This window comes from Desmodus rotundus, chromosome 10 (genome assembly GCF_022682495.2).
Source record: "Desmodus rotundus isolate HL8 chromosome 10, HLdesRot8A.1, whole genome shotgun sequence".
In the NCBI taxonomy this organism is placed as follows: domain Eukaryota; kingdom Metazoa; phylum Chordata; class Mammalia; order Chiroptera; family Phyllostomidae; genus Desmodus; species Desmodus rotundus.
Genome location: NC_071396.1, coordinates 26,435,398 through 26,506,642, shown reverse-complemented (window position 1 = coordinate 26,506,642; position 71,245 = coordinate 26,435,398). Strand labels below are relative to the sequence as shown.

At 47.0% G+C, this 71,245-nt stretch overlaps 3 protein-coding genes across 3 annotated transcripts; 1 reads left to right on the top strand and 2 right to left on the bottom strand.

Annotated features, from left to right (window-relative positions):
* Nucleotides 1-5,293: 5,293 nt before the first annotated feature.
* Nucleotides 5,294-11,123, top strand: MKRN3 (makorin ring finger protein 3). Its single transcript, XM_053913177.2, has 2 exons — nucleotides 5,294-6,505; nucleotides 7,108-11,123. The coding sequence occupies exons 1-2, from the start codon at nucleotides 5,334-5,336 to the stop codon at nucleotides 7,127-7,129; spliced, it is 1,194 nt and encodes a 397-aa protein (XP_053769152.1). The 5' UTR covers nucleotides 5,294-5,333; the 3' UTR covers nucleotides 7,130-11,123.
* A 22,728-nt stretch (nucleotides 11,124-33,851) lies between these two features.
* Nucleotides 33,852-37,974, bottom strand: MAGEL2 (MAGE family member L2). The gene is made up of 2 exons (XM_053913176.1): nucleotides 36,489-37,974; nucleotides 33,852-36,416 (listed from the first exon to the last, which is right to left on the bottom strand). The coding sequence occupies exons 1-2, from the start codon at nucleotides 37,902-37,904 to the stop codon at nucleotides 34,305-34,307; spliced, it is 3,528 nt and encodes a 1,175-aa protein (XP_053769151.1). The 5' UTR covers nucleotides 37,905-37,974; the 3' UTR covers nucleotides 33,852-34,304.
* Nucleotides 37,975-60,581: 22,607 nt separating this feature from the next.
* Nucleotides 60,582-62,238, bottom strand: NDN (necdin, MAGE family member). Its single transcript, XM_024561963.4, has one exon. The coding sequence runs from the start codon at nucleotides 62,123-62,125 to the stop codon at nucleotides 61,148-61,150; it is 978 nt and encodes a 325-aa protein (XP_024417731.2). The 5' UTR covers nucleotides 62,126-62,238; the 3' UTR covers nucleotides 60,582-61,147.
* Nucleotides 62,239-71,245: the final 9,007 nt, after the last annotated feature.

The following is a 71,245-nucleotide window of genomic DNA, read 5'->3' as shown; positions in this document are numbered from 1 at the left end:
ACACTTCTATTTTAATATCCACGCTGAAATATCAAATTAGAAAGGCATGTTTTGAGTAACTTTCTTGTATTATATGTGGGTTCCTTGACACAGCCCGCCTCTCCCAGGATGAGCTAATAGCCTGTTCTACGCAGAATCCCACGGGATGAGGGGGCAAAAAACACTGCAGAGATTTGCCACCACTGAACAACTTTTTTTTTTTTAAGTAACATTTTATTTCATCTCGTTTTAAAGCTTCAACCTAATTTTCCCAGCTTTTACTGCAGCACAAATGCAGTAAAAAATACTGCACATAACTAATGTATTGAACTTGGTGAGCTTGGACAGAGGAATTAGAGTTGGAGACACCTGCCTCTGTAAGTTTCAAAATAAAAGTCAGTTGGTCTAGTGAGAGGGGAGGGAATTTCAGGGGAAAAGGGTGAAGGGTTTGCAGGAACAATTGTAAAGGGGACATGGACAGTAACAGGGGGGTGGAAACAGGGGAAGGAGGTGCTGAGGGCTGAGGGCATTGGGCTGGGGTGGAGGGAAAAGGCAGAAAACTATACTTGAACGACAATAAAAAATTTTTAATTATAAAAAAAAATTAAATTAAAGCATTTAGTATAACATAGTAGGTAAAAGTACGAGGGGCTGCAATTTTGGGGCCTCCTTGCTGAATGTGGCTCAATTGTTCAGTTTCTCTGAGCCTCAGTTTCCCCATTATAAAATGGGGGTAATAGTCCTGGCTGGTGTGGCTCAGTGGATTGAGTGTGGGCTGTGAACCAAAGGGTCGGCAGTTCAATTCCCAGTCAGGGCACATGCCTGGGTTGCAGGCCAGGTCCTCAGTACAGGGCGCACGAGAGGCAACCACACATTGATGTTTCTCTCCCTCTCTTCTCTCTCTCTAAAAATGAATAAATAAAATCTTTTAAATAAAAAAAATGGGGGTAATAATAGGACCTAACTCAATGGAATTTTATAAGGCTTGTAAGCTAATCTCTGTATCTACTCAATAAATATTGGTTATTATTAATTTTTAAAAAGTCAGTTGGTCCACGAGCATGAGAAAGTACTGGCTCACTACCTCTCATGTGCCCCAAACTTCCAAAGGCCTGCAGACATGGTACCACTACACGCAGACAGCCAAAAATGGAGGATGTGGACAAGTGACTTTGGTCACCGGATTCTTGGGATGATCCTAAACTACCAAAGTCATCCATGGGGATCTTGAAGACTGTCCCCTGTCACAGGAACTGGTGCAATCATCATTTACAAGAATTCTCTCACTTAATACTCCAACTGTGATTATCATTACAACTGCACTATTACTGTTACCATTATTATTGCTATCGGTTTCCAGATGAAGTAAAAGACTGGGATTCATTTGCCTGAGATGAATTCTTGGGTTCAGAATTTCAAACCCTGATGCTTGATGTTAGAGGCCCACCTTCAGTCCCCCCTCCCACCAATGCCACTCCACAGACCCACCTAAGCGTTGGGCCCGAGGCAGGTGTGTGTGCTGGAGGGAACTGCTAAGAGGTACTGTGTGTTCTTTGAAAAAAGAGCTATCAGTTGTGTGGGGCTCAGCCCAGCAGGCCTCCACCCTTTGGGATAAAAGATTGTTCTTTTCTGTCCATCCCTGCAGTGCACTTCTGAGCTAGGCTCCTGCCTCTCAGGCTTTTGTTAGGTTGTTGGGACTGTGTCACCATTGCATTGCTGCAAAGCACCTCCCACATGGTCACTCTGCTCCCTGGGGACCAGGGGGCTGAGCTCTGCCGGCTCAGGGGGAATGCTGCTTCCCTTCCTTCGACTCGGACCCCCAAATGCCAACCAGAAATCCGGTGCAGCCCTGCAGACTGCTGTGGGTGCACAAATTTGTCACAGTAAAGTCCCAGGCCCTGAGGCACACAGTGCTTTGTGGGGGGAGAACAAACTGAGAGAAATGGCCAGCTCCGTACGCCCAGAGACTGCGTGAAAACATCAGCTGCTTGGGGGAGGGGGGAAGAACAGGACAGGAAAATGGGTTATGACAGAGAAAGTTCTTTGAGAGTATCATTTGATTGGGATGGGAAATACTTGCTTATTTCTTGCAAGATGCACGCCTGATATTTCCAGTTATTCAGTCTCATATGCTATCTATAATCAGAAAATGGGATTTTCTTTTTTTTAAGATTATTTCTTTATTTATTTTTAGACAGAGGGGAGGGGAGAGAGAGAGAGAAGGAGAGAAACATCAATGTATGGTTGCCCCTTGCGTGCCCCCAACTGGGGACCCAGCCTGCAACCCAGGCATGTGCCCTGACTGGGAATCGAACCGGCGACCCTTTGGTTCACAGCCAGGGCAGAAGATAGCATTTAAGTTTCTGATAGTGCACATGCAATTTTGTCACTATAAAACTCGATGGTACGGTTCACTGTGAGATGGTAGGACATGAACTTGACTGGGAAGCACACAGGTGGGGACTGAAAAGCAAGCGGCAGAGCCTTGGGCAGGGCAGGGAATCTCTGTTTCCTCCTGTTTGAGGAAATAAGATGGTCAAACACTACCTGTAACTTCACTGTCCAGTACAGTAGCTACTAGTCATGGCTGGCTATTTAAATTAACTCTGAAGTTTGAAAAAATACAAATTCAGCCCTGGATGGTGTGGCTCAGTGGATGGAGCACCAGCCTGTGAACCAAAGGGTCGCCACTTTGATTCCCAGTCAGGGCACATACCTGGGTTGCAGGCTGGGTCCCCAGTAGGGGGCGCGCAAGGGGCAACCACACTGATGTTTCCCTCCCTCCTCCTCTTCCCCTCTGTCTAAAAATAAAGTAAATAAAATTTTTTTAAAACTACAAATTCAGTTCCTAAGTCACTCTAGCTACATTTCAATTGCTCAAAATCCACATGGAGTTAGTGTCCATTGCCCTAAAAAAAATCCATACACAATTACCATAGAACTTCAACTGGATGGTGCTGGTGTATTAAAAAAAAATGGATCAAATATAATTTAAATAGCACTGGGAACATATGACTATTAAACAAGTAATAGGTTTATCTTCAGGATTCTTATGTTTGTGAATCTGTGAAAAGCCTGGAACGGAAGCCTGGTGTCTGTGCTCCAAATCTTTTTTTCTGTGAAACTCCTAGGGGTGGTCAGGGCAAGATCCATGAACCAATGCATTTAGGAGAGGGAGGAGAGAGGCAGACCTTGCAAGAACTGCCATCTCCAATACAAAATTCCGTAACGATAAAAAGGAGGAAAATTCCCTCATTCATGAGCAAAAATGACTTCAAGTGTCACCACTTAATTAGCTTACTTCCTCAGATGGTTAACTTTTAATGTTGGTGTAAATGCTATGAATTTTAAATGCCTTCATGTCATTGATTATGCCTTTGTAATACAACGTGTGGAAATACAACTGACCTTGTATATTGAACTCCGATGTCCTTGTTAAATAGGCTTATTAAACCTAATATTTTTATCAATACATTATTCTCATTTTTTGGCCCTCTTCCATTAATAATTCCTTTCCAATGTTAACATCTTTGCGTGCCTTTTTGTACTGGCAAGGACTCGCAATAATAAATATAGGACTTTTTGTCTTTCTATTTTTTTTCAGGCAGAAAGCTTTAAAAGCTTTCATTTAAAGAATTGTTTTTAACTACAGATGTATCAAACAGATCAATACATATATTTCTTATTTCTGCTCCTGTCATTTTTATTAATAAATGTGTTTCTAGACATATGACCATTTCATATAAAATTTAAGATTTAATAGTCTAGCCTTGTTCATGATTTTTAATGTGTCATTAATGTAGTGATACCACTTTTTAAATTTCTGATCCTGGTTATTGGTGCCTTATTCATTTTTGCCTGATAAATTTCACCAGAAACTTCAATAATCATTTCAAAAGGTTCTGTTTGATCCACTCCCCTTATTTCACGTTTGTTTTTCCTCTCCTTAATTTCCTAACTTTATTATTTGCTTCAATCTGATTTATGTGCTATATCCAGACTTTCATTTTAAAATATAAATTTAGGATATAAAATTCCTTCTAAAAAATTTGTTTTAGCAAACATTCAATACTATATAAAATGACGATATATATCATACCAGATTTATTCTTAGAAAAATAATAAGTTAAATCTTTAAAAATCCATCAGGGCACATAATCACATGAAGAGAACAAAGAGGAAACACATGATAGTACCTCAAAAATATTCAGAAAACTACATGACAAAATTCAGGATATATTCATTAGTACCCTTAGCAAAGCAGGAATGCAAAATATTTTTATTAAACTTATTAAATGTGCCTACAAAATGACAAAGAGCTCGCGGGTGGAAATTACAAAACACCACTTGTGAGCTGATGGTAGAGAGTATGTTGTCAAAGGCCATCCTACCACAATGCAGCAGAAACCCCGGTGAAGGAAAGCAAGGGAGACAAAGAGGAACGACGACTTAAACCAGCAAGAGAAAATAAAAGCCCGGGTCACACAGGGAACAGTGCCTTATTAAGCCAGCATCAGGAATGAAAGAAGCCTGCAGCTTTTGCACAATGGAGAAAGGGGACCGGCAGAAATCCCAATAAACTCACACACCAGAAAGGCACAAAAAAAATGGACTCAGATTACAAGTTCTCCCTGCTCATGCCTCCTTGACCAAAAGCATTCTCAACGTAAGCCCGTACGAATTTCCAGAAAATAAAAACCAGAACAAACCTTGTCAATAAAACAAAATGATTAAAGCTTCCATCCGTGACGATTGTGGGGCCAAAAAAAAAAGTAGCCCCACAGAGACAGAATATGAACAGCAAATTAATTCATAGAATTCACGTGTGAGATGTTTCGGAAACGACAAGGTGAACTTTTCGACATGGGAGGGGGGAAACAATGGGTATGGTTCAATGATTTTCAAAACAAACACATCCGAACGCGCGATCAAATGCAATGCGTCTCCGTGAATAGCAGACGAGATTAAATGAAAACCTCAAAATGTCGTGATAACATCCTCCGGACGAGCGCACATGCAGCGCGGCTACGGCGGCAGAGGCCAGGGGACAGGCGACAGGTAGGGAACCCGCCTGCCTGAAACAAAAGAGGCACGAGGTCTGCGTTCTCGCGATAAAAATTTTTCGGTTCGCACGGACCGGATAGGAAACTGCCGGTGCACCCACAGGAAGTGTCCGTCTCGCCCGCCATTAGAAACAGGTAGGAACGTATAGAAACAGGAAGTAGGAGCAACACGGAACCAAAAAAATGATGCACATCTCCCGGTAAGGAGCACCGTGCCGGCTCCTGGCCTCGAGCCCGAAAAGAAGAGATACTGGGGCGGTTCTGGCACCGTTTTGGGGCGCAAAGGGTGCAATGGAAGAGCCTGCAGCTCCCAAAGAACCCCGCGAGGCAGCCGGTGCCTCAACAGGTGCCCCGGCAGCAGCTGAGGGTGCTCCGGGGCCCAGCCACCGGACGCGCCCTGTTTCCCGGCATCCTACGGCTGCAGGCCCGGCCCCCTTCCGCACGTCACGTCTCAGGCCTGCCTATGCTTCCGGGGGCGGGGTCGTGCCCAGCTTTCTGCCCGGCCCGCGCCGCAGCGGCAGCTGGACAAAGCAAGTCGTCTGCAGGTATTATCTGCATGGTCTGTGCAAGGAGGGGGAGAACTGTCGCTACTCCCACGACCTCTCGGGCCGGCAGGAGGCCAGGGAGGGCCGCGGGTCGCCGCCTGGGGCCTCCGCAGAGCCAGGCCCCAGCGCGGCTGCGCACGACGAGCCCCTGCTTCAGGAAGTGGCGTGTGCCCCTCCTGCTGCGTTCTCATACTCCTTGCCTGTGATTGGCTCGGCTGCTGAAGGGGGCTTCTTTGAAGCCGAGACAGTAGGCGCAGGCCTGGAAGCTGCGCAGGGAGCGGGTGCGGAAGGTTGGGCGGGCGCGGCAGCAAGCTGGGCGGATGCCGTTGAGTTTGTTCCCGGGCAACCCTACCGGGGCCGGGGAACCGTTTTTGCCCCCGAGGCTCCTCCGCAGAGCTCGGTGACTGAGTGGGAGTACATTGCTGTGGGCACGGGGATGCAGCTTTGCCGCGATGCTGCCATGGGGCAGTGCTTTCGAGGGGAGAGCTGTGCGTATCTCCACGGAGAGATATGCGACTTGTGTGGGCGGCAGGTCTTGCACCCGATGGATGCTGACCAGCGGGCAGACCACATAAGAGCCTGCATTGAAATGCACGAAAGAGATATGGAGCTCTCGTTTGCCGTGCAGCGCAGCAAGGACAAAGTGTGTGGCATCTGCATGGAGGTTATCTATGAGAAAGCCAACCCCAGTGACTGTCGCTTTGGCATCCTCTCCAACTGCAACCACTCCTTCTGTCTTAAGTGCATCCGCAGGTGGAGGACTGCCAGAGAGTTTAGGGGCGGGCTTATCAAATCCTGCCCGCAGTGCAGGGTCAACTCCAACATTGTCGTTCCCAGTGAGTTCTGGGTGGAGGAGCAGCAAGCGAAGGAGGAACTTATTCGGCAGTACAAGGCGACACTGAGAACCAAGACCTGCAGGTATCATATTCCAGGCAGGGGTTGCTGTCCCTTTGGAGCGACCTGTCTTTACAAGCATGCAGACCCTGAGGGCAAGGGAGAGGAGGAGGAGGAGCCTGAGAGGCAGGGGAATGGGGCAGCCGGCGGTCACCCCAGGAGACCTTCGGAGCCTGAGCAGGTGGGAGAGGGCAGCATGCTCTTTCAAAGCAGTAACAAAGAGCTTGTCACGCTTTGGCTGGCCAGTCCGTTGTTGTTTAAGTGTTTTTTTTCCCCTGGGAGAGAATGAGCTTTTCTCAGACACCCAGTGGGACTTGCTCCGTGGGGCGCTGGGAAAATACACCCGCTTGAGTCTGTGGCATTTCGCTGTGGCATGTGGTGTAGTGTGCTGAGGCTCTGCCATCGGCCGTTGCCTGTTCTCTGTTTATAGACACATCTACCATGTACAGCAGCTGTCGGAGCCATTTCTATAGATCATCCATCCGTTTTCTTGCCCATCGCCATTTCTCCCCCCCTAGGAGTGTGGTGTGTCACAAAAGTCACAAAACGTTTTTAAACTTGTTGTTTGGTGAAATGCATCATTGCTGTCAGTTTATGGTTTATTTTGTCATCTCTGTTTTCAACAGGATTGACTCAGTTCTAGTCTAGTGTTTACAGGATTTCCACACTCATTTTGAAGCCCCTCAAGAGTAAATGGGACAGGGTGAAGGGAGAAGTCTTAACTGAACGAGGAAGTTTTTGCTGCTACAGCTTTAAGAAATGGACCCTCGGGGGGCCTTGTGCGTGCAGCTGCTCGTCTCTGCTGTTTACATGTCTGTTCCTTCCCTGATTCCTTTCAAGTGCACTTTTTAACTTGTGGTGACCTCGTGCGTTTGTGTTTTACTTGACCAGAACCAGGTGTATATGTTTACATGTTTTCATCCTGCTTAACTTGATGTGAAACTATATGTGGAAGTATATATTTAAGAATTATATATAAGTGTACATGCGTATCAGTGAGTATAAAAGTTATTTATCTGAAAACATATATACAGGACATATATATCTCGTAATGTGGTGTACTGTGTGTGTAATGAAATAAATACAGAACTGGATGCTAAAGCTCAGAGGCTGACAGCATGCACTCTTGTGTGAGCGTGAGGTGGATGGATAAGTCCCCTGTTCCTTTCCCGGGCTACGGTGATTTGCATTTCATGAAAAAGGGTGTTCAAGTGGGTCTGGCCAGATATGGCACAGATCTGAAAGGACTTACTAAGTAGGATGTTGGCGATTTCCGTGACGGCATTAACAGCTCGCCCTGCTGTTACAAATGCAGAAGGCTGTGTGTAGGGCCAAGCACAATTCTGGACACAGCGTGGCACACAGTATTCTCAGTTATTGCTGGACCATCCACGAAGTGGGCTTTTGACAAAAGTGTTCAGCATGGAAGTGAAAAGATCATAAAAGAACAATAAAAAATTTGAAACCAGTCAGAATCCAAGAATGGAGAGGCAAAAACCTGAAATCTAGAAAGAACCCAAAACTAAATACAGTAGTGATGGCAGAAAGTTTATAACACAAGCACGCCATGACTAGGTTAAAGGAAAGTGGTTGAAAATAAAAGTCAAATATTTTTCAGTCTTGATTACAGTTAAAATGAGAGTAGATGCTATTTAAAATACACACCTGAAATACCAGAATACAGAAACACTAAAAATGATAGGACAAAAAATTAATCAAGCACATGCTTTGACTTCTAGGCAAAATGAGTATACAGGATAAATGCATTGTCAGAGATAAATAGGATGGCACATAAACATTAAGTTAGAATTTACCAGGAAGATAAAGCTATTCCAATTTCGTATTCTTTTAATAACATAGCAACAGATATACAAATAATTGATAAGTATAGAAAATACAAAACTGGGAGAAAATGCAGACAACTGTAATTGAATAACAATAAAATTTAAAAAAAAAATACAAAACCTGAGTGACAGATTTCAATGTGTCTTTTCAATAACTGAACAAGGAAAGAATGTGAGCTAAACAGCCTGATTTTAACAATTAAATGGGCTTGTATAAAATGCTGTGTGAACTCATTGAAGAGTGCTCTTCTCTGGGCTAAGCTGAAAATATGCTGCAGGCCTGCTGGCTTCCGACAAAGAACGTATTTGCAGAGTTTCTACCATGTACTGAGCACTGTGCAAAGCACGGATTTAATTTTCAGACCCAGCTTACTGTAATTTCCTGCCACCCCGATGAGGTAAATAAGGTAGAGAGGTGAAATTACTTGCCAATATCGCTGTGGCCTGTAGATGCAAATCGGTGGGACAGTGAATGGAACGCGGTGTATGGTCAGGTCACAGACACGGTGGTCCCGCATATACATGCTCAGCAGAGGGGTGGGCACAAAAAGTTCCTACACAGTGTGGGAGCTTCGGGGCGTTATCTGTGGGCCTTCAGGCTCAGTGTTTCTGGGTCCCCTTCTCAGAACACGCCTTGGCCTCTCCCTATTTTTACATTGCCTCTCCCCTGTTACCGGATCCCTGATTCTACGGGAAGGCACCTCACCCTGCTTTCACTGGGGTCCTTGCCGTAGACCTTCCCTCTTGGTTCCTCTCCTCCAAAGAGTTCGTCCATGAGGCGGCCCTGGATGCCTCCAGACATGTGCCCACCTCCAAGGTCATCCCAAACACGCAGGGTCAAGAGGGCATAGATGGCCAAACCCCCCAAGAACAGGACGGGGCGATGCCACTCAGATGTGCTGACCCCGAAGTCTCAGTGAGCTCCGAGTAGTCGGTAAGCTTTCAAAGGGGTTTGTAAACTGCACTCAGGAAGCTCTGAACACGGCCTAGTGCACGCTACCTAACGCTGTGCAGCGGCACGTTTTAACTCCGATAGGACCTTGCTCCACATGGCGCTGATAAGGTTCAGGCGGCTGAGGGTTAGTAAAGGAGATAGAATGTTCGGGCAACAGGAAAAGGGTGATTAGAATCCTGCCTGTGCCTCTACTTGATGCATCCCGCAGCAAGTTAGTTTAGTTTTCTACATTCAGTTTCTCTAGGTGAGAAATGGGTACAGCAGCACATACTTTGCAGGGCTGCTGTGAGGGTCAAATGTTATCGGGCGAGGAGCTGGGTCACGTGGTATTTTTTAAATGGCAGTGATAAAAGCGGGATTGATGGGGGGGGGGCTGAACAGAGCTTCCACAAGAATTAATATTCACTCGGTTTTTCTCTTTGGGAATCTTTGGAATTTGAATGAAGGCAGTATAATTATTTTTTTATGATTTTCATAAAAAGGGGGCTCATTACCTTTATGGTCATAATTTCAAAGAGACCAAGTAATTTTTTTTTCAGCAGAAGTTATTCAGGTAAAACTAAAAATGCTCTTCTAATCCTGGAGATATAATAAACAACAGAAATGTGTTATTTGGGGTGGATGCCTGCCTGAGTAAAATAAGAAATAAGCTGAAATTTAAAAATAGGACATTCCCCGTCCCTCATCAGCTCATTCAGAAAGAGATCACATAACCGGGATGTGAACGAGAACGAACCGGGAAATGTGTCCCCAGGGCCAGCCGGTGCATACAGCTGGCCGCCCGGTGCAGGCAGCCGGCAGCCCCGTTGGAGCCGGGAACAAAGGAGCCGTGGGCACACAAAGGTCTGCTCTGTGAGCGATTCTCGGGGCTTGCGGCCCCTCCCCGACAGGCGCTCGCGGACTAGTCCCACTAGTCCCGGGGGCTGTTCGGACCGTTTGATTGCAGCCCCAAGAAAAAGCGAGTCTGCCCCGCCTGTGTTTCCCGGGGCTGAAGCTGGCGGATGTACAGACTCGTATGGAGGCTGATACTCCACCCGGCGCCTCTTTCCGCTCTGAGCCGTGTGCCTCACCGGTCACTGAACCCATTCGCCGAACTTCGGCGGCATGAACGGAAACGTTTCCAGTTCGTAATCGATGCCCATATGCTGCTGTATTTTGCACGTTTTGTAAACAGCTTGCGGGGACGGTCTGTTTCCGTGGCAGATGCCGAATTGCAGCCTCGGCGTGGAATAGAGTCGGCGCGGGTGACAAAAGGGGTGTTTGCAGAATGGCCCACCGCGAGTGCAGAAAAAGTAAATGAGTGCAGGTCAGAATTTTCGCCGTGAAAATCCATAGCATATCCCATTCTCGAGTATTGAATGGGCACTAATAAAAAACAGTTGTATTGGATCACAATGAGACTGCCAAATAAATTGAGAAATTAGTTGTACAGGTAACATTCTCTGGTGTCTATGCAAGAAATTAAGCCACTCCCGCATGAAAATTCCTGTAAGTGTCTCTCAAAAATAATTTGAGGGACACGTGAGTCCAAATCATCTACCAGGACAGAATGAGTAATTTAAAATTATATATACCATGCTCTGTACGATAGTGCTGAATGTGTGCTCAGGGTAAAGCTAGTTTTAAACACTAATATGATCCTGTTGATCATATTAGTGTTTATAATAGTGATCATAGCAAATTACGTAATAAAATAGGTACCCCAAAATGTAAACTTTCAAGAAACAACATACACAAGTAATCAGAAATAATTAAGAAAGATTAAAGCAAAAATCAGTGGATTAGAAAATGGGAATATAAAAGCTGCTGCTTTGAAAAAATCAATAAGCAGATAAATTATGAAGTTGAGCAAAAATTAAAGGAGGAAGCTCACAGTCCGTAGGGAAGAAATACGGCCCACTTTTGAGTGCGGGCGGCCCTCTCCAGCGTTCACGCAGGACGCGGTGGTGTCCAGTGGTCGGCTCCCTCTTCCCGGACAGCCGCCCGGAAGCGGATGCGAAGCTCCAGTACAGTCAGCGATGTGAGCTGCCCGTTGCCAGCCGGCCCACAGCTGCGAGCTCCAGTTCCTCCCGTGTCGCTCTCACGCTCAGAAACTTTTCTCCTGCGATCTTCCCCCATTTTCCTCCTCTCCCCGACCTGCCCCCAGAAGCCACCGACCTGTTGTCTGTTTCTGTGACTTTTGGTTTTGTAGATTCTATATATGAATGAGATCATGTAGTTACCTGCTTCTCTGTAACTTATTTCACTTGGTGTAATGCCTCCAGGGTCATTCATGGCTTTATACATGGCAGGGGAGCCCTGCCTTTTTATGGCTTAATACCACCTCATTGTGTGACATACAGTATACCAAAGTGTAACCAGTACATGCGAGATCAAATTTATGCAAAATGTTGCAAAGACAGCAAAATAAATATTTGAGAGAAATCAGAATAAAAATATCTCTGCACTTGTATCCTTTTTAGTAAGTCAAAGGAAAGTAATCAGACCAGGCACAAATGAGTTGATCCCGTCTCTTTACTGACAGTTAAAATTATTTTGATAATGCATTGCATACCAAAACAAAAAATGAGGCAAAAATTTCAGCGCAAAGACGATACAATATTGCATGTTGAAAATCTAAAATTACCTGGCAAACTTCAAAAAATGAAAATCAGTAAGGTTCTAAGCAAATTATATGTAAAACAGCAATCATGTGGGGAAGGTGATGAAGACCTGCTTGTTATGGAAACTCATTTAAAGTGCATAGGAATCAACTTAAAAATCTGAAAAAAAAACCCACACCACGTATTCTTACTTTATCGCAGTGTAACCGGTACACCATATCTGTGACAAGTGTGTGAAATTGTGGCTCAGCTCTTGCCGCAGTGCATAGTGGTTGCCCCAGTGAGCCCGGTCGCCTGGTCTCACCTTGCAGAGTTAGTATCATATGAGCTGTTGTCCCCATGCTGTGCGTGACATCTGGGACACACTTGCCTTGGTATTGGGACTTTGTGGCTTTTGATCCCCCTCGCTCATGTATGCATCTCCCCACCCTCTTTCCCCCTGGAAGCCAATCTCTCCTCTGTGTCTGTGAGTCTGAGCTCCTTTCGTTGGTTTACTTTGGGGTTTTGGGGTTTTGGTTTTTTTTTTACACTCTCTTCTTGACAGTGTGTAGTTTTTTTTTAATTTAATTTAATTTATTTTTTTTATTCAGTTACAATTGTCTGCATTTTCTCCCCATCCCTCCACCCCACCCCAGCCAGTTCCACCTCCCTCCCCCACCTCTACCCTCCCCCTTGATTTTGTCCTTGTGTCCTTTATAGTAGCTCCTATAGACTTTGTTTGTTTTTTGAAGATTCCACAAGTAAGCGGAATTATATAATATCTGTCTCTCTCTGCCTGGCTTCCTTCACTTAGCAAAGCACACTCAGGGTTCGTCCCTATTGTCGCAAGGACAAGATGCGATGCTTTCTGATGACTGAGTAGTATTCCACTGTATATATGTGTCCATTCATCTTTCGGAGGGTGTTTAGGTTGTTTTCATCTTGGCTGTTGTAAATAATGCTGTGGTGAATGTAGAGGTGCTACACAGATGACCCCAACATGGGGGTTAGACACCCCAAGCAGTCGAAAATACATGTATAACTTTTGATTCCCCAAAACTTCAGTCATCCTCGGTATCTGCAGGGGATTGGTTCCAGGACCCCCTGAAGATAACCAAAAATCCATGGATGCCCGAGTCCCTTATATAAATCCGTGGATCTCCAGCAGCAGGGGGAAGATGCAGTTTTCATTCTGTAGTTGCTTAGATCCATGAATGCGAAACCTGAGGCTACGAGGGGCCAACTGTACATTTATTAACAAAACCCCACATATAAGTAGATGCACACAGTTAAAACCTGTGTCATTCAGAGTCAGTTGTGTGTTTTTGAATTCGTGTTTTGTTTTTATTTTTTCATCCTCACCCGAGGGTGTGTCCACTGATCTTAGAGAGAGAAGCATCGATCAGGTGCCTCACAAAGGCACCCCGTCTGGGGCTTGAACCTCCAACCATCGGAGCCACCTGGCCAGGGCTGAAATAGTGTTTTGATTTTCTTCTTTTTTAAAAGAATTTCTTTCTTTATTTTTAGAGAGGGGAAAGGAGGGAGAGAGAGAGGGAGAGAAATGCCAGTGTGTGGTTGCTGCTTGCACACCCCTCCCTGGGGACCCGGCCTGCCACCCAGGCCTGCGCCCTGACTGGGAATTGGTTTTCTTCTTCACATACATACCCAGAAGTGGAACTGCTGGATCATATGACAGTTCTGATTTTGCAAGGAACCTCCCTATTGCTGTTCAGAGTGCCTGCACCAGCTTATATTCCCTCTGCCAGTGGGCAAGGGTTTCCCTTCCTCCACCTCCTCGCCAGCTCTTCCTGTGCCTTGTCTTCTGATAACAGCTGTTCGGACCCGTGCGAAGTGATACCTTCTCGTCGTGGTTTTAATTTGCATCTCCCTGATGATTAGTGACACTGAACATCTTTCCATATGTCTGTTGGCCCTCTGTGTGTCCTCTTCAGAGATGTGTCTGTTCGGGTCCTCTGCCCATTTTTTAATTGGGTTGTTTGTGGGGGGGGTTCTGGTGTTGAGTACTGTGAGCTATTTATAAACTTTGGATATTAACCCCCTATTGTAGTATCACTAGCAAATATCTTCCTCCTTTCAGTAGACGGTTTTTTTCATTTCACTGATGGTTTCCTTTGCTGTTTTTAGTTTGATGTAGTCCCACTTATTTATTTTTTGTTTCCCTTGCCTGAGGAGATATGTCAGAAAAAAATATTGCTAAGAGAAATGTCAGAGATTTTACTGCCTATGCTTTCTTCTAGGATTTCTATGATTTTAAGTCTTACATTTAAGCCTTTAATCCATTCTGAGTTTATTTTTGTATATGGTATAAGAAGGCGGTCTAATTTTATATTTTGCATGTATTTGTCCAATTTTCTCAACACCACTTATTTTTTTAAAAGATTTTATTTATTTTTAGGGAGGGAGAAAGAGAGGGAGAGAAACATCGATGTGTGGTTGCCTCTCACACACCCACTACTGGGGTCCTGGCCTGCAACCCAGGCATGTGCCCTGACTGGGAATCGAACCAGCGACCCTTTGGTTCATGTGCCGGCCCTCAATCCACTGAGCCACACCAGCCAGGGCTCAGCATCAGTTATCGAATAGACTGTCTGTACCTCGTTGTATACTCTTGCCTTCTTTGTCATAAACAAAACAGAACAAGGCTCATAGACACAGAGAACAGACTGATGGTTGCCAGAGGGGAGAGGGGTCGGGGCCTGGGTGAAAAAGGGGAGGGATGGAGAAGTACAGAGAGTCGTGGAGTACTTCTAGTTAGAGTCGTTATCACAGGGCTGTAAAGTACAGCACAGGGAATGTAGTCCCTTATATTGTAATCACCATGTGTGGTGCCAGGTGGGCACTAGAATTATCAGGGGGACCACTTTGTAAGTTATATAATTTTCCATTAGCTGTGCTGTAGACCACAGGCAGCAAACACAAGGCCTGCGGGCCGAATCCGGCCCTCCACCTTGTTTTATCCAGCCGGGCACCTTGTTTCTACCCAGCAGCAGCTCCGAGCTCCTTGCCCCTAGTTAAGGAGTAATTACATTTATGCAGTCCTAAATTACATTTGGCCCTTTGAAGGCAAGCATGAGGCTGATGTGGTCCCTGGTGAAAATGAGTTTGACACCCCTGCTATATACCTATACCTGAAACTAATATAAAATAATAATACATATCAGCTGTAATTGGTTAAAAAAAAAAAAAGGAAGGTTTCCAGATCCTGGATTTTACAGGACTCGGCCCAGAGGTGTTTGGCTCTGACCATATTCTGCACTTCCAGGCCAGGGAGGGGAGCGCTGGACCCAGTGGTCACTCAGAGACCATCCGGGCCGCCGCAGTTGTAAGGAGGGGTGCCATCGCCTCAGTTTCTACCGGCCATCCAGCCTCTGCTGTGAGCCTTGGGGGTGAGGCTGCCCAGAACCGTGGGGGCATGACCTTACCCTGACAGCCCTGGGGTGTGACCCCCGCCTGGCAGAGCTGCGTGGAAGGGACCACAACCCCTGGATCCAGAAAGCAGGGCAGAGAACCAAAGGGATCCATCCCAAAGCTTAGGGTGTGGAGTTGGCCTTGCCAGGAGCTGGACTTGCTGGGGAACAACTTCTTTCCTGTGTCCCCCTTTTGGAATGGGAGGTTGCCACCCTTTGCGTGCCTCCCCGTTGCAGTTTTGGGAGCACATACCTCTTCCAGTTTCCCAGGCTCACGGGAGAGGATGTGTAGCACTTGAGTTTCTTCCATTGCTCATTTAGATGATATGTAGGTGGCTATTTGGACTTGAGACATCGGAGCTGATGGTGGGAAGAGTTAAAGACTTTGGGAGCTGTTGGAGAGAATGAGTGTATTTTGCATGTGAGAATTTTTAGGGTTGGGGTAGAATCCCATGTACTAACTGTTTGTATCCCCCTCCCCAGATTCATATGTTGAAGGATCTCTAATCCCCCGTGTCATGGGGCCTGGAGGTGGGACCTTTAGGAGGTCATTTGGTCATGTGAGGGGTGTGCTCATGACTGGGATTAGTGCCCTGATGAGAAGAGACGAGAGAGACGCCCCCTCTGCCTTCACCACTTGAGGACACAGCTAGATGGTGGTCCCCTGGCCCCGCCTTCCAAACTGTGAGAAGTGAAAGTGTGTTGTGGAAGCCCCCAGTTGGTGGTGTTCTGTCAAGAGCAGCCCGAACAGCCTGAGACAAGTAAAACTAGATCACGTGTAGCCAATAGAAACAAACAAATAAATAAAAGTGTTGTGAAAACTCACATGAAAAAGCCAGTGGAGCCTGAGTATTTTAGAATGGAAAAATAATCCATCCTTGAACCCTGCAAGATCTAAAGACATAGCATCATGTGCCAGCAATATGGAGAGTGAGGTACTGGCACTTGACCCGAGAGATCAAAAATGTGCATAACAAGGCCTGTAAATGGACACAGGTGCACATGGGAACTGAGTTTATGATAAAGATTATAGCAGAGATAAGGGGCTGTTCAATAAAACACGCTGGGTAAAGTCAGGAGTCACCTTGAAAACTGCCACTGGGGATCTGCATGTCCAACTGCACGCCGTACGAATTCCACATGCACTGAGACATCAGATGTAAACAGGAAACCAAAAACGTGCAGAAACGACATAGGATAAATTTTTCATTTAAAGTCATCCAGTCAAAAATGCCTTTCTGTGTCTTAAAGGAAATTTTGAGCGTAACTGTAGCAGCTATGTGGAGCTGGTTCTGTTCCAGCCCGTGTTACCTCCCTTAGTCCCTTCCACTGCCCTGAGAGGTGAGAACCCGGGCACAGGCAGGTGAGGAGCTGTCCCCATGGCGACAAGGGTGGTGCCCCCTGACCCCAGGGCCCTCCTTTCAACCACTGCACTGCCTTATAAATTCGTGGAACAAAATCGACGTGAGCAAAATTGGAAAAGTGTCCAGGTGCAAAAAAACCCAAAAATTCATAAAATAGGACAGGCGCTTATTTTCGTATTTTTAATGTGATCCAATAAAACAAAAGACCAACAACTTCGCAGTGAAATTGACATATAGTAAGAATACACCCCTCACAGAAAATAAAATGCAAATGGCTTTCATTAAAGACAGAAGTTGTCAACCATCACTAACAGAGCACAGCTTGTTAAAACGACGCTGCATTTCATTCAGTCTTTTCCTTTGAACTTGTCAAAGACCCACCCATTTGAAAGCACACCCCCGTGAGAGTTGGGGAAATCGGCACGCTCAAATACCGCTTGTAGTTGTGTCATTGGTATTTTCCCTAGAGGAAAACAATTTTAAATACTTTATTTCTTTATTTTTAGAGAGAGGGGAAGGAGAGAGAGAGAAACATCAATGTGTGGTTGCTCTTGAGCACCCCCCAACTGGGGGCCTGGCCTGCAACCCAGGCACGTGCCCTGACTGGGAATGGAACCAGCAACTCTTGGCTTCACAGGCCGGCACTCGATCCACGGAGCCACCCAGCCAGGGCCCTAGAGGAAATTCTGATAATGCCAATCAGAATCATGAATACGCCTGTACATACTCCTTGTCCAGCCCTCTATTTATCTAAGTGTGACTTACAGGTATACTCTACGCAGGTAATCACTCAAGCACAAGGATATTAATTGCATCCTTTGTTAAAACAGTAAAAGGTTAAAAATGTATAAAAAATTCAGGAGGCAACTGGTTAAAAAATAACAGACATGTAGTGGGATATTATGAAATAACATTTAAAAAGAAACAAAAAAGCATGAAGAAACCTGCAGGGGCTGGCCTGGAAACTAGGGGTAAGTAGGAGTTAAATGGGCAGACATCTGTAGAATTCTATCACTTGTATATAAAGGCAGTATTAATTATACACAGTGTCTTCGCTTATACTCATAATTATCTTTGGTGATTTTGACCTACATGTGCATAAAAGTCTCTTGACACATCATTTGCATGTGAAAGAGTATGTCAACATACAATATATACGTACATAAATACACATACGCACAGAATATGTATGTGTATATATGTGTGTATGTAAAATAAAATAAATGCAGAACTAAAAATTCAATGTCGGCGGTGAGTACATTTGGTTCCTTTATGAGTGTGGGTTATGTGAAGAAAAGATGCAAAGATGTGATTGATGAGACTCCAGTGCTGATAAACGTTTCAATGGTGCCATCCACAGGCCGCGGGTTGCCATTGTAAGGGCTCAGTAGGGCCTCGCGGCCGCTATCACCATGACAGCAGCGCTGACTCTCCCGCTATCACTATGGCAACAGTGCTGACTCACCCGCTATCACTATGGCAACAGCGCTGACTCTCGGGGGCCCCACTGATGGAGACACTGGTCTGCAGGCAGGGCGTGGTACTGCCTGCCGTTAATCCAGCCTGTAATGCGGATGCACACGTTTTGTATGCCACATTCTATATCCTGCTGAGCCTCTCCAAACATGATGTGTTTTGAAAAGTAGTAATTAAAAAGTGGGAAAATGAAAATAAACATAAATTTATAAGGAGGCAAGAGAGAAAATGGATATAGTATGTACAAGAAAAATAGAAAGTTAGCAGTAGTATTGGAAATTAAACACAACAAAAAACGAAAGATTTTCTAGATTTGTTTACATCAAGCAACTTTAAGACAAAGGTGTTAGTAGAGAAAAGTTGAATGCCTTAGGAAGTTAAACTCATTTTAAATTTGTATTCATGTAATTACGTACCTTCAGCAAATACAAAAGCAAAGTGACAGAATTAATAGGGGAAATGCAGGATTTCCCCTGTTACACAAGGCAGTAGATATTTTTCATCCATCTTGTACACTCACTGATTTCAAAGAGCAGTAAGGATAGACTAGGTTTGAATAACACGGTGGATATTATGTTGCGGGATGCACCTGTTGCTTGCTTGCAGACATCTCCTTTGCCCTCCGTCCAATTTCTCCCACCTCCCAGAGCTCCTGTCATCTTGCTGGAAACCCTGGGGCTTAGAGATCATTGAGTGGGGCAGGTCAGTGTTATAGGGAGACTTCAAAGAGACCTAGGGCTCCAAAGGGGCGAACACACCCTTCGCAAAGGGACTGTCAGACCGAGCACCTCCCCTCCTGTCTGTAGGAAGGTGTTAATCTCCCCACTGTGGCTGGCCAGACCATGCATTCAAAACCAGAGGGATTTGGATTTGGGTTTTGGGATTCTTACGATAAACTCCCAGAAGTGGGATTGCTGGGTCAAAAGGCAGTTCCATTTTTAATTTTTTGTAGAAACTCCATACTGTGTTCCCACAGTGGCTGCACCAGTCTGCATTCCCACCAACAGCACACAAGGGTTCCCCTTTCTCCACATCCTCACCAGCACTTGTTATTTGTGTATTTATTGATGGTGGCCGTTCTCACAGGTGGGAGGTGATATCTCAGTGTGGTGTTAATTTGCATCTCTGATGCTGAGCGATGTTGAGCATCTTTTCATATGTCTATTGACCATCTGTATGTCCTCTTTGGCAAGGTGTCTATTCAGGTCCCCGGTCCATTTTTTAATTGAGTTGCTTGTCATTCTGGTGTTGAATTGTAGAAGTTCTTTATCTATTTTGGAAATTAACCCCTTATCAGATGTATTATTGGCAACTCCCTATTTTCACAGCAGCATTATTTATAATAGCCAAGATCTGGACACAGCCCCAGTGCTCATCAGTGGGTGAGTGGATAAAAAAGCTGTGGTTACATTTACGCAATGGAATAGTACACTGCCGTGAAAAAGAAGGAAATCTTACCTTTTGTTACAGCACAAATGGACCTGGAGGTTATTAGGCTAAGTAAAATAAGCCAGTCAGAGAAAGACAAATACCACATGATCTCGCTTTTTTTGTGGAGTCTGATGAACGAAACAAACAGATGAACAGAATAGGAACAGAGGCACGGACACATGGAGCAGATGTCGGGGCGGGGGGAATGGGTGAAAGGTGAAGGATGAGCAAAGAACATATACACATGAGCCACAGACACAGGCAGCAGTGTGGTGATGGCTGGGGGAGGGTAACTGGGGAGCTAGGTGGAGGCAGGGAAAGGGGGGGCAATGGGGGACATCTGTAATTGTGTCAACAATTTAAAAAAGAACTGTAGGGGCCGGTTCATCCACAACATTGGCTCCAGTCAGGAAAATGTTGGCGGTGGCTGCCGCAAGTACTACACTGTAGGTGCAGGCGAGCGCCCCAGGCGCCCCTAACCAAGGGCGCCACCACTAACAAAACAGACCAGCAGAAAACAGGGTGAAAGGTCCCCGTGGTGTGGGATGAGGCCGTGGTGATGAAGAATAAGGTCACCCTCCTAAAAGGTGTCTCCTAATGAAATAAAGCCATGGCAGAAGGCAGACTAGGGCTCCAGTGTAACTCCAGGGGCCAGCAAACTGGGTTTATAGTTGTAAGTGTGCAAAGGGGAGTTCATTTTTGTTGTTATTTATTTGTTGACACTATTACAGATGCCCCCCATTCTCATCCCCTTTGCCCTCCTCCACCCAGATTCCGACCCCCTGCCCCAGCCATTACCTCACTGTTCTGTGTAAATGGGTCATGCAGATGCGTTCTTTGGTTAATGTCTTCCAGTCCCTCCCACACCCCTGCCTTGTGAGATCTGTCCGTCTGCTCCCTGCATCTGTGCCTCTGGTTTTATTTTGTTCGTTAGGTTCCACATAAAAGTGAGACCATACGGTATTTGTCTTTCTCTGACTGGCTTATTGCACTTAGTACAATGTTCTCCAGGTCCAGCCATGCTTCTTTTTAACGGCTGAGTAGTATTCCATTGTGTGAATGCACCACATTCGTTTTATCCGTATTATTTGTTAATTAGTGTATTTCTCATATGAACAACTGTAAACCTGCTTCCCCCTGCCCCCCGTATAAGTACACAGACAAACCGAATAGGAGAACGTGAAGGGATCTCGTGTATTGCAGGAACTTTTAAAGCATTTATTACTAAGTCACCAACAATTTGGTTGTAAGGGAGGGTTCAGGGCTCCTGTCGATGCCGTAGGTGAACTGTAAGACTCCTCATTTCATTGCCAGTCTCGGCAGCAGTGATTCGGACCCCACCCCATCCACTGAGACCCTCCAGCAGTCCCTCTTTCCACACATCATTCATCTGCCACACGTATTATCATGTACACGTCATATATCCATCACAAGGGAAAACCCCCGTTCATACTTCTACCAGCAGTTGCCCTGTTTCCTTGATTCTCTTGGAGGCCCAGCTCTTCAAAATATTGTCTCTGCCCACTCACTGTCTCGGATTCAACTCCTGTTCTCTCTTATTTCTTTTCCCAAAGATTGTTTGTTTCTTTGTTTTAGAGATGTGGGAAGGGAGGGGGAAGAAGAGGGAGAGGAACACGGATCAGTTGTCAAGCTGGGGCTGGACCTGCAACCCAGTCCTGTGCAGTCAGACCACTGACCTTTGGCTTTGCGGACGATGCCCAACCCACTGAGCCGTGCCAGTCAGGGCCTTCCTGTTCTCTCTTAAAGACGCTCCACTCTGCATTCACAGCCTCCATTCCATTGAGCTGCTCTTATTGCCAAGTCCACGTGAATAGATCCCGTGCTGCATTCTCTGCCCCATCTTACGCTGCCACCTCGGCGTGGGACACGTCTGATCCCATCCCCCGCAGGGACGAATTCCCTCCTTTGGCTTTCAGAACCCCACACTCTCTGGTTGCTCTCCACTCTCAACGGTTACTTCTTCCTCCTCCTCTGCAGACTTCTCTTAAAATGACCTCAAGAAAAGGTGAGCCCTGGCTGGTGTAGCTCAGTGGATGGAGTGTCAGCCTTCGAACCAGAAGGTCGCTGGTTCGACTCCCAGTCAGGGCACATGCCTGGGTTTCGGGCCAGGTCCCCAGTAGGGGGCGCCTGAGAGGCAACCACACATGGATGTTTCTCTCCCTCCCTTTCCCCTCTCTCTAAAAATAAATAAATAAAATCTTTTTTTAAAAAAAGAAAAGCTGTGTTCATTACCTGTTGTTTCTGCGGGGAAAATGGAAGATAACATATTTTTTCGGTGCACTCCCCCCTCCCCAGATTTTGGAGGAAAATGGGGGTGCATCGTGTAGTCCAGATGTAGCCTATATTTACATTGGTGAAATATTATGTTATTTATGTTATTAAATATTTTACCACATTTTTTGCTTCAAGTTTTTTTCCTATCTTCCACCTCTAAAACCTAGGTGCATCTCATGGTCCGAAAAATATGGTATATTCTCACCCCACGGGTAGCAGAGGAAAGGGTCTCCTTCCTAAGCCAGACCTGGTTTTCTCTCTGAGAGTCGGGCGTCAGAGCCAGCCCAGCTCAGTGCGCATGGTCTTAGCATGCTAAGGGAGTGTTCGCATCTTTTCTGAGCCCTGGGTCACTCGGAGGCCTCCCTGCAATGCTGACCTGCCCCAATCGGTGATCTGTAAGCCCCAGGGTTTCCTGCATGATAAAAGGAGCTCTTGGAGTGAGAGAATTAGGGTGGATGGCAAAGTAGATGTAATTTCATCCCCTTCAGGAGGTAATCCGATTGCACCAGTGTACCTGATCAAAATCTTCCTGCTGCTGTTAGTAAAACTAAAGACCAGTTATGTCTGATTTACAAGATAATACTCTCCATTCCCAATGCCTTCTCTCTCACACACACATACACACACTTGCAGTTTTAGCAACAATGATGGCCTCAATTCATCAAATGTAAAATACTTTCTCTAAAGGTTTGACCCCAGACACTCTCTGTGGGTGCCAGCTCTGTTTCAATTATGCACTTAGAAATGGGAGGCAGGATAATGCAGTTACAGAAACAAAAACCTGAGAGACTACAGCCATCACTGTTTCAGGCAGACCGTGTGAGCATGGGTTAAACTCACCAGAAAGGGTATCCGGTAGATTGAAACTCGGCATGATTTTCTCTCTGGGTTTGGCATCTGCCACGTCACCTCAGTCTGTTCAGCCCTGACACACTTCAGTTTCTGTACCCAGTCCTTACGACCCTGGCATTGGCTAATTTCTCTGCTTCGACGGTTCTTCCCCCAGACTTTTACGTGGGCTGACTCATTATGTCTTTAAAATACTGGCCTAAATATTAACTTTTCACACAGTCCTTTGAACACACTAGCTCAGGGGTGTCAAACTCATTTTCACCGGGGGCCACATCAGCCTCGTGGTTGCCTTCAAACGGCCGAGTGTAATTTCAGCTCCTTAACAGTTAAGGAGTAGTTAGTTACATTTATACAGTCCTAAAATTATTTCGGCCCTTTGAAGGCACCCGTGAGGCTGATGTGGCTCCCGGTGAAAATGAGTTTGACACCCCTGCACTAGCTACACAGCCCCTTTTACTCTGTATTAGTTTACATTAGTTTGTTTTAATACAGTACTATTGCTACGGACGTTTCCTCATTTATTTTCAATTAAAGTTTACATTTAATATTATTTTATGTTATTTTCAGGTGTACAGCATAGTGGTTAAGCAATCATAATTTACAAAGAGTTTCTTCTGATATTTCCAGTACCCACCTGATACCATACAGTTATTACAATATTACTGACTTTTCCCTGTGACTGTTTTGTGACTATACTTCTAATCCCATCCCCTTTTTTCTCCCAGTCTTTCAATACCCCACACTCCCTTCGGCCACCATCAGTCTGTTCAATGAATCCATGAGTCTGCTTTGTTTGCTTATTTTGCTCGTTAGATTCCACGTGTAAGTGAAATCATATGGTAATCATATGAAAATCATTCGTCTTTCTTAGTCTGATTTATTCCACTTTCAATACCCTCTGAGGACATCCACGCTCCTGCAAACGCAAATATTTCACTCTTTTTCACAGCTGCATAGTATTCCACCATGCACATGTACCACGGCTTCTTTATCCACTCGTCTACTGAAGGGCACTTGGGCTGTTTCCAGCATTTGGCTGTTGGAAAGAACACTGCTAAGAACATAGGGGTGCATATCTTTTTTCTGATTGGTGATTCAGGATTCTTAGGATAGATTCCCAGAAATGGGATCACTGGGTCAAAAGGCAGTTCCATTTTTTAATTTTTTGAGGTAACTCCGTACTGATTCCCACAGTGGCTGCAGCAGCCTGTGTTCCCGCCAACAGTGCACGAGGGTTCCCTTTTCTCCGCGTCCTCACCAGCACTTGACTGTGGATTTATTGATAGTAGCCGTTCTGCCAGGTATGAGGTGATACCTCAGTGTGGTTTTAACTGTCATGTCCTCATTTCTTTCTTTCTTTAAAAGATTTTATTTATTTATTTTAGAGAGCAGAAGGTGGGGAGAAAAAGGATGAGAAACACCAGTGTGTGGTTGCCTCTCGCACGCCCCCTCCTGGGGACCTGGCCTGCAAACCAGGCATGTGCCCTGAGTGGGAATCGAACTGCCGACCCTTTAGTTCCCAGTCTGGCCCTCAGGCCACTGAGCCACACCAGCCAGGGCCTCATTTCTTTATGTTTGCTTTTTATTCATCTCTCTTTATTAGAATTCCCTCTGTGATAATAGAAACTACCTGTGTCTTCACTCTTTTGTTGTAATCGCCCGGAACCATGTACACGCTAATGGACACCCCTCTTCCCTAATGGTACCTGGCCATCCCATCGGCAGAAACTAGGGACTCTTGACTGACAGCTCACCTGAAAATAAGCTTTGCTTACCCACTGTTGCTGTTTATCCCCCTCTGTAAACTCACTGGTAAGTGAAGTAAATGAAGTCCTGGTTTCCCTCTTGCCACACACTTCTGCAGAAACACACACCTGGGGAAATGCATGAGGCATGAAGTTGAAAACTTGCACCACCAGCCTCCTCACTGCCCAGAAACCCCCCAAAATAGGTCGCAGCTGGTGGAATGCCGTGGCTGAGTCTCGGACCGTGGAACTTACGCCTCTCCATACTGCGTCTGATCTGCTTTGGCTTCTGATTGAATCCTTAACAGTTTCAACTCTTCTGTGTAAGAAGAACTCTGCTGGTGTCTTTGTTTTTCACGGCAGAAATTCCTAAAGGGGCGAGCCACACAGTGGGTAAACGTAGGATTAGACCAGAGACTGAGGCCAGATGATAGGCTGAGATTTCAGCCGCAAATCGCTGGCCGAGCCCAGTCAGGGCTCTGTCTGGAGCCATGAGCGAGGGGCTGGTGCCGGACCTGGGCTGTGCTACAGAAGGGCCAAAGACACCCATTCTCGTGTCGTCCTACGAAGGGACAGGCTGGCCTCTTCCCTTTGCAGGCTCCACTACATGTTACGCTTAACGTGCGGAGGAAACCCGTCAGTCTTGGAGCAGAACTGCTTTAGAAAATAGTTGCTTGAAAAATCAATGGTTTCCCTGGAGGATTCTACCAAATATGTAAAGAAATTAACACCAGTTTTGCATCAGTCTCTTCCAGAAGGTAGAAGAGGAAGAGCCATTTCATGAAATTACCAATACCCTGATACCAAAATCAGGCAAGAATGGAAAACTACAGACCAGCACCCCTCAGGAGTGTGGGTGCAAAATTCCTGAAATATTAGTGAATATAATTTAACAATTATCTATATGTAAAATGAAAAATGAGGTTTATTGAAGGAACGTAAGGCTTTTTAATACTCAAAACTAATGGAATCCATCATATTAATGGGTTAAAAAGGGGAAAATCACATGATTATAGCAACCAGTGCAGAAAAAAACATTTAACAGAATGAAACACCTGTTCGTGATGTTTAAAAATCTAAAAAAAAAAAAAAAAATGGAAGGAGATTTTTTTTCAGGTGGTAAACACACATTGCAACATACAGATGATATGTCAGAACTGTACACTTGAAACCTATATAATTTTATTAACCGATGTCACCCCAATAAATCTACAGTAATTAAAAAAACAAACAAGAACAGCCTCAACTTGTGAAGTCATCAGGTAACCTACAATGGACATTACTCTTTAACACTGAAAGAGTAGATGTTTTCCCTGAAAACGTCCAAAGGAAGCAGCACTGTCTGCTCTCACCGCTCCACTCCAACATACTGCTTGAAGGTCAGCACAAAAAAAAAAAGTGATAAAAGAAAACAAAAGGCATGCAGATAGGAAAGGAGGGAATAAAACGGTCTGTGTTTGCCGGTGACAACAATGTAGAACGTCCTAAGGCATTACAAACTCCTAGAACTAACATGTGAGTTCAGCAAGGTTTCGGGCTGCAAGATCAACATACAGAATTCAGTTGCATTTCTGCATACTAGCAGTGAGCAGGTGGCAACAGGAATTCAATGTGTAATACAATTTACAGTCACTCAAAAAGAATGAAATACTTATGACTTATACACCGAAAAATGGTGGTGAAATAAATTTTTTAAATATCCAAATAAATCAAGAGATATGCTGTGTTTATGGATTGGGAGACCCAACACAGTAAAAATGTCAGTTCTCTCCACCTTGATATACAGGTTTAGGTACATTCCTATAAAAGTCCCAGCAATGGATATAGACAAGCTTATCTAAAAATTTGAATGGAGTGTCAAAGGATCTGGCGCAGCTCAAAGTAATTTGGGAAGGAAGAACTGACGTAGGGAGGGTCGCTGTGCTTGATTTGAAGACACGGTGTGTAGCCACGGTAATAAAGATGGTGTGGAATTGATGGAGAGAGAGATGCGTGTACATCAGTGAGGCAGAGAACTGAGAAATAGGCCTCACAAGCACAGCCCTCTGACTTTTTATGAAGGTGCCAGAGTATGGGGGGGGGGGGAAATGAACCTCCACTTTATACATCAGCACAAGATGGATTATATGTTTAAGTATAAAATACAGAAGCACTAAAAAGCTGCCAAACTTTTAGGAGAAGCCGTGGCTGGATGGCTCAGTTGGTGGGTGCGTTGTCTCACACACCAAGATGTCATGGGTTTGATCCCTGGTTGGGGTGCATTTGGGAGGCAACCCACTGATGTCTCTCCCTCTTCCCCCATCTTCCTCGTTCTCCAAAAATAAGGAGACATATCCTTAGGTGAGGATTAAATATGATAATAAAAAATAAAGAAAAATCTGCCTTGGCCGGTGTGGCTTTGGGTTGCAGGCCAGGTCCCCAGTAGGAAGCACGCAAGAGGCAACCACACATTGATGTTTCTATGCCTTTCTTTCTCCCTCCCTTCGCCTCTCTAAAAATAAATAAAATCTTTAAAAAAACCCAAAAATCTTTGGAGGATATTTAGATATGAAATTAACAGCATGAGCCATAAAAAAAATAATACATTCAATTTCATCAAAATTTAAAACTTTTTCTATGTGAAAGGCCCTGTTAAAAATGATGAAAATCCAAACCCCAGACAGAGAAAATACTTGCAAGCCACATATCTAATGACGACTGAAATGCAGATTACATAAAAAATTCTAAAAGCCCCATATTATGAAACAAACAAAAAGATCAGTTAGAAAAAAGGCAAAGATGAACAGACATACAAATGACCAAAAAATACATGGAAAAATGTTCAACTCTAGCCATTAGGGAAATGCAAATTAAGACCATAATGAGATATCACTACATACCTTTTAGGACCAATCATTTTAGGGGATAAGACCAGTTGCTGGTGAAGATGTGGAGGAACTGGGTCTCTCATATATTGCTGGGGGAAATGTAAAATGTTAAGTCACTCTGGAAAATACCTCAGTAATTTCTTCAAGAAGTAAACATACACTGCCCTGGCCGGGTCCTCAGTTGGTGGAAGCATTGTCCTGATACGCCAAGGTTGTGGGCCCATACAAGAATCAACCAGTGAATGCACAAATAAGTGGAACAGCAAATCTCTCTTCCCCACCCCTTTGTCTATCTCTAAAAATGAATTAAAAATAATTTCAAAATGTAAGTACAACCCAGCCTGCCTTGGCCCATGCCTTGGAATTTCCTAAAATCCCTCAAACAAGCAGCATCTGGACTCAGCATGTCCTGTACCTCTAACTAAGTGGCCCCAGGCCCTGCACTATCAGCAGCCAGTCGTGGTTCCCAGCTTGGCCTCTTCTGGGCACTTGCAAGCCCAGCACAAGCAGCCGCCACCTACAGAACGCTTTGTAGCCCATGCTGAGTGGCCCCAGGCAGGGTACAGGGAGGTAGCCAAAATGGGGAGACGAAGAAATGTCGCAGATGAAAGAACAGAAAAAACAGAAAACTCGACAAGAACTAAGCAAAAAGGAGATAAGCAACATATCAGATGCAGAGGTCAAAACACTGGTTATAAGGATGCTCAGTGAACTTAGGAGAAGAGCAGATAAGCTCAGTGAGAACTTCAACAAAGAGATAGGAAACATTAAAAAAAGAACAGGTCAGAAATGGAGAATACCGGGAAACAACAGTGGAGTTGATAAAGCAGAGGGTGAAATTAGAGGTTTGGAATATAAGGAAGCAAAAAACACCCAATCAGAACAGCAAAAAGTATTTTAAAAATGAGGACCATATAAGGAGGCTCCGGGACAACTTTAAGTATACCAACATTTGCATCATGGGGTGCCGGAGGAGGGAGAGAGCAAGGAATTGGAAATCTATTTGAAAAAATAATGATGGGAAACTCCCTTAATGTGGTGAAGGAAATAGGCATGGAGGTCCATGAAATGTAGGGAGTCCCAAACAAGATGAACCCAAAGAGGCCCACACCAAGACACATCATAATTAAAATGCCAAAGGTTGAAGACAAAGAATCTTAAAAACAGCAAGAGAAAGACAGTTACCTACAAGGGAACTCCTATAAGACTATCAGCTGATTTCTCAACAGAAACTTTGCAGGCCAGGAGAGAGTGGTGAGAAATACTCAAAATGATACATGATAAAAAAAAAAGCAGGGACCTACACCCAAGATTATTCAGCAAGGCTATCATTTAGAATTTAAGGACAGATAAAGAGCTTCCCAGATAAGAAAAAGCTAAAGGAGCTCATGACCACCAAACCAAACCAGTATACAAGAAATGTTAAAGAGTCTTCTTTAAGAAGATGAAGAGAGGTAAAAAATGAATAAAATAGCAATAAATATCTATTTATATATCTGCCAACAATTATGTTAAATGCAGATAGACTCAATGCTCCCATCAAAAGACATTTGGAGGCTGAATGGGCAACAGAACAAGACCCTTACGTGTGCTGTCTACAAGAGCCCCCCCCTTTAAGTAAAAAAACACAGACTGGAAGTAAAGGGTGGAAAAAGGCATTTCACGAACATGGAAACAAAGAAGCCGGGGCAGCAGTACTTACACCATACAAAATAGACCTAAAAAAATAAACGACCAAAGTAGAACAGAAGCAGACTCATAGATACATAGGACGTTTTGACGGTTGCCAGGTGGAAGGGATTTGGGGAGACTGGATGGAGAAGGTGAAGGGATTAACAGGTACCAAGTGGCGGTAACACAATAGGGATGTAAAGCACAGCATAGAGAACACAGTGAATCATACTGTAATAATTACGTATGGTGCCAGGCGGGTACTAGACTCACTGGAGGGAACACTTTGTAAGTTTTATAAATGCCTAATCCCTGGGTTGTACACTTGAAACTAATATAAAGTTGTATCTCAGGTGTAATTGAAAAATAAGTTATTTAAAGTAAAAAAAGGATATTGTAGACACCGGAAGAAACCAGAGGAAGGGTGCGTGCAATCACCCTGTACAATCTTTAGATGTAAAGCCAAGAGCGTGGCCCACAAAAGAAAGAACTCAGTCAATCAAACCCCATCCAAATTTAAAACTTTTGCTGTGTGACAGTCCCTGTGGATCTTTTAATTATTTCAAAGCAAAATGTTTTTAAGGATGTCTCACAGAAGTTAAAAAAAAAAAGTGCCAACCATCCAATTGCTTGGTAGCCCCCACTAGCTGTTTCCGGGGTGGGATTCGGAGCCACCGTAGAACGTGCTGCAGGAAGCCTGCCAGGTCTAGGAAGTGCTTCTGCCTTATCGCTGGTTGACTAGGTGCCACCAACCCCTCTCTGAACCACGGCTGGCAAGCCGAATTCACTCCATCCCAACAAGTGAAAGCTCAGGAAGCCAGTCTCCCTGGGAGATAGATTGGCAGCTTGCAGAGCAAGCTCCTGTGCACTGAGTAGGACAGCTCGCTGAGACCTCCAGGATGATTTCCATCGTGTGGAGAAGTAGAAGGAAGCTGGTAATGAAGAAAAGTTCTTCCTAGGTTTCATAACCTTTTTTTTTTTTAATCCTCACTCAAGCGTGTTTATTGATTTGAGAGAAGGGAGAGAGACGTGGATGTGTGAGAAAAACATGGATCAGTTGCCTCCTCTAGCGCCCCAAGGGGGGATCGAACCCACAACCTATGTATGTGCCCTGACTGGGAATTGAACCCACAACCTTTTGGTGCATGGCATGATGCTCTGACTTACTGAGCCACCCGGCCAGGGCAGGCTTCCTATCTTAAACAGAAAGGAGCAAGTCTCACTTCCCAGGTCTAAAGGGATTAGGAGAGTGGGCCAAGGAGCTAGCCGTGTTACAGATGCCTTAACGGGATTCACCATACAAATCTCCGGAACACTGGGCAGAAAGAAATAGCTTGCATTCAGAGAAATAGGGCTTGGCTTCTACAGGCAGATCCATTCTGGCCTTCCTGTTATTGAGATTCGGTCCAGAGAAGCCAGGTCCCTTATGCCCATCATTTCTCTTGCCCATATGACCTTTCTGGGTTGGGGACAAGAAGGAGGAGAAAGGGTCTGAGATCCCAGTGTTAGGGGCTTGATCCTTGTTGACACCGTGGGTTTTCAATACCTAGTTTGAGGAGCTGTCCAGTAGAGGGAGCCCTGGCCTCTCGTATTTCCCTGCGGGCTGCAGTTGTGGGTGTGTCTAAAACTCTGCAAGTCAATGAACTGCGCGTGGGCCGGTGCCCAGGTGGTGCCCCGGAGAGGGTCCCAGCCACCGCAGCTTCCGTGAGCGATTCCTCTTTGCTGGCCGCTGCTCTCAGGAAGCATCCCTTAGAGTGAAGTCATCCCCAAATTCAGACCGTCACTTGTAAACAAATACCCTAAGACATCCACTCGCTTGCAACTTAACACCCTACACAGCAGGGCACTGGATTTCGTTACTTCGAGGAACATCATAAATTTCTCTTTCCTCAGGGTTAGGTTAATGGGGAATGGCCTTCGTGGAGATCATTTTATGGCTTTGGCGGGCATCTCCTGGCCCCCACTTCACATTTTTGCAAGCGCCGATTGTCACGTCTCTGACCTGCGGATTGTCACTTTGTGTTGGAGCAAAGTGCAAGTCGCTGTCTGGGGAAGTCTTTGGTCTTTGCAGCAGAAAACGCCCTGGACCACCTTACGTTAGGATGGTTATACGGGAGGGGCACCCATGCAAATTAATACCCTTCATTCTCATAAGTACCTCTCTTGGGGAAGAAGTCTTTACCCACTTTGGAGATTATTTCCATTCACTATAGCCCCACGTGGATTTCTAAGTTAAATAGTATTAATGTTTTTAGCCCTGGCTGGTGTGGCTCAGAGGATTGAGTGCCGGCCTGTGAACCAAAGGGTCTCAGGTTTGATTCCCAGTCAGGGCACATGCCTGGCTTGCGGGGCCAGGTCCCCAGTAGGGGGCCTGTGAGAGGCAACCACACATTGATGTGTCTCTCCCACTCTCCCCCCGCTTTCCCCTCTCTCTAAAAACAAATGAAATCTTTTTAAACATAGTATTAATGTTTTTAAACCTCTTGAAGATGCATGCAGTTGGCTGAATTTATTTCAGGGTGAGTTGTAATAATTTACACTTTCAACAGTAGTGTATAAAGACACCAGTGTCCTAACTTTATTTACACTTGGTGTTCTGCTTTTATTTTATTCTGTGCCATAGAATAAATGAAAACTGAAACACGGGTCTAATATTTCTGTCTTTAAATATTAGGGTGGAACATGTTTCAAAGTTATTTCCCATTTATATATTTTGTGGGGTGTTTTTTTTTTGTTTGTGGTTTGTTTTTTGTTTTTGTTTTTGTTTTTTTGTCATTTGATACCTTTAACCATTTAGTTACAGGGGGGGTTTTCCCCTCCGTTTTACAATAAAAATCCTTGCATTAGACATTTACCTACATTTTAGTGTGCACAAATAAAGGGGTCTTGCATTTGTTCCCATTGCTTCTAACCCTTCATTTTCATGCCCCCGGCTTTTATTTATTGCCTTCTGCTTTCCTAATGGCGGCTGTCTTCTCAAATGTTTCAGCTGGATATCTGGCCAATTTAATTTCTTTATTCTTAAAGTTTCATTGTTATTGTACTTTGTCTCACTACAGTTTAATCCCATTCAGCTCTTAAGCTCTTGGTGTTACCGGAAAATGCTGCTTGCTTCTGGTCACGTATGCGACCCGGGACATGGAGGGTTGTACGTTGCAAGCGTGCCTTTCTACGACGTGTGGCACCAGTCATATGGTGCTACTTTCCAGGGCCAGTACACACAGGGAAAACTGGAAACAATGATACAGGAAACAAACAAACAATGCTGGGCCCATATGGCACTTGACTGGCCCAGCAAAGCCTCTTTGGGTGGGACAGCTCCCAGCAGGGGCTCCAAAGCCACCTTCCACGGGTTCTTGCTGTTGTCCAAATCACTGAATATTGAATTCGGGGCAGAAGCGCTGTACTCCCTGACCCAACGTGTTTGCAAGAAACTCCCCCAGAATTTCTGGAAAGCCCAGTCACTTGGACAACTTGGCCAAAGATCCACTGTAGCCAGGCATGTCCTGGGCTGGGGCTGGTAGTGCTAGACTGGGTTCTGCCCGGGACCCACCATCCTGGGAGCCCACCTCTTACTATAGAAGCTCCTTTCCTATGTGCCAGTGGATTGGACTTGCAGAGGAGGTTTCACCCTGTGCTGTGATGTAAGAGGAGACGGAGAACTTTTGGGCAGTAAAATTACAGGCAGAGGTTATGAAGCAAGTTGTAGCCACAACCCAGGTATTTGGGGTGTGACGTTCCCTTGTACACTGTGCAGCTGCAGGAGCGGCAGAACCAGGACCAGCCACTAGGTGGCAGACGAATTCCACTCACCGGTGACCTGCTCTCTCAAACTTCTGTGCAGCGAAGCGGGGGTAGGGATGGGGTTCCCGATCCCCAACCCCACAGGTTGGGGTCCTATAGAACAGTAGGGTTGGCGGCAGCGCTGATGATCCATGCCCACTTGAAGGGAGTAGAGGCTTCAGGGAACCTTGTATCCACCAGCAAGGTGTAGGTGTGAATATCTCTCCCCAAATCACCCAGGACGGTTCACTCGTCCCTTGAGATCCCTCCCACACCAAGCCCTGCACCCCAGGGCGCAGACCTGGGCCGAAGACCTCTCCTGCATGTTAGGATTGATCCCCACCACCACCAGGAAGCCCCTTTAGCCTTCCTTGATGCTAGGTACCCACCACCACCTGCAATGTGCGAGATCCCTAGTCCATTGGGGGCTGTTTTTTCCTGTTTCCTGTTACAGGTCTGGGTATTTTGCAGGGAAAGTGTCCAAACCCAAGATCAGTGTGTCAATAAAACCCAAATCCCCCCAAGGTACTGGACACCTGCCACAAGACACACGACTGACAGATGCCCCTTTGGCCAATTTATTAGGAAGCCTGCATACCTTTGGTCCTGCGGGTGGGTGGTCCTACTCTCCCACACAACTTTAAGAAAACGAGCTGCTTGATATTCCCACTTTATTGACTTGACACCAGCCCGAGCCATGGAGTTAATCTGTGTGAGGGGAAACACCCACAGAACGGAAGTCATAAAGCCTGCTCTGAAAGATGATGGTGAGGGTGAGATGGTGTGAGAACATGTGTACAACAACCCTGTGAGGTTTTACTCTTGGTTTCGTGTGAATCTGAGGTCTCACCACCCGTCAAAAATCTTTGTGTTGTGAGGAAGATGTAGGTCTGTCCTTGAAACAAGAGTTCCCCTCCCGTGGCGCCTACTATCCCTGGTAGTAAGTGGTCCGCACACTCCAGTCTATTCAGAGAATCAAAGACGCGGCTCCCGCCATCTAGAGCAGAACTTAGAATAAAGACGAACACGTCCATGTTATGCTGAAAGTATATTTATATATATAGATATAGATATTTATTTCTCTGCAGACAGCTTTTACTGATGAGTCATTTTCACGTTCAAAGAACAGCCTATTTCAATACTACATAATCTGTACCAGAATGAGATGGGTAGCTTTTCGATTTAGCTCACAAAGCCAGCACAGCTCTGATACCGAAACATAACAATTATACCGGAACGTAACGACTGTAACACAAAACAGAGAATCACAGATCTCACTTAAAAATACAAATGCCGAAATACTCAAGAGAACAGTAGCCGATTGAAATCAACACCACGTGAAATGTACAAAGCTTTGGCAGATAGGGAACCAAGTTGAAACCCAGACTTAACACGTACAGAATGGGAGCATAAACACCAGAAACGAAACGTCTATCCCCCACCCCACACACACACACACACACATACACACACCCTGTCAGTGGCCTTTTGGCCGGGGACACAAAGGACAGAGATATTTGTTAAACCTCATTACGGGGGAGGAGGGCTGCTCGGGGGACCCCCGGCTTTGTCATCGGGGCCTGGCTCATCTTCCTCCCAATCTTCAGACTCACATTCTGCCAGGGCCTCGAAGTACTGGAACGGCCAGCTCTGAGGATCTTTCTTATGGAGCCTGGCCAGAAACCTCAGCACAAGCATCTTGCTGGTTTCGAGGAATGCCCGGGGGCCCCAGAGGAACTCATATTGTGCAGGCTCAGTATTGGGGATTCGCCTGTACTCTAGGTACTTCTGCCTGACAAATACCTCCGTGATGAGCTTCTTCGTGTTTCCGAAGAGACCGTGGGTCTCCCGGACGTCCACCCCCAGCTTGTACAGCAGATTATAGATCAGCTCCTCCCGGACACAATTGCCTTTCATAAAGATCAGGCTTAGGACCACCATCAGGAGGCCAAACTTGGGGGTGTCTAGGTAGGAAGGCCCCGGCTCCCCCTGATAACCTCCCAGCTTGTTGATGATGATGTAAGAGTGGGTTTGGGGGTCAATCTCCTTCAACTGGTAGCCAAACACACACTCGAGCTTATTGCTGGCACGTTTGATGATCTCCAGGCACTCGCCTTTGTATTCACGGATGATGAATTTCACCATCTCTGAGCGCCTGATGGGCACCTTGGCTCGGTCCTTGACCAAGAGAAACTGCACCAAAGCATTGGCTCTCTCGTCCAAGGGAGACAAGGGCTGAGTGTCCAGCTTGGGGTCACTCTGGGAGGCCCCGAAACCCAGAGAGAGACCGGGGAACTCAGAGATGATGAAAGGCTGGGGACTGCCCAGGCTTTCCCAGAGGCCCAGGGCCCTGGCGGTGCCTGGCCCCTCCCAGGCACTCAGGGCCCAGGACGTGCCGGGCCCCTCCCAGCCACTGAGGACCCTGGAGGTGCTAGGGCCCTCCCAGCCGCTCAGGCCGTAGGCGGCGTTTGGGTCCTGCCAGTCACCCAGGACCTGGAAAGGGCTTTGAACCTGCCAGTCATTCCAGTTCATACTTTCCCAGGGCCTGGGGGCCTGCCAGTCAAGCAGGCCCAACACCCGGGCGCTGTCCTCCTCGGTGTTCAGGTGCTTCTTCTTCCGGGTGGCCTTGCCGGAGCGACGCGGCAGCTCGTCGGGGGTCTTCGAGGCCTCTTGGGTGGTGGCCATGGCCTGGGGGGCAGCCGCCGTGGCCATCAGCATGGTGGGCACTGCCTTGGACACCCTGGGCGCGCTGGCATTGGGCTGCGGCACCCAGGGCATGGCCGGCAGGGCCTCCAGGTAGGCAAAGGGATCCTTCGGAGCGAGTGGCAGTGACTTTGGGGTCTCCAAAATGGCAGACGGGCCCGTGAAGGCATTCGACAAGGCAGACTGGAGCTGGGAGGTAGCAGGAAAGCCCCTCGAGGCGGCAGTGTAGGTCTCCGGTGTGGCCGGCAAGTTCTTCCAGGCAGTGGGCAGGTGCGCGCGGGCTGCGGACGCGACCTTGGGGGCACAGAAAGTGGCGGCAAAGATCATACGGTCCTTGGAAGGGGCCCTGCGCTCCTTGGAAGGGGCCCTACGCTCCTTGGACGAGGTCCTGCGGTCCATGGACGAGGCTCTGGGTTCTCCTGATGGAGTCATCAGGGATTTAGCAGAGCCCACGGGAAAATTTGCCGCGGCTAAGGGGGCTCCAGGCTGGCCCTGCAAGGCGGCAGGGGCCCCCTGCCAGGGGGCCTGAAGGTGTAAGGTGGGCAGCTCTGCTTGCGGGCCAGTGGGCTGGGCCTGCTGGGCAGATAGCTGGATCTGCAGAGCCTTTTGGGAGGCCGGGACCCCCTGAAAGGACTGCTCTACCTGGACCAGAGGAGGGCCCTGCCTCTGAGCCTCCTGGGCAGGCAGGGGCTGCCAGAAGTGCCCAGGGGCCTTGGGGGCCTGCCAGGCCAGCGCCTGGGCTTGCTGCACCTCCTGGAACTCCATCGACGTGGGCATCTCCTGCGGCATGGGGGCTTGGCCCTTGGGGGCCTGCCATATGATGGGCGGGCAGTGCACCCCCTGCGAGGCCGACAGCTGGGCCGAAAGTGCAGCCTGGGGCACCTGCGGGCCAGCGGGAGGTGCTGTGGGCATCTGCGTTGCCGGAGGGGCCGTGGGCATCTGTGGGGCCGTGGGCATCTGGTGGGCCACGGGCACCTGCGGGGCCATCCGCACCTGCGGGGCCGCCCGGACCTGCGGGGCAGCTCGCATCTGGGGAGCCGCCCGCAGCTGTGGGGTGGGCAGCCGAGCCTGAGGGGCCTGCCGCAGAGGTGGCGGGGGCGGCAGGGCCTGCCAGAGCGGAGGTGGGGTGGTCAGCACCTGCGGGGCAGGCCGGATCGGCGGTGGCGACTGGCGGATCAGCGGCGGTGCCTGGCGGATCGGGGGTGGCCCCTGGCGCACCGGTGGGGGCCCCGGGCGGATGGGCGGCGGGCCTGGGCGGATGGCTGGTGGACCCTGGCGCACGGGTGGCTGTGCCTGCCAGGCGATGGTCGGAGCCTGCCAGGTGACCTGTGTGGCCTGCCAGGCCAGGGGCGTGGCCTGCCAGCCCTGTGCAGGGCCCTGCCAGCTGGGCGAAGTGGCCTGCCAGCCCGGGGGTGTGGCCAGCTGTGCCGGCGGGGCCTGCGGGCTCTGGGGAACCTGCGGAGGAGCCCTTATAACCTGGGACTGGATTTGCAGGATCAGAGGCTGAGCCTGTGGGGCCCAGGACGCCAGGGGCTGCGCAGGCGGGGCCGCTGGCTGTGCCATCGGGGCCGGCGAAGCTGCAGGCTGGCTGATGGGAGCTCTTGACCCCGAAGGGTGGATCATCAGGACACTGGGCCCCGGAGGCTTGGCCAGCGCGGCTCCCGGAGGCGGCGGCTGTGCTATCAAGGCTGCCGGGGGTGGAGGCTGGGTCATCGCGGCTCCCGGAGTAGTAGGCTGGACCATCAGGACTCCTGGAGTCAGCGGCTGGGCCATCAGGACGCCTGGAGCTGGAGGCTGGGCCATCGGTGTCCCCGGAGCAGCAGGATGCGCCATCGGTGTCCCCGGAGGAGCAGGATGTGCCATCGGGGTCCCCGGAGGGGGTGGATGCACCATCGGGGTCCCCGGAGGGGGAGGATGCGCCATCGGGGTCCCCGGAGGGGCAGGATGCGCCATCGGGGTCCCCGGAGGGGCAGGATGTGCCATCGGGGTCCCCGGAGGGGCAGGATGAGCCAGGGGGCCCCCAGGAGCCGAAGGGTGCATCATCAGGACCCCCGGGGTCGGAGGCTGCGCCATCGGGGCTCCCGGAGGGGGAGGGTGGATCATCAGAACCCCGGGGGTCGGGGGCTTGCCCATCGGCCCTCCCAGAGGGGGAGCCTGGACCAGAGGGCCCCCCAGGGCTGGCGGCTGGGCCATCGCCGCCACGGGGGCGGGCGGCTGGCCCTGCGGGCCCTCCCAGGCAGGTTGCGGCGCCTGCCAAGCAGCCAGCGAAGCCTGCAAATCAATCGGAGGTGGGTCCCAGGGGACCGGCGGAGCCCGGGAGGAGGCGGGCGGAGCCCGCATCAGAACCGTGGGGCGGCTATAGACCGGAGGCTTGGGAGCCTCCGCCGGGGGACTGGAATCACCCAAATTCTTACTTAGCTGCGACATGTCCGTTGGCTCTGACAGCCGCTGCGCCTTATCCTCCGACAGCTGCGGGGCCTTTTCCTCCAGAGAGAAGAGAATGCCTACGTGGCCGAGCAGAGGATCCCTCCCTGCTGACTGGTGAATAGGAAGTCAGCGCCTTTAGCTCTGCAGCTTTCCGCAGTAAGGAGGAGGGGGGAAGGGGGCTCAATCCCGCCCCTTCCCCGCCCCCGACCACCACAAGTGGATCATGCACAGGGGCGTCTGCCGGCAGCCCTGACCGTCACAAGACACCTCCGCACTGTGTCCCTTCCCCAAGCACCGCCTGCTTGGACTGCCCGGACATGAGTTTTCACGGAGGGGGGGGCGGGCGAGTGTGTGGGCCCCGGAAACCCCCCGCCCCGAGGCGCCGAGTGGGAGCGGACCACCGCGGACGTGGGGGCACCCATGGGAGGGGGAGCGGGTGCGCTTTGAGCTCAGAGGCGGCGGAGCCGCAGCCGCAGGCAGGATGCTAGCGAGGTGCGCGCGCGCGCGCTTGTGTGTGTTCACAGTTCGGGGGTCCTCCCGGGCAGCTGATCTAACACAAGAGTGAAAGAGGCAGGGGGGAGACACAGAAGTCCGTCCTGGGGGAGTGAGGGACAGCTGGCGTCGCCACTTGCCCCGGGGGCACGGCAGCGCGCACGTGGGAAGACAGGTTGATGGGCACCCGCAGGGACAGCGCGGCTGTGGCGTCTCAGGGCTGCCAGGACCCCCATCCCGCAGGCACTGGTGTAGGACTGCTCGGGACTGGGGGCTTAGGGTGGGAGTGGGGAGTTCCCCAGTGAAGCGGCTGTGGTGAGGAGAGCGGTTCCAAAGACGCGCATGCAGCCTGACTCTTGGGAGCTGCGTCTGGAGGAATCCAGGCAATTTTTTTTAGGCAGGGGCAGAGAAAACGGGTGGCAGAGAGGACAGGAGGGAAGAAACGCTGGGAATTCAGACGCTGCAGACTTGGAGGGAAGGCAGCATTTTTAGGACGGGGGAGGGAGGGTAATTCCCGGGCGACGGCTGGGATGAAAGGCTTGGTTTCTTGGTGCTTCTCATCCGTTGCGGAGCAAGAAAGAAACTGTGAAAAAGAAAACTCAGAAATACACGAGAGGAGTGATAACGTGGGTGGATAAATAGGTCCCAGGTGAACGGATGGGGAACACAGAGGAAAAATAAAACACAGAACTTGGAGGAAATCTCCTGGTAAACAAAATCCGTTTACAAATTAGGCGATGGATTAAAAGATAAACGAGAAGACAGAAACGTTCGTTGGTAACACTCTACTACCCCGTGCTGAGTGGGAAGGAGAATCTCAGCTCTCCTTGGGCACTTTTCTGGAAATGTAGAAAACACGAAATATCAAGGAGGTGTAGTTTGGGAGAAGGTGTTTGCAGTTTAGGGCGAGAGTCCAGAGTGACCAAACAGCATGAAAATGCCACAAGGGGGCATAAGAGAATGGCCGAGGCCATCCCCCCCTCCCCTTCCCAGGCACCCGTAGCTAGGGTTTCTCAAATTTGGTCATTTCTGAATCCTAATGAAGGCGGGGGTGCACGGGTAAGGTGGTCGTTATTCTCTCCTTCTTCAAGGTGATCCTTGAGGAATGAGAGAATAATTTGAGAAGGAGGTATCAGCAGTTTTTCTGACAATTGAAGGGATCAGAAATCAGAGGTGCCGTGCCCAGGGCTGCTGGGGTGCCTGACACGTGTCACCAAAAATGCATTGCCCCCAGCACGATGCTTCCACAGAAAGGATGCTGCCATACTTTGTGATTTCCAGGTCCCTCTTGTGCGTTGTTAGTCCTTATTAGATTTCTGCATGGGCTCAGGGGTTAGAACCCCTTCAACGAGGTCAGCCCTAGAGGTAACTCTCACACTCCCCTATCACCCATTCTGCCCCCCCGCAACAGCCCCCTGGATGTGGAGAGCTTTGGGAAAGTCAGCTCGCAGTTCCAAGTCCGTGTCAGCCCATGACATTTCTACTCTCTTTACAGCATCCTTTTTTTCCTTGTCTGATTCAAATGTATGAATCGCCCAGAGGGGAAGTTCTTCTACTAACTATTTCTTTTTTCAGGATTATGGCCGGTTCACCCTCCTGTGTACTAGAACGGGTCATCTTACACAGTAAATGGTGACAAGCCGGGCCCCACTGTTTTCTGGGCTGTCGGAGCTCCATGAATAGCATTGCTACCCAGTGTCAGCTCCCCTCCAACCCATTATGTGGAAGCAGGTCTCGCTGATGCCTACAGGCAATCCAGGAGCCAGAAAAGGAAGCATCAGGAATTGTGGAAGGGGGGGAAAAAAAAAACCCACCTTGTAGGTGCCATTAGAAGTGGCAAGTAGACAAGTCACACTTGGTAACGTTCTTGAACCAGCGCAGGAAAATTGGGGAACAATTATCCATCTCACTCTGGTGGGGCCAGTAATTGTGGGTGAACCAGGTGTTTTCTTCTCTAGAAAATACACCCTCCTCTTTTAGACAGTCGGCGCTCTCACGCCCAGGCCACATGACAGCCCAGCTACCCACTGCTTACTGACTCTCCACGTGAAATACACCTGAGGCACCAAGGGACGTACAGCCCCTTAGTGAGGACCGGCTGCTTTAATACCAGCAACACGCAACACTCTCCTGAGTCCAGTGGGAAATTTGGATCACGAGCTTTAAACGGGTCTCCCCGACCCCCTTCTCCTTGGTGAATCCTGCTCTCTGAAGCCCCCACCACTTTTTGAAAACGTTTTTCTTTATTGATTCTTAGAAGAAGAGGAAGAGAGGAAGAGACAGAGAGACATCAATTTGCTGTTCCACTTATTGATGCATTCATTGCTTGATTCTTGTCTGACCGGGGATGGAAGCCGCAACCTTGGCAGGTCAGGACGATGCTCCAACAAACCGAGCCACCTGGCAAGGCCACCCCCCCCACACCCCTGACACTCTTCTGTTTACGTGGTCTTCGTGCCCCAGCTGCCAAAGTCCCCTTTCCCCATGAAACAGCTTAAAAGTCCAAGGTGAGTAGTAAACAAACGGCCGGTATATACGAAACCTTGGTGGAATGCGTGCGTCTGTTTGTCTCCTGACGGAGAAGGACTTTGTTACTTGCGTAAGTAGGTGAGGAGAGGGGAACAAAACCTTGAGGAGAGAGCTGAGAACAAACAAGTGGGAAAATCATTGAGCCGGGGTTTGCAGATTTGGTGCGTTTGTTCATTACCTGTTTCATCACAAGGAGAGGCCCTTGCTCACCTGTGTGTCCCCAGCTTATCCTGAGTGGTCAGTAAGGAGCTGGGGAATAAAAGTGTAAGATCAGCACCAGCATTGCCTACTTTTCACCTATCACTGTTAGACTTAGTGTACACGTTTCTTTTTTAAGCTAATTTAAGAAAGAGAGACAGAGAGAGAAAACATCAGCTTGTTGTTCCCCTTACTGATGCACTCATTGGTTGCTCCTTGTCTGTGCCCTGACTGGGGATCGAACCCACAACCTTGGCGTATCAGGATGACGCTCTAACCCACTGAGATACCCAGCCAGGGCCGGTGTACCTATGTAGAAGTGAGTAAAATAGTTAGTGACAATTTTCAAAAAGTCCAAAATCAGTTATTCACGAAATGCCTGTTTTAGGGATTCGTTTTACACCTAACCTCGTGCTATGTGTACAGCCACAGAGAAACACTGGACCCCAGATCTTACAGACAGACACGGTATTAATGTGGTATTTTTAGTGCGACCTAGTGGTATTGTCTGCATCGTCGCAAACTCATACCGGTCACGGTCGTTGCAAATAACTGAATACTCCCTTCTGTTTGGAGCGTGGGGGTGTGATGCTGGCTACAGCAAAGAGAAAAATAGCAATTCTGAGGATGTGGAGATTTCGTGAGCGTTCTCCAAAGAGACTGAACACTAAAAGAAAGAAAGAAAGAAAAAAATGTAGAGCGTAGCAGAAGTACAAGGCCTTCAAAAGGACTGCGAGGAGTTCATTAAATAGCATAACTACTCTTTATTGAATGGTTCTTCTTGGATCAAATACCATCCCGAAAGGTTTACAAGCCTTGTACACGCCTCACAAAATCCACAGGTGTTGGCCCCATTTCCCACGTTAAGACACTGAAGCTGAGGGTGGTAATTAGCTTGTCGCAGAGTCGGCGACCTCAGTCTGCAACAGAAGCCTGGGTTATGGGCTGCCAAGAGCCAGCATCCTTAACCATGATGCCCAGTCTGCCAAACCCTCCTAAAAATTGTTAGATGTAATTAACACACAACGACAGGGACAGGTCTACATTATTCTGTTTTGTCACTGTGTTCCCATCTCTCAAAATGAGGTAAAGAACATTTTCTTGGTTTTTCTCCTAAAGTGCCCCAAACAGTAATTTGAAAAGACATATGCACCCCTGTGTTCATTGTAGCGTTATTTACAATCGCCAAGATACGGAAGCAACGTAAGTGCCCGTCCGCAGACGAGTGGATAAAGAAGATGCAGCACACATAGGCGATGGAATACTACTCGGCTGTAAAAAAGAAGGAAATCGTACATTTGCAACAGCATGGGTGGACCTAGAGGGTGTTATGCTAAGTCCAACTTCTTTATTTGTGCTTCTGTTACTCTTTGCTTTTTGTGTAACCCGTCCCCCTCACCACATTATTGCCAATACACACCTCAAGGCGCTTTTGCCATATGCTTTCTTCCAGGAGTTGATGGTTTGAAGTCTTTAACCCATTTTAGGCTGATTTTTGCGTATGGTGTAAGATAGTGTCCGGCGGAATTGTCTTGCGTGTGGGCGTTCCGTTTTCTCAACACCGTGTAGTGAAGATACTATCTGTTCCCCATTTTATGTTCTCAGTTCTCAGCTTCCTTCTTGAAACATATTTTTGCTGGCTGGAAATAATAGATGAGCACTTTTATTTTTCCTTTCAGCACCTTAAAGATGTTATTCCATGGAACTGTAGCAAAAAAAAAAAAAATAGAATAAAATCATTATTCTTATTGTGTGTATGTAATGTTCTTCTCCACTCAGGTACTTTGAAGGTTTTCTCTCTTTTATTTTTGACTATGTGATGCTGATGGACACAGGTGTAGATTTCCTTTATTCATCCTTCTCGGGGTTCACCGCGCTTATGAATGTAGAGGTTAATAAATTTCACCATTTCTGCAAAATTTCCAGCCATTATCTTGTCAGGTAATCTTCCCGTATTATTCTCTTTCCCGTCATTGCGGCTCTCTGATTACACACATACATTAACATAATTTTCACGTTGCCCTGTGCGTCTTGCACGCTCTTTCAATTTCTCACTTTCGATGCTTTTCACTAACCTGCCTTCCTGTTTACTGACCTTTCGTTCCGTTGCTTATTCTGTCGGCCATAAAGCCCAAAATGAATTATTCATTTTTGATACTGTGCTGGGCTCTTAACGTTGCCACTACTTTCTCTATTATTTGTCTCTTGCTGAAATCTCTTTAATTTGTTCATGGAATGTGGCGTCCATCTTTTTACTCTGTACTTTAACATGTTTACCAGGATGATTTAAAGTTTTTTGTTGTTGTTGTCAACATCTGGATTGTCTCTGAATCTTCTTTGGGTGCGTTTCTTTCCTTTCTTGCCCATGGGTCCCATTTTTCTGCTTCTTCCCACGTTTTTGAAATTTTTTTAATTGTGTGTGAAACAATGCATATGAAAGTTAAAGACTGAAGTATGTAATAGTTACTCCCAGACCAAAAAAAAAGGCATAACCTCTCCTCTGTCAGCCCAGTGGCATGTGGGACTTAAATGTTTCAGTGGGGGGGTCTGCACCTTCCTTCTACAGCTGAGAATCCGATGTGCTGTGATGACTCCCTGTCCACATATTTTGAGGGAGAGATGAAAACATTTCTTTCTCTACTTTTTCTTTTTAAGTCCTCCCTCAAGGATGTTTTTTCAATGCTTTTAGAGAGAAAGGAAGGGAGAGAGAGAAACAGTGATGTGAGAAACATCGACCAGTTGCCTCCCATATGCGCCCCAACCGGGGATCGAACCTGCAGCCTAGGCGTGTGCCCTGACTGGGATTCAAACCCACAACCTTTTGGTGTATGGACAGCACTCCAGCTGAGCAATATGGCCAGGGCAAGACATTCCTTTCTTTCAGCAGAGATTCTAATAATCTAAGGCCAATGAGTCGATTTCCCTCTCTCTCTCTCCCCCCCCTCCTTTCTGCCTCTCCCTCTCCCTCTCCAATCTAAATCCCCCTGTTCTTCTCACTCTCTTTCCTTTCAAGCCAGTTCACTGCTTTTTTGTCCCCTGGGGAGTTTTCTTCACTCTCCTGCTCAGCTGCGGCATCTTCAAGCCTCGGGACGCCTTTTTCATCCCTAACTCTCCACCTCTGCTTTTGATCGGGGCTCCGCAGTGCATTCAGGAAGTTGCGTGTGCCCCCTCGGGAGGCAGGACTTTCTGCTCCCTCTGTCTGCCCTCAGGCCCTTGTGGCGCTGAGGAAGGATCTGGTCACCTCAGGGGGTGACCTCCTAGCTCCCCTGTCCTACAAAGCCTCCTCCTGGTGGCTGTCTGGCACGCAAGGAGGGGCTCTGGGTGGTCTCACCTGCCCTGCCCTCCTGCTCACGGATGTGCCTCTCACGGGCAGCCATTAAGAGCCCTGCAGGGACAGCTGGCAGGTGGATCTGAGCTCCCTTAGGCTGCCCAGAGTTGGAATCTGTCACCCCAGACTGATTTTTTTTTTTTTTTTTTTACTAGTTTGAGTAGTTCTCGTTGCAGCCATCCACAGGGGCTTTGTTCCTGCTTCTCTAAATTCCCCAGAGATTGAAACAGCAGTGGGCCCTGGCCAGGTGGCTCAGCTGGTTGGAGTTTCGCCCTGTGCACCAGGTCATGGGTTCGATCCCCAGTCAGGGCACATACTAGGTTGAGGGTTCGATCCCTGGGCAGGGCACCTACTGGAGGCAACTGATGGATGTTTCTCTGTGACACATCAATGTCTCTCTCCTCTCCTCTCCTCACCCTCCCTCCCTAAAGTCAGTCCTCGAGTGAGGATTATTTTTTAAAAAAACAGCAACAGAACTCTTCTCCTAGGAAGGGTTTGCCATTTCTGGAAATGAATTCGGTCCTTTGGGTTTCTCTGTACCTTCGACCCACCGGTGTGTGTTCTGAATTACACATATTGTTCTCACGACTAGTGGGAACTTTTCACTTCCCAGAATGGAGGTCCTTTCCAAACCTTTTATGTAAAGAATCCCCAAAATGTATAGATTTGTCACTACATGAGAGAACTGAAGATACTACTATCATCGCCCTCCTTGAACCTGAATTTTTTTGAAATTTCATGACATACTACAATTTTTTCCCAATGTGTGTGTTTATCTCCATAATCTGACAAGATCAAGAATAAAGGCGCCATGGCTTGACCACGAGTCATTAAGTTTCTCTGTTTGTTTTATTTGAAAATGACCCAATAACTTCACCGCTCTTTCAGCCAGCCCTGGAGTTACAGATCCGTGCCCCAGTTTGTGAAGCACCTCACACAGCACGGAAGGGGAAATGCGTGGTGAACAGTGTGGCCATGACCGCCGATGTGGGGAGGTACACAGTACACCCAGGGCAGGCATGTACACACAGAGACGGAGAGACTGAAAATGCACCCAGGCGAGTGTAAGGAAAATTGCTGTCTCATAGGAAATGAGATGTGTGGTGGGAGACTTACATTTATAATTAATTAAAAGCAATAAACCAGAGAGGCTGGATCTAGGTATCCATCTTTAAATTTGAGAGACAAAGAGAAAAAATAGAGAGAGAGACATCAATTTGTTGTTCTACATTTTCTTATACATTCATTGGTTGATTCTTTCATGTGCCCTGACCAGGGATCGAACCCGCAACCCTGGTATATGGGCATGATGCTCTAACCCACTGAGCTACCCAGCCAGGGTTAGGCCTCCATGCTGAACAGTGCCAGGGCCAAGCATTGCAGGAGCTGCTGATTGACAGCCGGATTTCCTAACAAAGCAGGGGGAGGGAGTAGGCTTGAGCAGAGTGAGAGCAGGTTGCCGTGTCTCCCGTAGGGGAGGCGGGCGGGGGGGGGGGGGGGGCGGGGGGGAGGTGCCTGTGAACAGGCAGATGCATCTCCAGACGGGAGACTGTGCGTGTGCTTCCTGGGAGCCGGAGCGTTTGTCATAGAGACGAGCCGTCAAGTGGACTTGCAAGGAGGAGCCGTGCGCAGGGCACACTTAACCTTGGTTCTTTGCTCTCCCTACTTATCAGGCACCCATGAAATGCGCACCATTCCCCAAGGCCTTTGCCTCAGAGCCCACCCTTCATTTCACTACAAAGTACATCCTTCCGTTTGGGACTAGGTCTGTGTTGAGAGGTCCTCTGTGGCTTCTCCTCCCTGTGTTTTTTGATCCTGTCCAGAGCCTGTCCCAAAAACCGCATTACCCCTCAAAGAGGTTCTCAAGAACATCCATGTGTTGGGAACGGAGGCGTGGAATCCATCCCAAGGAAGCAGGGGGACTTCAGCCACACCTCTCACTAAGAATCTCCAGAGGTCTCAATTTCTTCTTCAACTGGTGGGGAGGGTTTGGGAGTTGGTTCCTCTTGAGCTGCTGGGACTTGTGAGAAAGGGAACTCAGGGTGGCCAACAAGTCCACTGGGCTCCCTCAAGGCTGGGGTGCTATGAAGCCCCTGCAGAGGCCCCCACAGTTGACACCTTCGAACTACACTTACAGGAATTTCTGCAATGAAAAGTGGAAAGGAGTGGACTGGGCATTACCGCATCACACTGGCTTCTGCCTAGATTAAGAGGCAGAGCACTGACACGATGGAATATTACGCAGTCGTTAAAAAGAAGGAACTCATACCTTGTGTGGCAGCATGGATGGACCTAGAGGGTGTTGTGCTAAGTCAAATAAGCCAGTCTGTGAAATACAATATGATCTCACGTATATATGGATCCTGATGAACAAAATAGAACCAGAGGCAGGGACACATGGAGCAGACAGCTGTCAGAGGGGAGGGGGAGGGGGGACTGGATTAAAGGAGGAGAAGGATTAGCTACAGAACATGTATGCTGGACCCATGGATGCAGACAACGGTGTGGGGATGGTCAGAAGGAAGGGGTGGTGAGGACAGGGAGCAGGTGGGCAAAGGGTGGGGGATGGGGACATCTGTAATGCTGTCGGCAATAAAAATAAAGAATAAAAAAAGAAATACTACATTCCTTGAAACAAACAATAAAAGGAAAGAAAAATGGAAGGTGGTGGTCATGTAAAGATAATTTCTGGGCGAGCTGTGTAATCTGGGCAGGACAAAATCCTGGCAGCTCTGAATCGCATCCCATCTCCATGGTCAAGTTCAACCCCATGGGCCTCCTGGTAGACCATGGATGGACAACAGCACACAGGCCATTTCAGGCTCAATGTCCCCTGGAAAGAATATTCCACTCCCTCACCAAGAAACTCCCCTGGCTAACTCCCTCGCTTGTTTTATACCTCCGCCCAAGAGTTGTCTTCTGAGACAGGCTTTTTCTAGCAGTATTAATCCCTTATTCTACTTCAGGACTTGTCACCGAAATTGCCTTATACTTTTTTTTATCTGTGCTGTCTCTCCCCGTTAGACTAGCTGGGCCTCATTCAGTGCTGCAGCCCACGTTCCCAACCCCAAAATTAGCACATCATTCATGCCAGTCACTATTTTATCTGCTAATTAATCAATAAATGAATTAAAGAATGTATATCAACACAAGAATACAACAAAATGCTGAGAGTGTCTATTTTCATCTCTTGTCATCCCGGTCTTTCAGAATTTTATTTTACACGTTCCCCACATTCCATACAGATTCTAGGGCCAGACCACGTTGGGAGCACATCCCACCGAGGACATGAACTAACTCCACGACGAAGGGTATATGAGTTCGTATCTACGTGTTTCCGTTTTTCCTCTGTGCCACGGTGGTTCCAGAAACGTACTCTTAGCTTTTTATAAGAACTTCTGTAATAGTGTCAACAATTCTTTCTGTCCTGTGATACAGGGGATATTTTTTCTCCTTCTGTTTCCTTTTCCAATAATCCTTGTCTACGGTGCCTGTAGCTTTCCTGATAGACTTCATTGCTCTTCTGCAGTAATAAAACTGAGCGCAGTCAAACAGACAACTCACGGCAACCTGCAGCTCTGTCCTTATGGAAGACACACGGCCCTGATTTCTTCAGTGAGTCCAATGTGATGGCCGCGAGCTAAACATCTTCTCAGGAAAAGCTTTTGAGCACAGAATACTTAGATTTAACTTACACCAACTGTATATTTTTCGATGCGTAGGAATTAGTTTCCAGCTTTCAAACAAATGTCCATTTTCAAAGCATGTATCTCCAAAACAATGTCCAAAGGTATAAAACACTTTGAACGTACAGGCTTGTTTTGAAGAATAGCTGTTTGTCAATAAGACCTTCTGCAGCTACACATTCATTCACCAGACAGGCTGCGTACATCAGAAATGTCCCTGATGTATAAATACTCCCAAGTGCACTGGGAGTTGTCATGAGTTAACTCTTTTATTTATTTTTTTTCCAGAGAAATTGGTTTCAAGGTACAGAGGTCAAGTGAACTTGTAAAAATCAAATTTTGATTCCAAACATGTTACAATTTTTGAAATACATTGAGGGAATCCAGTTCAACTTGGCTCCCCTTTTCTGATGACTTTTATTTTGAAAGTTCTGACATAGTCTTCCTGCCCCCCCCAAAAAATAGTTTTTTGTGTGTGGGGGGGTGTTTTCTTGTTGTTTTGCTGTATCAGTTTTTGCTGCATCAAAACTTAGCATCAGGTAGCTCAGGTGGGGCCTCTTCATCTGTTTATTTTTTTAAAGATTTTATTTATTTTTAGAGAGAGAGGAAGGGAGGGAGAAAGAGAGGGAGAGAAACATCCATGTGTGGTTGCCTCTCACGTGTCCCCCGCTGGGGACCTGGCCCACAACCCAGGCCTGTGCCCTGACTGGGAATCGAACCAGTGACCCTTTGGTTCATAGGCCAGCACTGAATCCACTAAGCTGCACCAGCCAGGGCTACTTATTCCTTTTTATTGAATTAATTGGGGTGACACTGGTTAACAAAATCATACAGGTTTGAGCTGCACAATTTCACAACCCATCATCTGCACACTGTACTGTGTGCGCCACCCCTAGTCAAGTCTCCTTCCGTCACCGTTTACCGCACCCCCCGTAACCTCCTCCACCTCCCACCCCCACCCTCTCCCCACCAATCACCACATGGTTGTCCATGTCCATGAGTTTTTCCCCTTTTTTCTTTATTCTTATCCTCAGTGTATTTCCAAATTAGTAGAGAACATTCTTTTTCTCCCACCCTTTGAAAATAGGGTGTAAAGGCAGCCCAACCTTCTGATATATTTTCTATGGCCAGAAACAATGAGACGGCTGGTAGGCCCGTGTCTAAGGAATCTCTTCCATTCCTACAGAGACAACAGTATCATTAGTGTGTCTGCATCTTCAGAAGACTGGAAAGTGGCCCTGGCTGCTGTGGCTCAGTGAACTGAGCGTCAGCCTGTGAATCAAAGGGTCGCTGGTTTGATTCCCAGTCAGGGCACATGCCTGGGTTGTGGGCCAGGTCCCCACTTGGGGGCACACGAGAGGCAACCACACATGGATGTTTCTCTCTCTCTCTTTCTCCCACCCTTCCCCTCTCTCTAAAAGTAAATAAATGAATGAATAAATAAAAAAGAAAGAAAACTGGAAAGTGATACAGAGCTTTATGAAAGCCTCTAATTTACGGGTAAGCATGTTATGCCCCCACTGTAGTAGTGCTGTGTAAAAGGTGGGGGCGGGGAGGAGCATTTAACAAGGACGATCTTTTCATTTGCTTTGGTGAGAAGTTCATAGACTAAATGGCGTTTGCCAAGCTTACGTTTGCACTGCCTGCCAAATAGGCATACCGACGAGCAAAGTCTAGCTCAGATTTGGACAAGATATCATTAGTCTTTCTACGGTTTAATTAAAATGCTCACAGAAACCAGGATGATACATTGATACTCCGTTTCCAAATGAAAATGCTTAAGAGCGGGGTGCGGGGTTTTGTTTTGTTCTTGCTTTGACGGGCTACATCCCTTGGTGAGCCAGAGGAAAGATGACCAGCAGCAAGCCACGGAGAGGGGCCTGGCACAGAATCTCCTTCACAGTCCTCAAAAGGAACCGGCCAGTCTGACACCACGATCTCGCATTTCCAGCCTCCAGACCAGTGAGAAATTATATTTCTGTTGTTTAAGCCACATTGGTTGTAGTGCTTTGCTGTGGCAGCCGCAGCAAGCTACGAGAGATCCCACCGTCTTCACCGCCACATCCAGCCCGGAATGACTTCCTGTGCATTGGCTCTGTTTTGTTTATTTACCTGTCTAATCTGGTTGTTAGTGCCCTTCACATGTTATTAAAAGAACACAGTGATTTGTTTTGTGATTCTTTTCAGTGATATCTAGGACATGCTGCCTTGGGTGTTGCCAATGTTCTCCTTTTCAGGACTGAAATGCTTAGAAAACACGGTCCCAATATTCCTAATGTCAAAAACTGAACTGGCCCAGATGGATACAAAGCAGACCGTAGATCCAGAGGTGAAAAACACGGATTAATGCTCCTGATTGCAACATGCTTAAGTCGCCCGTTGAAATCACAGCCTTCGAATTCGTGCAATAGAAATTTCATTGCTGTGAAGTGAAGTCACGGTTGTTAACATCAGTGGTCAGGGAAAAACACAGGGAGAACAACTACAGAAAACAGATAATATATGCTGTATCCCTCCCGTTTTTTAAAAAAGATTTTATTCATCTATTTTCATAGAGAGGGGAAGGGGGAGAGAAAGAGAGAGAGAGAAACATAGATGTGCAAGAGATACATCGATCAGTTGCCTCTCGTATGCACCCAACTGGGGGCCTGGCCTGCAACCCAGCCATGTGCCCTGACTGGGAATCGAACTGGCGACCTTTTAGTTTGCAGGCCAGCACTCAGTTCACTGAGCCACACCAGCCAAGGTAGTATCCCCCTTTTTTAAATACTCACTCAAGGACATGTTTTCATTGCTTTTAGAGACGAAGGAAGGGAGAGACAAATATTGATGAGAGAGAGAAATATTGATAGGTTGCTCCCTATACACGCACAGACCAGGGATTGAACCCAAAACCTAGGTACATGCTTCCACTGGTCATCGAACCCACAACCATTTGATTATGGGACAACAACCAACTGAGCCACGCCGGCCCACACACCTTTACCACTAAGATGCATCCGACCCCTATTTTGGGACTGCCATATGAATTCTGTACTTTGATCTAATCTTTCTCTCCAATCTTTCTCATTCATAGCCCAAAGCTGGGAGTTGTCCCACCTCACAGAGGGGCTTCCTGAGAAGTAGAACTTTCAATGCAAAAACCAGGCCAATCCTAGGCAAGCGGCTGGGCTTTTGATAGAAATTGTAAGAAGCCCCCAGCCCAATTTGATCTAATGATTGTGTCATATCTTCCGATCTTACGAATATGGTGTTTCTCTCCATGTATTCTGGCATTTTGTTATCTTGGCAGCATTTTCTAATTTTCAACACACAGATCCTACACATGTTTTTGTCGGGTTGACACCTCTTTCGAGCTCTTGTAAAGGAACTGAGCTTTCAGGAACTGGAACGTATCTGGGTTCAGCTGAGTGAGCTGCCTAAACTCAGGCGAAGCCCAGGTTAGCTTGCAAAGTCCACAGGCTCCCCTGTGGCAACAGCCTTCGCTCGAGTTCATGGATTCATGAAATTGTCATCTCCATCTTCCTCTCCTCTCTTGTGAATTCTTTCCCGATCACACAGGCATCTCTGTTTAGATGCCTCACATTCGCATCCAGCTCAGCACGTCTAAACCTGAACTAAGCATCTTCCCACGGAAACCTGCTTTTTCTTCCCTCCCAAACTCAATAGTAAGGCTTTACTGAAACCTGGGCACACTCCTCGACTCTTCTTTGTCCTTGTTTCTAGCGTTTCATCCACCACTGGTTCCTGTCAACTTATCTCCAAATTTTTATCAAATTTTCCCATTAATCTCCATCTTCATTACTCATTCCCTGGTTACGGCACCATTATCTCACACCTGAGTTAATGTACAACACACTATAAGCCTCTGAACTTAGACCTCTTTATCTTACCTTTAATCATCCATGACCCTACAAACGCTCCCCCCTCCTCCACTGCCTTCCTATGTCCACAGTGCCTAACACCGTTGGAAATCCCTTCAGCTCAGAAAGCTGCTGTTTTAACTTCTATGAGCCCAGTTTATGTTCTTTGTTAATGTTTTTTTTTAATTTAATCTTTATTGTATTTTTTCCATTACCGTTTATTTTTTTTTCATTTATTGTTCTTCAGTTACAGGTGTCCCACCTTTTTCCCCCATGGTGCTCCCCTGCCCCTTCCCCCCACAACTCCCACAGTCTATGCAGCCCCCATTGTCCCGGCCCATGGGTCCTCTATTCATGGTCCTTGGCTTGCTTGCTCCTTCTCCTTCTTTCCCCCTTTTCCCCCTCCCTCTACCTCCTGGTCCCTGTCAGTTTGTTCTTTAGTTTTCTCTCTCTCCTATAACCACTCTACTGAGTGACTTTACCGGCTCTTTCTTCAATACAAGAGACAGAAATGGCTCAGTTTCCCAGAATGCTATTATGGACACATATTTCTGTTTCTCTTTACAATTTCTCTCTGAGTAAATGTATTGCTTCCATGCAGGGCTGTGGTTCATTCTCTTACATGAGGCATCTTTATGAACTGTCTACCTCCTGTCTCTCTTAAAATAGTTCATAGAGTGCCAGCCTGTGAAACAAAGGGTCCCCGGTTCAATTCCCAGTCAGGGCACAGGCCTGGGTTGTGGGCTGGGTCCCTGGTGGGGGGCACGTGAGCAGCAACCACACATGGATGTTTCTCTCCCTTTATTTCTCCCTCCTTTCCCCTCTCTAAAAATAAATAAATAAAATAATAGTTCATAGAGTCCTCGTATAAACTGTTTGTGACTTTCAACCCAAACCTGTTCTTTCCCGCCTCTTCCCCATCTCATTTAATCACGCTGCCATTCACTTCACGCTCAAGCCAGAAACCCAAGATTCAGGGCTCATTCTTCCACCTCCCTTACCTACCCATTCTCCGCTCCTCGACTAAATATAAAGCAACACACTTCACTCCTTCAACAGCATCCTCATCTCTAGCAGGCTCCCATGTCAAGCCCCCCCCCCTTAACTCATTCTGAGTCGACTCATTCTAATGAAGTAATCATTGAAAAGCAGAATGCCAATTAGACCAGTCCCCAACCTTTAGTGATTTCTATATACACGTCAATACAATTTACTTGTTTACAAGTGTCTGCAAGGGCTGGTCTGATGTTCCCCACTCTGTCCTAACTATATGCCCTGCGTTTGTACCCACAGCCTAGAATACCTGACAGGTATTGGCATGATTCCTTAATCAAATCACAACATTGACATATATATATCTATATATATATGTATGTATGTGTATATATATATCTGTATACATATATATACATATATATACATATACATACATATATATATATTCTGAGATAACAGGAAAAAAGTGTGCAAGGTTCAGAATCAAAATCTACTTCCCCATTTCCCTGGCAATCACCGGGTCTGAGAGAAGTTCTGACACCTGTGTTCGCCTGGGTGACACCTGACACCTGGTAGTCTAGGCCTCAGTCAAGTCCGCTTGCCTGTGCCTGATTGGGCACTGGAGCAAAGAGATAGGATTTCTCTGCTCCCTGCACCTGATCACCCTCCCACCACCACCACCACTGGGTCAGCAATACCCACAAGTGAGTACCAGCCACACAAAGGCACAAGGCGGGAAAAGCCTGGAGATTTATACCAGGTGGGGAGGCTTTGAACTACAGGAAACAAAACAAACAACAACCCCCCCCCCCCCCGAAAAAGCCCACACAACTCCAAGCCAGTAGCTTAAAGAAATAAGGGTACAGGCTACACGCAAGAAATACAGTGGTCTCGCCAATTAAAAAATAGACCCACCAGATGGTCCCGCCACCTCGCTTCTGGGTGTTTATCCCAAGGAAAGGAAACAGGGTCCTGAAGAAATATCTGCGCCTCCGTGTTCATGGCAGCACTGCTCACAGTGGCCAGGCCATGGGAACGGCCCACGTGTCTGTAAAAAGATATATAAATAAGGAGGTTGTGGCATATATATATATGCCATATATATATATATACACACATACATACAATGTGTCAGACAGACAAAGGCATATACCATATACTATGATTTATACATGGAATCTAAAAAATTCTGCCTCTCCCTGGCCGGGCAGCTCAGTTGTTTAGAACATCATCCTGATATGCTAAGGTTGCAGGTTCGATCCCCAGTCAGGGCACATTGAAGAAGAAAGCAACCCATGAGTGTATCAGTAAGTAGAACAACAAGTCGATCTCTCTCTCTCTCTATCTCTCTCTCTCTCTCTCTCTCTCGCACACACACACACACACACACACACAAACTTCCTCTGTCTCTAAAATCCACAAGTAGCTAATGTTATGGAGGAATATATGAGGGGGACCCCCCCAAAACTGGGATTTGTTTATAAAACATTGTGTATTTACTCTTACATGTTTAAACTGCAGTCCCCTTCAAGGTACTTTTTGATTTGATGCAATGCTCCCATCAAGAACTTTTTTCCACTGCTCAAAACAGGTTTTGAATTCATTGATTTTGATACCTTTTAGTGCTTCTGCCATTTTTTTTGTTTGTTTCACCTCTTCCACATCAGCAAAACGTTTCCCTTTGAGGAATTTTTTCATCCAAAACAAAACAAAAAAAAGTCACTCGGGGGCAAGATCAGATGAATAGGAAGGGTGGGGTATGAGTTCATGCTGTTTTGGGTCAAAAACTGCTGAACACAGCACGGTGATGAAAGTCCTCAAAAAAATTCACTGAAGCCGAACGCAGCCTCTCACAACAACGCCAGCTGGTGCACAGATACAGATGGGGTCCTAGAACACACACCTAACATGGGAAGCCTGGACTCCAAGGGGTCCCCCTCCAGAAGGTAATCTCAGTTTTGGAGAGGGTGGCCCTCATACAAGTGTATCAAATCAACATATGGTGCACCTTCAACTTACCTAATGCTGTGTCAATTATATCTCAGGAAAGGTGGGGAAAAACAAGAGACACAGGGATCAGCAGGTGGCTCTTGATCTTTGCTCAGTGGTTTGAAGATGCTGCTGTGTCTGTGATTCTTTCAGCTTGTTTGATACTTGTGGTCACAGGAGCTGCAGGGGCCCCTGGTATCCCCCGCCATGTCCTGTTCTTGTAAATGCTCTACATTCCACGTAAAAGGATGCGGGGAGGGAGAGTCCAAGCAGACATTTCCTTACTGCTCTTGAGTGGAATGTGGCTGGCGGGCTGATAAACCAAACATGCGGCCTGTGCTTCCGCAGTTACAGGGACAGACCAGAAAAGAGTGTCGGGTGTTGCCCGCTGGCCTCAACCATAATGCTAAGAAAGGAAACCACAAATCCACTTAATTAACTCTGGCCTTCATATACACTGTTTTGTTTGGGGCTTTTTTCCCTGCCTGGAATCACGTTCCCTCCGTTATTTGCTAGATCTCTCCTAATCCTTTAAGTATCAGCTTCAATTTCACCTTTTCAGAAACTCTTTCCTGAGTATGGAATGTTAGCTGATCTCCGCTATTCTCTATCACTGGAACCAACTACTCTCTTTCGTGATCTTATCCAAATGTGTAATTTGTATTTAATGGGTCTTTTTGTTGTTGTTGTTTTCCTTTCTGTGGTGGTCTATAAGCACATAACGTTAATCAGTAAACTCTTAGGGGCCAGGGGCTATTTTTATCTGATTCGCTGGCGTGTGCCAGTCCCTGGCACAGTGTGGTCATAGAATCAAAATGCAATAGAGTCTATTAAATCAATATATAAGCAAATACATTTACACATCAAATTGCAAAAGTTGTAAGATTTTTAAAAAATCAAAGACGTTGCTAATAAGGGGATGTGTGAAATTCTGCAGACACAGGGAAATGCATAATGTACTTAAGGGCCCTGAACTGCTTCGTAGGGGAAAGAAAGAAAAACATGAAGAATTAGATGACAAGTGCTGGCAAGGATGAGGATAAAAGGGACCCTCGTGCACTGTTGGTGGGATTGCAGACTGGTGCAGCCGCTGTGGAAATCAGTATGGAGTTTCCACAAAAAAAAAAAAAAAAAATTAAAAATGGAAGTGTCTTTGTTTCATTCCTTACTCAAGGATATGTTTTTATTGATTTTAGAGGAGGGGGGATAGAGAGAGACACACACACACATCCATGTGAGAGAGAAACATTGCTCTGTTGCCTCCTGCATGGACCCCAACTGGGATCAAACCAGAAACCTAGGTACGTGCCCTGCCTGGGAATCAAACCCACAACCTTTTGATGGATGGGATGATGCTCCAAGCAACTGAGCCACCCCAGCAAGGGCTAAAAATGGAACTGCCTTGTGACCCATCAAATCCACTTCTGGGAATACATTCTAAGAACTTCGAAGCACTGATTTAAAGAATACGTGCAGCACTGTGTTTACTGCAGCACTGTTCACAATAGCCAAGACCTGGAAACAGCCCAAGTGCCTGTCAGTCGACGAGTGGATAAAAAAGCGGTGGAACAAGTACACAATGGAATACTATGTGGCCATAAAAAAAGAAGGAAATCTTACCACTTGTGACAGCGTGGATGGACCTGGAGATTATTAGGCTAAGTAAAATAAGCCAGTCAGAGGAAGACAAATGCCGTATGATCTCACTGACATGTGGAATGTAATGAACAAAATAAACCGACACACGAAATAAACCCAGAGGCACAGATACAGGGAACAGACCAACAGATCTCATAAGGGAGGGGTGTGGGGAAACAGAGGCATGGATAGAGTGGTCAATGAGGACAGGGGCAGGGAGGGGAACTGAATGAAAGAAGGTAAGGGATTCATCAGAGAACATACATGCGGGACCCACAGACACCGACAACAATGTGGGGATGGCCTTGGGGAAAGGGGGTGGGGGCTGGGTGGAGGAGAGCAAAGGTGGAGGGGGAAGAGGGACCTCTGTAATAGTGTCAACAGTAAAATAAAGATAAAGCAAGAGAGATAAGGAGCGCTGTTTCAGATACCAGATAAGCAATCAGAAGACAAGAATGTGCTGACTGAAAAGAAGACAGTCTTTCAACGTAATTCCTTCTTAATCTGTTGGTTCATCCTATGATTGAAATTCCTTCCATCTGTGCGGGTATTAACTGTTTATTCAGAGTGATGTTTCTCTTCTCTTTTCCAGTGTTCCAGATTCTAGCCCATCCTCAGGTCGTATTTCCCCGTGAAATGGATTTCCCCTTTAAAGCACCTTCTTGGCAGATTCTCAGAAACTTCCTAGTCTCAGTTCTGTATGTGTTCACACGGCAGTTCTCCAGTCACACAGAGCCCCGTCCTCCCACCACTTCACATTGCTAATTCCCCTCTTCCTATAGATGCAAATTTATATGGAACGTCTGAGCTGGGTGCACGAGTTTGGGCTTCTTTAGCCTCTGTGCTTCTAGAGCGGCACTCTCGGCCCTGAAGTGGGATTCCTATTATTCGTCTGCTTCTTTCAAGGAGCTGAGCATTCTGTGAGCCCAGGACAATGTCGAGTCTGTTCCCTGCTGCATCCTGACTCCTCTAAGCACTGCCTCTGGGACCTATTAGGCACTCCACGTACATTCCAAATTAGTGCAGAAAATAAGAAAGCATGTAGTTGTGTATGCAACTACAGCAGAGCATAAGAAAGCCAGTTTCTAATCATTCTTGCTGGTATGAGGTGTCGCCTTTCATGAAAGCTGTGGTCAACTAGCATCTAAACTTATACTGATTTCATAAGTGCAATTGGATTCCCCCCTCACCCCCGTTTTGGTGCTCGCTATTTGTGTTATCCTGAAGCAGTGACTTGTTTGCATCCTTGGCTGGTTTACCTAGTAAGAATTCTTTATGTACAGTATTTCTTCTAAAAAAAAAAAAAAAGACCTCACACCTGTTAGAATGGCTATTGTCAAAAAGACAAGAAATAAGCATTGCCAAGGATGTGGAGGAAAGGGAATCCCTGGTGAACTGTTGGTGGGGATGTAAATGGGTGTGCCCACTACTATGGAAATGGTATGGAGGTTCCTCAGAAATTAAAAATAAAGTGACTGTATAACCCAGCAATTCCACTTGTGGGCATTTATCCAAAAGGAATAAAAATTATCTCAGAAAGATAGCTGTGCCCCTATGCCCACCGCAGCATTATGTGTAGGAACCAACACATAGAAACAACCTAAGTATTCATTGGCAGATGAATGGGTAGAATAATGTGGAAATATGTAATTCAGCCACAAAAAAGAAGGGAATGCTGCCATGTGCAACAACATCATAAAACTCAAGGGCGTTGTGCTAAGTGAAGTCAGTCAGACAGATACTGCGTAATCTCACTTAAAAGTGGAATTTAAAAAACAGACTCATAGATGCATAGAACAGATGGTGGGTGAACCTTCCGAGCAATATTTGGCAAACCCTCCCACCTTTGAATTGAGCCTAGCGTGGAAATCTAAGCGAGATATGCAATGTTTTTTTTTTCCCCCTGCGCCCCAAGCTGCTGACCCCGCAGGACCAGGCATCGTGAATTAACTGTTTCAGACCTACGAAGTAGCTTTTTCTGGTTTCTGGCTGCTCCAAGACAGTAAGGGAGCGGAGCGGCCCTGCCCACGTGACTTCCTGGGGCCCGGGGTCCTGGTTTCTCATGACCCTGTGGGTCTCTGGAGGGTCATTCTCCCGGGGTGGGGATGGGGTGCGCCCGACCAGCTTGGGCGGCTTTAGGGTTCTCCCTGCCTCTCCTAGCAGGAAGGAGAGTGAGTACAAACACAGGGAGTTGCGTGGGGAACACCCCGCCATGGCGGGGGTGAGAGCAATGGCCCTGCTCCAGAAATGGAAGTTCCTGGAGAGCCCTGTGATTTTAACTTTAAAGGAACAGATTGCTTTTGATTCTTCCAAAACTATTTGGGGGGAAGGGGAAGGAAAATTATTTTTCTTTCCATTTTCTTTTCTGTTTTGGTTTCAGGTGTATGGCATAGTGGTCAGACAATCATATCCTTTACATAGTGCTCCTCTTGGTATTTCCAGTACCCCAACTGGCACCATACATAGTTACTGCAATATTATTAACTGTAGTCCCTATGCTTTAAATTCCCGTGTAACTTTAAAAGAGCAAATTTGTTTTGATTCTGTGGAAACGGGGGTGGGGGGAGTGAGAGAGGAGGTAAATTTTTTTTAACAATTCGAAAATTTTTATACACTCACTTTAGCTCTGGGTAAGAGGTGGCATCAAAGGGCACTTCTGCGGGAGCTTTTGCCAAAATGAGCCCCCTCCCCCATGGGAGACTTCACCAGAAGTCTGCTAAACTGGGGACGGATTCTACCTCAGTACCCCTGAAGCTTCCTGAGCATTTTTGGCACCTGCACCCACCTGGCAGGTATTGCCATTAACTGTTGGGAACCATAGCTCCCAATGCAGAACATAATTCCCCCTCCCCAAGTATTTAACTTCCAGTTTAGTTCATTTGGGGGTGTTGTGTTCCTCTCATTATCTCTGTTCCCCAAATACAGCTTTAAGCAAATAAATGGTCTTCTCCAATCTCAGGTGGGAAGCATTTGTGGTCTTATAAAGGGCCCATTTTTTTTTCTCTCTCCCCCACGAAAGACTCAAATCTTCTAGGATCCATCTCCAGTCATCATCCCCCGCCCCCCACCCTCACCCCATTCTGCCCTCTGAGGGATTCTCGAGTGGCACGTTGCAATTCAAGAACTGCTGGGTGACAGGTTGCCCACTGGGCTACCTTCATTTCAGCCCTTCCAGGGAGAGCTGTTTCAAATCTTGGCTTCACCTCTAAGCAGGAGTATGATTCAAGTGTGGTCCATTAACCTCTGAAGCCAAGTCTCTTAATTTGTACAATCATGATATGACTGCTTTCTCTAAAAGATGAATGTGAGGATTAGAACTGGGTGTAGGGATGGGAAGAGTAGAGACTCTAATGTGAACTTAAAACAATAATCTAAGAGGCCAGAGGTAGGGGTCAGTTGTAGGCACTAAGGGAAAAGCAGAGGCTCTGGTCTCACTCTGCCTGGGTTCAAATCCCAGCCCCTCCTCCCATGAAGCTGTTATGATGTAGGGAAAGTTAATCACCTACTTTTTTCCTGTACTTCCTCCATGGTGCAGATGGAATGCATGCCCACGCCTCATGAGGCCGTTGTAAGGATTAAACAAAAGGAAACGCACGTAAAGTACAATGACTCACTCTGTCAATGACCGCAAAACAGAACACCACAGCTATTAATTTTAATAAAATGTAGAAAGTGCGAGAGGAAATTACCCTAAATATTCATTGTTATTTCTGTGGAATGGGATTATGACCATCTGTGCTTTCTTGTTTTTATACTTTGCCCTATTTGTTAGTTTTGAAATGAACATGAGTTACCCTTGAAAAATAAAACTATGAACTTCACACACTTAGGAGTAATGACGAGTAGCAATTTTTCCCACCCTATGAAAGAGTTATGTTATTCGTACACTTTGTAAAGACATCTCCTTCCCGGCCCGTATTACTTTGTTAAAAAAGAGAAAGTACACTTTTCCAAAAGATGATTGTATCACAAGAATCTTTAATGTTTAAAGTTTACTCATGGTGGGGGTGTAACTGGTGTTTAGGAAACTGTGCCAAGCGCCCACATCGAGACCCCTTCAGTCCACGTCACTGCACTCCACACGGCTGTCTCCTGTGCCCAGCGAGGTCCCAAACAGAGGGGACCCTGACGTTTCTCCTGCTTAGGCCAGTTCTGCTGGTGAGTCCTTTCAGACCCTCCCAATACACACACATCACCTGTTCCATATAAAAGAATAAGATGGAAAGTTGCTCAATGTATTTCGGAAGTTAAGCACATCTCTGGTACAAAAATTCAAGAAAGGCAGCACAAAAGCGAAAGCACCAACAGAGCTTACTTATAAACAGACATGCAGAAACCCTACACACTACCTAATAGTACTGAAATGAATACAACATCGCATTAAAAGGTATAAAAGCACTGTACTGAAAACTTAAAAGGTACACGTGAAATACTGCACTCGAAATCCTGAATACTCTACTGTCCCACCCCACCCCACCACCACCCCGGGAGGGTCAGAAACCACGGATCTGCCTCCAGACCTTGCTAGTCCTCGGAGACACTGTTGCGGGGGCAGGGGACAGGGGGGGCGGCCTCCCGCAGAGCTCTGGCCTCCTCCAGAGCTTCTCTGTACCGGGAAGGCCAGGCCTGGGGGTCTTTCTTAAAGACCCTGGCCAGGAACTCCATGATCTGCATCTTGGTGATTTCACGGCTGGCACGGGGGCCCCAGAAGAACTCGTATTCGGGTGGCTCCACGTGGGGCACGCGCTGGTACTTCAGGTAGTGTTGCTGGACGAATTCCTCGGTGATGAGCTTTCTCACGTCTCCAAAGGTGGAGTGTTTCTTCCAGGGCCGCAGCCCCAGGATGCGCAGCACGTTCCAGACGGCACTCTCCCTGGCGCCCCGACCCTTCACGTAGATGAGGCTCAGGATCATCAGCAGGAGGCCTGTCATGGGCATACGGTTGTTCAGCGCCACCCGGTCCAGCTCCTCCGGCTCCAGCGCTTTGACCAGCGAAAACTCCATCGTATGCAAGCTGGTGAGCCTCAGGTGGAGCCCGAAGACTCGGGCGAGGATGAGGCTGGTGCGCCTGAGGATGCTGCGGCACCACTTCTTGTAGCTGCCAATGACATCTCTCACCATATCTGGGAACCAGATGATCATCCTCTTCTGGTCCTTGACCAGCACGTACCACATGAGCTCGTGCGCCTTCTGCACCAGCTGGGCCGGGGCGGGCGGCGCGGGGCTCGGCTGGGCCGCGCTCGGGGCCTGGTGGGCGCAGCCCTCTTGCGCGGCCTGCTGCAGCGCCTTCGGGTCGTCCTCCTCGCTCTGGGCCTGGGGCGGCGGCGAGGCCGGAGGGGCGTCGGTGGGGCCTAGGGGCGGGCCGTCTGGCCCCGCGAGGGTCGCGGCCTGAGACGCGGGCGCAGGGGGCTCCCCGGGAACCTCAGGGCTGCCGCACCCCTCGGAGTTGGAGGCGTCGGCTGCAAAGTCGGGGTCGCACACATCCTTACTTTGTTCGGACATGTCTGCTCCGTCTGACAAGGGCAGGGCCTCCGCGTCCAAGAGCTCCTCGAGCCTGCTCCGTCCGCGGGCTCCTGGAGAGGAAGTGCGCGTAGCTGCGCTCGGCGCCTTCCGCAGCGGCCGGGCGGGGCGGGGCGGCGGCGAGCCGCGCCAGTGCGCCTGCGCGCCCGCGAGCCGCGGGCCGAGCGGCCGGGGGAGGAGAGGGGCGGGGCGCGCGGGCCCGACGGGGCGGGTGAGGGCCGAGGCCCCAAAGAGGGTAGAGACTCCGCGGAAGTAAAGACCCAAGGACGCCAGGTGACCTGTGTGCCCTAAGGAGGCCGCGGGGAGGCGGGGAGGGAGGATGCGCGCTGAAGGAAGGAGCGAATGTGAGAGGACAGGTGTTCCCTCACTTGTGAGGTAGAGTTTGTCAGGACAGGTGAGCCAGGTAGACCCAGCATCACCTCAGAGACGAGGCCCTGACAAGGAGCCCGGCTGGCGTGTCACCTCGGATTCCCTGACAATAAGTGTGAGGGCCTGACACCGAGCGGCCAGCCGGGGTGGTCCGAGAGAGTGTCCACGTCGTGCTAAGTGGTCCGAGATTGGACTCCGGGGAAGTACCAATAAAGTTCGAGTCCCTCCCCAACAGAGGGGTTGTCACAACGTCAGAAAGGCAGCGCGTAGCCCACCCACGCGCAAACGCAACCTCCGTGGAGGTCCGAATACGCTAAGGACCTCGGTCGAGTTTTCGGGGTCACCGATTTTGGTGTCCCGCATCCCTTGGGTCATTTTGATTCTATTTGGATGTTTCCAGTCAGATGCCTCCATTCGATGATGGCCGCGTTTATTAGCACAAACTGGTACGACGTCTTTTTCCCTGTTTGCCCAGAACCCTTCTTGCCCGGGTGACTGCTGGGACCCACCCTGTGTGTTCACGGGGGAAAGGTCGCCTTCTCGCAGCCGAACTGACCGCTGGCGCGGCGGCAGCCACACCCGGGACCTGGCGGTGCCGTCGGTTTTGTGACGCAGTCGCTCTCACGTGACCAGCCGGAAGGGATGCGGCCTGTTTGGTGGTTGTGTGTCCCCATTTCTGAGAGCAGGCCTGCGCAGGGCTGAGCAGAGCTGACGCCCCCCGGCCCCGGGCAGTGCCCTGAGCGGAGCCTTCAGCCCGTCCTGGGCTTCTTGGGGTCCCTTCCAGACGGGCGCCACCTCCACTCTGGTTGTGGTCGCGCGAAAGCCCAGAGCTTGTGCAAATGTCGTCGTGCCGTTTCTAGTCCTCTATTCCTGGTATCCCCTGTCTCATCGCTCACTTTCTTTTCCTTGAGAAGGTTGCCTTGCAAGGGTTTTTCCTGTCTCTTTGGGTTTTCACGCTTGTGTCCCCTTGAGGGGGGACCACCCCCACACGGGTCCCTCCAACAGGACTTCCTAACGTTTCCCTTCACGAGGGTGATTCGTGCGTATCTTTCAGATGCGGCTTAGTCGTATTTTTCCCATTTATCATTTTCTTCTTTAATGTGTACATGTCTATTTTTCTAAGTACATCTTAAAGAATTGTGTCCGTTTTAGTTATTTAAGAATGGCTGTGCATCAGTTGATTGTCCACGTTCGTCTTAAAAATAACCCTCGTTTCTTGATTTTTATATTCATTCACTTTTTTTCTTTCATTTGGATACTTCTTATTTTCTAACTATTCAGGTTAACTAGTTAGTTCACTCAAGGTATTTTTAATCATGAAAATATTTGGGCCAGTTATTTAAATCTCAGCTCAGCTTGGGCCTTGGGTCGTCGTTTTTGCCATTGTAAGTGTATTACAATTGCATCCTCATATTTTACCCTCTTGGATTAAATGGAGTCGTGAAATTAAATTTCAAACTTGTGCATAATTGTGAAAGTATAAACACACATATATAAAATGTACACAAGCAATTATAAGACAATTATGAAATTTTAAAAGCACTCCTGCTGCAATGAGATTCCAGAGCTCTGGCCAGAGGGCTGGTTGGGTTTCAGCAACCGCTTGAGATAGACTAGACCTCGTTTTGGTGAACTTGGCCATGGTCAACAGTAGACCCCCCACCTCTGCTATAGCTCACTTCCCACTCACTTCAGACAGGAGAGCTGTTTAACACTGACCCAGGGACTGTGGGGGAGGACCCCTATGAGGCGTATGCTCAGAGGGTTTAGGGCATTGGAACTGATGCCCAAGTTTGGAACCAAGTGCAAAGTAGACCCCTACCAATGCCACCCTTGGAGCACAACTGTACGCCTGCTAAAAGGACGTTTCCACCCAGGAAAAGACCTGCTGAAGAGGCTCCAATTCCCACCAAGAAGAAAATTCATGGGCATGGTGGGGGCTGGGAATTAAAGCTTGGGATAGACTTCAGGTAGAGAAAGTGCACCTAAACCTGTCTCATCGGAGGGGTAGGCTGCTCAATAGCTACCTAATACGCTGCCTGCCTGCCCATAAACCAGAGATGCAGACCTCGGTAAGGATAAGGAAAGGGACAGATGATACCACGGAAAAGGAGGGAAAGCCAGTACTCACGAGGCATCCACAACATCTTTTTTTTTTAATGGATTTTTTTTTTTAAAGAGAGAGAGAGAGTTGTTCCACTTATTCGTGCATTCATTGATTGATTCTTGTATGTGCCCTGACCAGGGATCGAACCTGCCACCTTGCCATATTGGGTCGAGGTTCTCACCAAACAAGCTACCCGGCCAGGGCCTTTCACAACTTCTTTAATTCAGGCGTCAAGATTTGAGTCTGGTGCTCCAGTAATAAATTGGGTTCCCTGGGTTCTCCAAGGTTGACCCTATTTAATATGGAGAATGAGTCGTCTCAGGCCCAGCAGCTTAGAAACTGAAGCCTGAAGTTTACAAAACATTTCTCAAACAAACTCCCGAAGGGCTACTCTTTAAATCAAGATTCTGTAAATCAAGTCCCACAGATGCAGGAAGTAGATGGAGAAGTTACAACAAATTATTCTGGTGCAGACAGTTTTGCTGGTGGGTTGCTTCAAACTCTGTAATGTGAAACAGATTACACAGCTGTGGATAGGCTGTTCTTGGCAGACTCGGGACTAGGGGGAAGAGGCCTGTCCTGGCACTGGTTTCCATAGTGAACGGGGGAGGAGGGGTTGTCACCCCAGAGACTCCATTGGACAGCGCGCATGCTCCCAGCGCAGAGGCCCAGGGGCCCCGCATGAAACGTGAATCCTTCTGGCTCTCTACTGTTCGCATAGTTGCAGCCTCAACCTTGGAGCCCCCATACCGGCCCCAAACGCAGGCTGAAGGATTGAGAAAGAGAACTCACATTACTGTGTTCAGCAAATATTGCGCAATGGAGAGCATGTGCCTGAAAAAATTACATTTCAGACTAGTAGCTCAGCCTGAGGGGGAAACAAATCCATCCGGACTGTTTTGACAGCCTGGACCCCTTTTTGTTAGAAAAGAATAAGAAGTGAGGCCCGGAAGTGCTGCTTTTCACAGTTGGGAGGGGCGCGGAGGAGACTCGACCCTGGCCGCTCAGCCCCTGCAGGCTCCCCCAGGGGCCCAGTGCGCATGCCTGTCCAACTGAGGCCCAAAGACTCTCACTGAAACGGACCTTGTGGTTCTGCCCAGGCCCACAAGGCAGTCAGTCATTCTGCCTACACTCTGGGATCGGACTTTAGGAACGTCCTCTGGAGTCAGAGATAAGCCTGGAAGTGGGGGAACAGGTGGATACGAGGAGGCACAGAGACTAATTAAGAGACCTTTCACGGACTCTACGTGGAGAAAAAAAAAAAAATGATGGCTTGCGTTTCATCTTCGCTCTGCAACTATTTATTAAATGCTATGTTTCTAGCATTGTTTCTGGGGATGTAATGAAGACAGTCACGGTGTCTGCAATCCATAGTGAGGGGAGATGGTGGAGGAAAAGAGCTATAAGTAAGCGAGAAAATGAATAATCAAATAATCGTATGTGTGATACATACTGCTAAGGAGACACAATGTTGTCACAGAGAATAGAGGGAACCAATGATTGACAGGGATGGGGAAGCAGATATGAATAATAAGCAAATGTGAAGAGAGACTGAATACCAGGGATGGCCAAGATTCTGCCTTTGGGGTGGCAGGGATTGAGCAGTGTTGGGTGTGGCTGGTTTATGGGTCTGTTTCCTGAGACCATTCAGAGAACAGAGTGGACATGCCCAGGAAATGCCTAGCTGTGCAGGCCTCATGAAAGAGGCCTGGGCTGAAAAGAGAAGTTCAGGAAGATAAAGAAAGTCGATAACATCACCCAGAACAAGTGCCTAGAGCTGGGGATCTTTAAAGGGGACCCTCCGGGCATAAAGCTGAACACTCTTTCATTGTAGGAAAGCGGAACACTCACAATAGAGGTTAGCACTCTGTCCCCTGGAACACACCTCTAAATACCCTCTAGACCTGTGTGAGAAAAGCAAAAAGACGCCCTTCTCTCCACACTGCTGCAAAGCCTTCTATGGGCAGCACAGTCTGTGCTGGAGAACCACTGAAAAAAATAAGCAGAGGGAAGACAAGACGGAGCCCACCAATAGTCCCAGGTCACTTATGCCCCTTTCCAAATGATCCTGTGACTTCCCTCTCTATGTCTATTTCTGGGACATATCAAAATAGATTGCTTCATCTGCATCAATCTTGTTGAGCATAAATCCTGTTTGAGCAGAGCCAGGGTTCAAGTTTGGGATGCATAATTCTTTTTTTTTTAAAGATTTTATTTATTTATTTTTAGAGGGAGAGGAAAGGAAGGAGAAAGAGAGGGAGAGAAACATCAATGTGTGGTTGCCTCTCACATGGTTCCTTCTGGGGACCTGGCCCACAACCCAGACATGTGCCCTGATTGGGAATCGAACCTGTGACCTTTTGGTTCACAGCCCATGCTCAATCCACTGAGCTACACCAGCCAGGGATGCAGTAGTTTTCTTTTAAGGTTCTTGCCCTTGGTTTCATTAAGCCTCTTGAATGTGTGTGTTTACACTTCTCATCAAATTTAGAAAGTTTTCCCTACTAAATCTTTAGGGCTTTTTTTTGAGACACATGGCATGTATATACAATACAGTATTATGCTGCTCAAAGTTGTTTCACAACTAGTTGCTATTTTAAAGTCTCTTTTCTCCATGTTCAATTTGTAAACAGTTTCTATCGCTATGGTTTTAAATTCACTAATACTTTCTTATACCATGTTTATTCTCTCCCTGCTTCCCTCAAGTGAATTTTCTGTCTCACACATTATAGTTTCCAGCTCTAGAAGCTTGATTTTGGTCTCTTTTTATTACTTCAGTGTCTCGGTCTAAATTTTCAAACACATGGAATGCAGTTATAATAACAATTCGAATGTTTTCCTTTTTCTGCTAATTCCAGTATATGTGTCAATTATGGATCAATTTCAGTTGATTTATTTTTCTCTATTGTATTTTCATGTTTTTTTCTGTATCTGGTATTGAATGACAGGCACTTTCAAGGTTATCTTGTCATAACCAGTAAACACTCACTCTCCATACTCTTTTTTAAAAAGATTTATTTATTTATTTATTTATTTATTTATTTATTTATTTATTTATTTTTAGAGAGAGAGGAAGGGAGGGAGAAGGAGAGGGAAAGAAACATCAATGTGTGGTTGCCTCTCATGTGCCTCCTACTGGGGACCTGGCCCGCAACCCAGGCATGGGCCCTGACTGGGAATCGCACCAGTGACCCTTTGGTTTGGAGGCCGGCAGTCAATCCACTGAGCCACACCAACCAGGGCTCACTCTCCATACTCTTAATTTGGATATTTTGGGATTTCGCTGATTTACTTAAATTTTAGAAATTTGTTCGGGTAGGTCAGGTCATGCTCAGTCTAGGCCTGATTGTTCTGCACAATTGACAACAACATTACAGTGCGCTCCACACAATGCTGCATGAACTCTGGGGTTTTCCAATATTGCTGGTGGGAAGAAACATTATTTTCACTCCACGTTAGGGACATACTCTGTTAACTCTGGTATTCTCAGATGATGTGCTTTGGTCCAGTAGTGTCCTCACACGGGCGTGTTGCCTGCACCACAAAGCGCTGGCTCTTCTGCTTCTCAATTAAATCACTACTAATTTCCAAGCTGAAGCCCATTGGGGATACATAGATTTTTCTACTTCTACCCCAGGATTTTTTAAAATCAAAATGAAGAAACAAAGTTAATAAACTTGTATTGTCATTTTGAATTCTGAAAAATTCTTGGGAGGCTCTAAAAAGGCAAATGTGCTGTTGTTCTTTTTTTTTTTTTCCTTTTTTAAATCCTCATACAAATATATATTTACTGATTTTACAGAGAAAGAGAAAGGGAGAGAGGGAGGGAGGGAGAGAGAGAGAGAAAGAGAAAGAGAGAGAGAGGAGAGAGAGATGGAGTTGTGAGAGAGAAATGTTGATTGGTTGCCTCTGGTTCACGCCCCAAGCAGGGATTGAACCCACAACCTAGGTATGTGCCCTAACCAGGGATTGAACCTGCAACCTTTTGGTGCACGCAATGACACCCTGGCCAACTGAACAACCTGGCCGGGGCTGTGCTGTTTTTCTTCAGTTTGGCTTTGTTTTCCAGCTGGGACATAGAATCAGGAACCAGTCAAAGAAAAACATCATTCACTGTTCAGCGATGGCTTCCCCTAACCACATGTACTTATTTAGAGAAATTGGATTTCTCTTAAATCCCCTTGACCTTTGGTTCTGCTCAGTAGAAGTCACCGTATAGACACTGGGTCAGAATAAATTAAATAAAGCCTGTAAATTCCACTCTCTTCATGTGACTTACCACTGGGTCCCTGCAGATTAATGTCATGCTGACAGCGAATGAAGAATGACATTGTCACACAGGTCGGCGTGGCTCACTTGGTTGGAATGTCATCCCATAGACTGGAGGCCTGTGGGTTCAGTTCCTGGTCAGGGCACACGACTGGGTTGCAGTTCGATCCCCTGTAGGGTGTGTATGAGAGGCAACTGATTGATGTCCTCTCCCATCCATGCTTCTCTCCCTCTCTCTCTCCTTCCCTTCCTCTCTCACTAACATCCATGTGTCCTCGGGTGAGGATTAAAAACATTACATCCTCAGAGGTAACTTTGTTTGGGGAATACTGAGATTGGGGTGGGTTTTTTTTTTTTACCTTTTTCATATAAATATAGTATTTTATGAATCTATAGTAATTATATACTATTTTACTTTGAACTCTTTAACTCTGAATAGTTCCTATCAATGGACAGTAGTTAGATCTCTTTGTAAATTGAGGCTTCAAATGTCATTTATTTCTTCTTATTCTTCTGAGATTTCTTTTTCTGTACGTAGGACTAATGGCCAGGTTAAGGGTTAGGTGAACAGAAGGGATACAAGTTAAGACAACTTTCTGGGGCATAGAGCAAATTCTTCAGCGAACTGTTTGCGTTAGAGAAGGGTTGTTGCCCCTGTAAACCCCAAAGTAGCAAAAGTTGATTCTTCCCATCTTGACTATACTATTCACCCCCAGCAAGTCCTATCCAGCTTCATCGCTTGTTTAATATGCCAAATGCTGTGGCTATAAAATTCTATAGAACCACATTTTTTTATTATTGTTCAGCTTATTTATTGAGTCATTAAATTTTTTTTTATTTCAAGTGGTTCTCAAGCAACATGATGATAAATAACCTTTGTAAAGAAATTATTGTCTAATCTCTTATTGTCTCCTTCATACCAATTCCTGAGTGTGGAATATCTCAGAGAAAGAAAGTAAGGTGTTTTCAATGTACTTGCTAGGGTTTGCCCAGTTAATTCCCAGTGATGGAAAAGATTTTTTTCTCATCAACGTTGCAGTACATATTTTTAAATCCCTGACAATGGGATATGTATTGGCCCCAGCCAGGTAGCTCAGTTGCTTATAGAATCGTCCCAATACTACAAGGTTGTGGGTTCGATTTCCAGTCAGGGCACATACAAGAATCAGCTGATGAATGTATAAATAAGTGGAACAACAAAATTGATCTCTCTCTAAAAATCAATAAATTAAAAAATAAATAAATAAATAAATAAGTTTAAATGTATTAAAGTGTAAATAATTATGACCACACAGATCTGTGTAAAGAGAAAACACTCCAATAATTCCAGCTTATATATTTCCAAAGGTGTACATGTATATACTGTATAAAAATGGAATAATGCATTTACATGCTTTAATATTACTTGTAATGTTGAAAGTGTATTTCCACGTCAATACACTTTATAGAATACTCAGCATTTTATTATATTAACTAGGCATAGAATATTTAAAACCTTTCTGATAGACACTTAGGATTTATTAACTAAGCATAGAATATTTAAAACATTTATAATAGACGCTTAGGATTTTTTCAATTTTTACTAGTATTAATTGACACAATATGCATCCTCATTTTTGAATACTCCATTTACATAGTTCTGGAAATGGAATTGCTGTGTTAAAGAATACAACTATATTTTATTCGGACACCAATGGCCCAATTGCCTTCACATACATTTCACAAGCCTGGAGCCTGCCAGCATCCTACCGATGCCCGTTCCTCAGACACATGTTAGCACTGTGTGCTGATGATAACTCATCTCCTAAATTTCAGTGTATATCATACCAGCGAGGCTGACCATCTTATGATACATCATGTCTCTCTGAGTTAATAGTTGTCTCTCTAAATTACTTCTAAAAGGGATATTCGTGGGTTTTTTTGTTTGTTTGTTTGCCTTTTACTTATTGATAAGGTCAGGATCGTAACTACTTCTTGACCACATATATGGCAGATAATGTCTCATCATTTTTATTTTTTTGCCTGTTAACCTTATTACCACTTCTTGTTTAGAACAGTATTTCTGAATCACATCAGTCCCCTGCTGTGATTTATTCTCCTGTTTCATATCTAGTTGGCCTTCCCTGGGCTACACTCTTAACTTGGATACAGCTTTAATACAGAAGTGAACACTTTGAGCAATATTCCAGCCTTCAAGGGCATTGTTGCAGGAAAGGACCTTGGTCAGTGTTTGGAGTACGGGAGGGTATGTACTCAAAAGATTAAAAGAACAAACACCTGAGCAGAGGGATCAGTGACGAGATTATCTGTTCAAGGACACAGGTAGAGTCCTGGGTTCACATAGAGACCAAGTCAGT

What these genes read in the sequence shown, in the direction of transcription:
- MKRN3 (XM_053913177.2), top strand. Translation starts at nt 5,334, where the DNA reads ATGGAAGAGCCTGCAGCTCCCAAAGAACCCCGCGAGGCAGCCGGTGCC. An exon ending in CTGAGAACCAAGACCTGCAG is followed by an intron (nt 6,506 to 7,107) that starts GTATCATATTCC and finishes TGTTTTCAACAG; the next exon opens with GATTGACTCAGTTCTAGTCT.
- MAGEL2 (XM_053913176.1), bottom strand. Translation starts at nt 37,904, where the DNA reads ATGTCGCAGCTAAGTAAGAATTTGGGTGATTCCAGTCCCCCGGCGGAG. An exon ending in AGATGCGAGCTGCCCCGCAG is followed by an intron (nt 36,417 to 36,488) that starts GTCCGGGCGGCC and finishes ACGGCCCCACAG; the next exon opens with ATGCCCACGGCCCCTCCGGC.
- NDN (XM_024561963.4), bottom strand. Translation starts at nt 62,125, where the DNA reads ATGTCCGAACAAAGTAAGGATGTGTGCGACCCCGACTTTGCAGCCGAC.